This window comes from Canis lupus, chromosome 24 (assembly GCF_011100685.1).
Source record: "Canis lupus familiaris isolate Mischka breed German Shepherd chromosome 24, alternate assembly UU_Cfam_GSD_1.0, whole genome shotgun sequence".
NCBI classification, from domain to species: Eukaryota; Metazoa; Chordata; class Mammalia; order Carnivora; family Canidae; genus Canis; species Canis lupus.
The window spans coordinates 16,761,895-16,822,842 of record NC_049245.1 but is presented as its reverse complement, the minus strand read 5'-3'; the positions used below and the strand labels follow the sequence as shown (position 1 = coordinate 16,822,842).

Below are 60,948 nucleotides of genomic sequence, written 5' to 3'. Positions count from 1 at the left end.
CTGGTGTGTATGGTGAGCACTGTTGTTGAACCACCCAGAGCCCCTGAGGTCCCCCCCCGCCCCCACCCAGCTCTCCATTTGCATCCCCAGCTGCCCTGGGCTTTGCTGTGAATGCCGGCACCTGTGCCTTTTGAAAGATCATTTTGGGCAGTGACAAGAGCTAGAGGAGACTGAGAGTTCCATGACCTTCCCCCCAAAATCCTCCCTTCCTAGCCAAGGACAAGTGTAGAAAGTACAGAGCTCAGCTCCCCATAGTAGACAAACTCCGGGGTAATATATGCTCCAGACCTCCCCATGGGATTAGGTTGAGCCTGGGATCCCACCAGAAATGCTCTCTTCCTTGGCTTCTTCCTCTTCCATATCCTGCTTCCCCCACTTTCTTGCTGGGTTCTCCTTAATTAATGATCTGATTCATTAAGGAACTTATTTTGTAACTGACTACTTATACCTGAACTTCAGTCTCTGTGTCAGATTCTGATCTGATTACAGTGTGGGGGGCAGGCAACCAGTGATTGAACCCCAGGATATTCTAATAACACCCCAGGTTCTCACAGAAGAAGAGAACCAAGGAAGCATTAGCTCTATTTAACCAACCATGGGCCAGAGCAGAATTCTCATCTAGAAAAGCTCTTGGGAGGGCAGGGGCAGGTTGCTAGGAGCAGGGGCTTCTGGAGGTGTGCATCACAATGTCACTCATGTTTTTGTCTTCACTTCAGGGTCCTTGAAATGATTTATAGAGGAGACTTAAGTTACTGGTGAAGAGCATGTGTTTTACAGTTGGACAGATCGGGGTTTCTGTCCCCCTTCTGACACTCAGGACACTCATGACCTGGGGCAAGTTGCTCAACCTCTCTGGGCTTTAGTTTTCTCATCTATAAAATGGGACTCGTTTGGTTTGTACCAAACAGGGTAGTTGAAGAGTTAAATGAGCTAGTGTGTGTGTCTTCCAGCCAGTGGTGAACGTGTTGGTTCTTCCCCTTGAGTCTCAATATTAACATAAAATAGAAGCCCACACCCTCTGTCTTGCCAGGATGTCGTTTGGAGGTGGGACATGCCAACTGCTAAATAATGCAGCCAGCCCGTGATTTTTGCAAGCGTTGTTATGGCAACCATATTTTCTAAAGTCGCTAAAAGTTGGCAAAGAATGTGGAACTGGGACTAGGTGACAACACAAAGTGATGGGATGACATAAATAAACCTAGAAAGAAAAAAGAGGCAGGAGCTAGGGGTATGAGATGCAGGTAGGAAAATGTGCACTAAAGTCAGAGCAGGACAACTGTGTCTGAATGGGTGCTGGGAATCTGTGCATGGTCTGGACAGAATGAAGGATGTGAACTCAGAAAGGGCGTCACTACGTGGTCCGCAGCCCTCCCTATCAGGGCTGCCTCAGCCATTCTGCTGCTTGTTGGGCACCGTCTCCCTTGAGTGTCCCAAGCGATTGGACCAAAGGGACCTGGCTTGAGCTTTGCAGTTCTGTGGTCTTCCTCTCTTTTGCTTCTGTCCCACCTGCCTGCATTTCCACTGGGAGCTCCCTGGTGGAGCCGCACCCTCGCTGTCCTCTCTGTAAGTCCGCAGTAACGCCTGGCATCAGGGAAGTGCCAGAGATGTCCACCTCTAGGAGTGGGAGAAAGTCAGAGTCATGATCTCACTCCTAGCTGGGTGGCTGGAGTAGCCTGGTGGGAGCCGTACTGCCTTGGCAACTGCCAGGTGGATACCTCGTGAAGGACTTAAGAAACTTCCCTCTCTCGAGGCCAGGATAGAGTCCAGGTGATAGAGCTGAAGCTCTCAGGGATGCAGAAGAAATGAAGGACCTACCATGAGGGGTATGATGCATGTGCTGTTTGCCCACCCCAGACTCATTTTCTGCCCTCTCTGTTCTGCTCTGAGCTTGGAGACTGACCCCAGGAGTGGCATTTTGGGGGCTCACATGCCAGCTGGATTCCTGTTGGGTTTGACCTATGGGAGTCATCGGAGACTGGTGGGCAGCAGGAGAGAGAGGTCAGAGTATAACATTCCTGCCCCCTGCTTTGACACTGGCTCCGTCCCTCCAGGAACTGTCCTCTCCCCAGCCTGCAGCTCTCTTCGGGCTCCTGTGTCACCATTTCCTTCCCTTGCTCTCCTGTCCCAAGGGCGGTAAAGCTGCCTCTGCTGCTGCTGTCTGGGAGCCCAATCACCTCTTGTTGGTTCCTTAGCCACACCCACACTTCTGTAAGCAGTCCCTCCATTAAAATCTTCATATTTAAACCATCTGACTGGTGCATGGGGAGAGAGTTAAAGGCACCAGGGGTCCCAGTCTTTGTGGGATCAATTTTCTGAGGCAGCAGCGGTGCAAATGAGGGGGGAGAAGGAGGTGGAATAAACTTGGGACATACGGAGCAGGACCCAGGAATCGAGCACAATAGTAGAGCTGGCTCACACGGTTCTAAATTACAGGTTATTGTTACTGGTCTGTGCTGGTGCTGAAAGCAGGGAGACATTCTCTGGTGATGGGAAGAGGCAGGGGTCTTGGGCAGTGGAGATACACTGGGGACACAGTTCACTCTGGGAAATCCCTGGGCATTTAACAGGACTCATCCCAGTGGGGTGGGGAGCCCAGACCTGGGCATGAGACCAGAACCAGCCAACGGTCTGAGGGTCATGAGATAGAGCCAGTTCCACCAGAGAAATTTGAGTAGGATGAAGGCAGGGAGGATTGAGGGTCATTTTCATGCTCTTTGAGGAGTCTGAGTAGGGATGAAATCAGGGGCAGGTGGGAAAGGACACATGACGCAGAAGCCCACACCCTCTGTTTCACATGTTGATAAATGTAAGGTGACACAATCATAGCTCATGATTATGTAGTTTTGCCTTACTCTTTAGTGATGGTAGGGGGAAGGAAAAAATTCTAAAAATGGGCAAAGACACTTGAAAACTGTCTCTGGCACATGAAGGGAAATCACAGAATGTTTAGGAAGTGAGTTGCTGGTGTGTTACCCATAATAGAGGAATTAATTCTGTTGGTAATATATGATATTGACTGGGCTTGCATAGCGTCATCTGTGGACGAGCCTCTCGGCCTGCTGGCCTTGTGTCAGGGGAGTTTCTCTCAAGTCTAAGGTATCTACCTGGCGGTAGCCAGGGCATCATGGCTCCATCTCCACCCCTTCTCACTTTGCCACTGGTGACTCAGGAATGCTTAAACACCATACTCCCTGCCATGACCCAGATGCCTCTGTCCAGGCATTCAGACAGGGCTGAGGCGGGGGCAGACTACATTTCCCTTTCCTGTCCTGTCCCCTTATCCTCTCACCTCCACAATAGAGTATGAGAGGAGGCTGGAAGTGTAAAGTTTTAGTAAAAAAAAAAAAAAAAAAAGTCAAGTGTGTAAAAAATCTCACTTTCTTTCTCTATAACAAATTTAATTCTTGAGCTTGACTTGCACATTTTGGAGAAAATTTGATTTTTTTGCATATATATATATATATATATATATATATATATATATACATACACATCTGTATCTGGGGTTTTATATTCTATTTCCTTGGCCTACTTATTGACTATAGGTTCACAATAAATATTGGTGTCTGGTAGAAAAGCCCCTTCTTCAAAAAGGTGACTTAGATTGAATTTTGGAATAAGCTTGTCAAGTTTACTACTGATTTTTGTTTCCAGATCTTATAGCCAACTACCTTGTTCTACTCTTTTATTAATTCTATTAGTTTCTACTAGATTCTTTTGGTTTTTCTGTGTTGACAATTATATTATCTGCAAAAAAAGACAATGGTACTTTATAATTCTTATATATTTTTTCTTATTATGCTGTCTTCTACAGGTTGAACAGAAGGGATGAAAGCAGACATTTTAAAATCTTGTTCTTACTTTAAAAGGGAACTTCTCTTTCTTCCTTTTTTTTAAGGTTTTATTTTATTTTTAAAATTTTTTGGGCGCCTGGGTGGCTCAGTGGTTGAGTGTCTGCTTTTGGCTCAGGTCGTGATCCCGGGTCCTGGGATCAAGTCCCATATTGGGCTCCCCATGGGGAGCCTGCTTCTCCCTCTATGTCTCTGCCTCTCTCTGTGTATGTGTCTCTCATGAATAAATAAATAAAATCTTAAAAAAAATAAAAAATTTTGAGAGTGTGTGTGCTCACATATGCACATAAGCTAGGGAGGGGGCAGAAGGAGAGGGGGAGAGTGAATCTTAAGCAGGCTCCATGCCCAGCCCAGCACAGAGCCTAACGTGGGGCTCCATCTCATGACCGTGAATCATGACCTGAGCCAAAATCAAGAGTCCACACATAACCAACCGAGCCACCAAGGTACCCCCTCTTTCATTCTTATCATGGGACTCCCACTCACTTTTTTAGAAACTCCATGTCTACCCAAAGGATTTGCCTCACCCAGGATCTACCCCTCTTCCCTTGGCAGTACTTTCTCTGGTGCTGAGGAACTCCATCTATAAGAATGTCCTGGGGCCTCCAGAAGGCCATTCAAGGCCTTTGACATTCCAGGTCCCACAGAGGATGAGCTTTTCCTTCCAGATCTTCTCCCCATCTGTGTATTTTATAGGCATACCTCTTCACTTTCACATTTTCCAGTGAGCTGCTATTAAATGAGGTGGAAAAGCATGTGACTATATGTTCTCTCTCTTGATTTCTCCCTCCCTACTTCTCTTTCTTTCTCTAAGGAGAGAGAAAATTTTTTAAAAAGATATTTATTTATTTATTTATTTATTTATAGAGAATGAGCAGGGTGAAGGGCAGAGGGAGAGGGATAAGCAGATTTCTCCATTGAGCAGGGAGTCGAACATGGGGCTTGATCCTAGGACCCAGAGATCATGACCTGAGCTGAAGTCAGCTACTTCACAACCGAGTCACCCAGGTACCTTGAAAGAATTTATTTTTTGAACTACTCCTGGATGAGGTTAGGTGCCTTGTGCTCCCAACAGCTGTCCTCAAGGGAGTTCTGATAACAACTCACATTTCACTTTGCCCACTGATCTCACTCCTACATCAAGGACTTCCAGGAAATGCACAGGTGGGGGGATTTAAACATCTTTACATGATGAAGTGAGATGACTTACAGGCTTAAGCATGCTTCCACAATCAAGAGTGTCTCACAGAACCTGGCAACCAAGATGGTGGCCCTTTCCACTGCTGGTTCACAATATCTCTGGGTCATATGCAGGACTCTTCTTAGAGGAGCTTAAGGAAGAGTGAGCTTGGGGAAGCATTCCACTGGTGCCTCCCTGTTTTTTGATCCAAAGCTTCCCCATAACTTACATGTTTCTATTGCGTCCCCACATCCACCACCTAGATTTAGCCCGTAAAATCAGAAAGCAAGGACAAATATCTTTGGTGTTCAACTAACATTTTTTCTTTCTTTCCTGATCTTGTAGGGACTAGAAGGAGTAGTGTTTGTTTTTTTCTTCCTCTATGGAAAGGACTTCCCCTACATCATAATCTCTTTCCTGGAGATCATTAAACTTCCTGGCTGAGGCTTAATGGTGGAAGGGCATCCTCACATTATGGAAAAAAATCCAGTGATTTGAACTGGCCTGGTATGGTTGGGAGTCCAAGATGACTAGAGATTGAGATCACAGAAAAAAATTCTCTGGTTTGATAACCTCGAAAATATGATATCCATTTTATATGACACAATGTTCTGGACTCATCTAGAAGAAATTCTGTTCCTACAATTAATCATCCTAAAAATAATAGTATCTATTGCCTGCTTATGATGTACTAGGCATTTTTCTAAGATATATATTTAGTCCACATATAATCCTATGATGTAGGTATTATTATTACTCCCATTTAACACCTAAGAAACTAAAGCCTGGATAAGGGGTAAGGTATCTTCCAAATGCACATGGTTAAAGAAGAATTAATGTTTGAACCTGATGCTGTATAATTGTGCATCTCAGGCTCTTTCAGGCCATCCCCCTCCTCTGGCCTCTTTCTTCATCCTGCTCTTCAGCCTGCTGCCTGAGTTTTCTCTCCCTTTAAACATTCTGAATTCTTTGTGCCAACCAAACAATTCACCATCCCATCTCATTTCTCCTCCCTTCTACATCTTGATTCATTCTGGCCCCTTTGCCTTGGATGCCCTCTCCCCACCATTTACCAAGGTCCAGGGCTCTGCCTAACTACCCCACCACCCCAAGCCTTCCCTGATTCCCTTGGCCAGAAGGAAACTGTCTTCTGGATTCCTCCCATTTTTGTGTTTACAGTGTTTCCACTTCGACACAGGATTAAGCACATGTTATTTCAAAAGTCATTTTAGGATTCAGGTTTGCATCTCCATCATATCTGCTCCTCCCTAGTAGGCAGCACAGACACTGGCTAAATGGGTGGAAGCCACTTTTTTTGCACACAGTGGACCATCCCTAAAGCAGAGGTCAGCCAAAGGATTGTGTTGGATCCAGAGCTGGGATTAACATGATTAAACAAGATTAAACAAGATTCTGGAAATGACCTCTTTCATATCAGCCTGTGACTCATCTGTGGAAATTTAGTGTAAGAGTCAGTAAAAAAAAAAAAAAAGCAAGGACCTTGTGTCTACATGGCCTTCTGTTTCAAGGGCTGACCTTCCTGCTTCTTGAAGACAAACCTCTGCCTATTTCCCTGCCCAGCAATTACTTATTCTAAGTTCCAATGAATCCCTCGCCTGCCACCAGTTTGTTACATCCAAAGAAAGTGCCAAGTACCTTTTTTTCATACTAGCTTATCTCTTAGAAAAATCGTCCCATATTTGGAGCTCTTTGAATAACTGTACAAGGTTAGGTGGTGCAAGGAACTCCAGGAGGTAATATGTCCTTGGTCGGCGTACCTGCAGAGGGAAGTTGATCTGGTGACTGGAAGCCATTTGCTCCTTGGGAAATGTGAAGAATGACCACTGCTCGAGGCCAGCTGGTAGTGACTTGGGTGAAAATTGCACACTCTGCCTTGGGTGGCCCCAGACTTTGTCTTTGAATATGAACACACTCTTCCTCCCACTACCTGCTTTTCCTTGGGTTAGGGTCATCTTTCATCATGATCTGCTTTCCCACATGCTCTAGTATCATTCTTAGATAGTTCCATGTACGTTCAAATCAATGTGTTCTGATCTCCCCCAGGGAGGGCATGTCTCTCATGGGGAAAAGAAACACAGGAGCATCAGCGGGGCCCTGCCATAATTCTCTTTGGTTTCTCTGGAATCATGGAGTCTGGATTATGAAGTCACATGGATGGGGTGCACTCTTTGCTTGCTAGGGGGAAGGGAGGTATCTTTTGTGCAACTCATGATTCTTTCGGGTCAGAAACCAGTTTAAATGGCCCTTTAAGCATTCTTAGAGATGCTCATCTCCTTTGGGCTCTGGAACACAGTGACTAAGTACAGTTCACTGGACCAGAGTTAGACCTTGGGGTAATGTTTTGCCTCCAACAGAAGTTAGCTTTGTGTCCTGAAGCAAGTAATTTCTCATTTGGAATTTAGATCTCCTCACCTAAGCAAGGAGTAAGTTGAATCATAAGCCCTCAAAAGGCCATTTTCTGCTTTGGAGTGTGTGTGTGTGTGTGTGTGTGTGTGTGTGTGTGTGTGTGTGTCTTCTTGAGCCCAAGGGAAAATAATGGTTAAATTGAAGCAATACATTTCAAAGCCATCATTTTCCCCTATAAATGAAACTCTTTTTTAAAGTTTTCCAATCACCTCCCATATGTCACATTCTCCCTCCTAAGTCTGGAATTGGTGTTTATGCCTGAGAGCTTAAAGCCATTTTTTGATTTCTTTAGTTTGAGAATCAACTTATTCGGATATTGGATGCTGAAAGAAAAACCTCTAATAGCTTCATCCCAAAGTCATCTTTTCTCTTATTCTGGCCAAAGAAATGGACCTGGATTGCCAAATGAGATAAAATTTGCCATATATAATAGTATGTATAAATGTTTATATAGCCAAGCTCATTAAAGTATCTTAAACTTATTATCAATTCATCTTGAGAAGAAGAGAGGAAACATAAGTGCAATTAATTTATTATTTATTACTTTAACACCAATTAGGTGAATGGACAGTCTCCATGCAGACAGTAGTATTCATTACACAAACAAGACAATTTTAAAACAAAGGGTAATAGAGGCACTGAGTAGTTTTGCATGCATGAATCCACACCTGGGCTGTAAAGCTTGAGGGATGTAACCAACGGGAGGCCGGATGCTGGCATGAGCTATTCTAAATATGCCTTCAACACGTTGCTTCTCTGTTCCAGGGTTGAACTGTTTAGGTTTATATCTAGACATACTGTTTATATCTAAATATACTAACATATATAAAAGATTAGTGGGGAAAACACTTGAACACTGTGGTTAAGATTCCATATGTTAATTATTTAATTAGATAACAACATAACACTTATTCACTGGAAAAATCACAAATACGCACTGATATTTACAAAAGCTGTTTCAGTTAAATTTAAATGAAAGGAGGATGGTACATTTTAGGATAAAAAGGAAAAAGGGGCTGAATTCTTTTGTCAGACACAACTGTAGCACAGTCTACTCTTAAAGAATCTTTTAATTAGGAGAAGAGTCAAGATGGGGGAAATAAATAAAAGCACAGTTGTATGTATAAAAATGCAGATAACCCCAAATACTTGGTTGCTTGGCTTTAAAATGCATTGTGTAATTTTTGTAAACTTAGAACTTGCAAACCATTTGGCTTACGCTAATATTAAAGTCAGTGCGCATCTCCTGAGGTACAAATGATTGGGTTGAAGGGGAGTGTGCTGGGTTGTGATGGAAGGAAATGTTGGTTGAAGCTTCACTGTTGGGTAAACAAACCAACAATTAATTAAAAAAAAAAAAACACGCAAGCAAACAACCCAATAACCCTTTCTCTAGAGAAAAGTAGGAGTTATCCCAATGGGGACGGGTCAATCCCAAACCAGGTACCATTTGTAGTCTCTGCTTTAAAATGAACCAGGAAGGATCAAGAACATAGATATATAATCACCACAGATGTATAATAATACTAACACTGTGCAGCCCTGGGCTGTGCTGCTTCACGACATGCAGGGAAGATTGTCAAAACTTTTGAAGACGATGGTGGCAGCAGGGGCGGGTGGTCTGAAATTCTGAGGTTAAATCTTCCTCATTATAACCCAGGACAGGGGTTCCTTTTTCTGCCCCAGGGGACAGGCTGCACTGTGAAGGATTCAGGTAGGGGTCTCTGGTCCAAAGACAAGGAACGAAAAAGTGGGAGTGTTTCTTCACATTTAGTCACAGTGGATGGGGTTTCTCTTATCCAAACTGTTCAATAGCACGTATACATTCTCACCACTGGTAGAGTTAAAAAGCACTTTCAAACTATGGCCTCCATGGGCTCTTCCAATAGTCCTGGAAGGTAGATAGCACAGCTGTTTTCATCACCCTGATTTCAATGAAGCAGACAGAGTAAGCATGCAGGTCACATGGATCTTAGAATTCAGGCTTGAACCCAGGCCTCTCCTTTCCAAGTAGAGCTCATTTTGTTTGTTCTCAAAAAAGAGGATTTGTTGTAGAAAGTGATCCAGACCTTAGATTGCTAAGTCACTTAGACCTCAGCCATAAAAAAAAAAAAAAAAAAGAAAAAAAAAAAAGACCTCAGCCATATAGATTACGTTTATTACCAGTGGCAAGCTCCACCCCTTCCTCTGTCCCCAGCCTCCCTGACATTACAGCCCCAAAATCCTTTACGCTCAGGTGTCAGGGACTGGATGTATTCCTCATTTCAGGACCACATGTCTTCACCCAAAAAAATGAGTTCTCAAAGCATCAGTGGAAAAGAGATATCTTGGTCCTTTCCTTTGAAATTACAACATTGTACATAACCAATGCCCTGGTTATGAGAAAATATTTTTTCTCGTAACCAGAATCCTAGAAACTATCCTTCGGAGGTGGGGGGAGCCGAGTGGGAAAGTTCAATGTGATGGCATGAGTCCTCTTCCCATGAGGCAGTAAACCCCACACTCTGATGTTTATGTTTCCGCCTTATGTTTCTGTCACACCTAACTGGCTTATTCTCTCACCTCTTGACCTTCCTGCATTGATAAGATACAGAGTGAGAGCAGGGAGATGGAGAGTGAGTGCAGATAACCATCAGAGGCCCTTGACTGGCCATCGCTTGGCGATTCCAATAGCTACTGCCATTTTTCTTGTTATTTAATTTTCTCCCACAGTAGGAAATGGGTAAATGTCAGCTCCTGTTGACTCAGCCAATCTCACTGGTGTGGCCAGCACACAGGAAGCTAGGCCATAGTCAGTTTCTGTTACCTGCCTTGAGTCCCACCATCTTTCGGGACTGAGAAGCATCCAGTTCCTTGAGGGCAGCGAGGAGGGGAACACGGCTGTCCTTCCTTTAGGCAGCCAAGTGTGAACTTGGTTATGGGTGGATGGTGCTCAGAGTGGTCGCTTTTGGGTTTTGGGCTGAGGAACACGAGCAGGTCACTTCAGCCTGATACAGTCCACCTCTTCCGTGGCCGGCATGCCGCTGGTCTTGAGGTCCAGGTCGGCGCTCGACTTGCTCCCGTGGTGGGAGGGACGCCAGTGGAGCAGCATCATCCTCTTGAAGTATTTCATGGTGTTGTTCTTGACCGTTACAAAGCACACGGTGTTGATCATGCTGTTGCTCATGGCGATGCACTCGACCACGTAGAAGGCTGTGAGGTAGTGCTTCTCCTTGACGAACACGGCGGGGAAGAAGTCGCGCACGATGGTGAAGCCGTAGAAAGGCGCCCAGCACAGCACGTAGGCCGTGAGGATGCACATGAGCACCAGCACCGTCTTTCTGCGGCAGCGCAGCCGCTTCCGGATCTGCTCTGTCTGGAAGCCTGGCACGGCCTTGAACCAGAGCTCGCGGGAGACCCTGGCGTAGCACAGGGTCATGGTCACCACGGGGCCCACGAACTCCACGCCGAAGATCAACAGGAAGTAGGACTTGTAGTAGAGCTGCTGGTCCACCGGCCAGACCTGGCCGCAGAAGATCTTCTCCTGGCTCTTGACGATAAACAGGACCGTCTCCGTTGTGAAGTAGGCCGACGGGATGGCGATGAGGATGGACACCAACCAGACCAAAGCGATCAGGAAGGAGGCCGTTTGATAATTCATCCGTGGCTTCAAGGGGTGAACGATGGCGAGATACCTGGTGTGGGGAGGCAAGCCGTCAGTAATAATGACGTGTGCTTGCAAACATTCGTCTGGAACTAAGCGCAAACACACCGCAAAAGCAGACAGAATGGCACAACGAGTCCCTGTGTAATTATCCGGCTTTGACAAGCTTCGTCCTATTTTAGCAACATCATTTGACATTTGGAGTAGCGCAGCGGTTTACTGGAAACAGCACAGGCTTTGGTCAAACAGGTGGACTAGATCCCAGCTTTCCTCCTGACTGGCTTTGGGGTCTGGAGTGAATCACTCAGCCTTTCTGAGATTTGTTTCTTCAAACGCAACATGGGATAAAGTGACACCTACCTTGTGGGGCTGCTGTGAATATTAAACATGAGTATGTTTGTAAAATGCTTCGGATGTAGCAGATGTTCAATGAATATAGGCAGCACTATTATTGTTCGTCCTATTGATACCACCTTGGCTTTGTCTTGGCATTCTGCCCAAGAATCTAATACTTTCAAAACTCTTTATTCCAAATAATCATGGGTTAGAGGTGAAAGGAGGGCTCTGAAGCTCTGAGAGAGGTGGGGACCTTCTCAGGGCAGTGAATTAGGGCTGTCTCTCTCCTCCCTTCAGGTGTCATCCTGTATTACAGAGAAGGAAGGAGAGTTCAGGTGGGCTTGGCATGGAATCTAAGGAATCTGTCTAATGAGAGAAGTAAATGATCTGACCAAACTTGGTGCAGGGACCAGAGTCCAGGTTCCTGATACAAAACTTTTACACCCACCTCCCTGTGCTGTCTCAAACTCAGATGAGGTGTGTGACATTGCCTTGACATCATAAAGCAGCACACAGCATGAGGCTTTATCCTGCTCTTTCCAGTGAGCAATACTGCCTGGGAAAGAGGTTGGCACCCTTTGTGGGGTGGGCATGGGAAGGCAGTCAAAATAGGCTGCGTTACTGAGCAAGCCTTCACTGTAGGCAGCTGATGCTTATTCCTGCTAAGCCCCTGGAGCAGACGCAGTTCACCCAGGAGTGAGAGGGAACTGGGATATTTGTATACCAACAATTTTAAGTCTTTGGTGAGGGAGACAGAGGAGGCCATCAGACAAAGAAATGCAGGTGTTGGCTAGTGGGAGTGGACAGGTGTGCACCGAAGTCACAATAGCAAAAGGATAAGACAGGGGCATCAATTGCATCTGCTACAACCTGGTAAACGCACAACAGGTTGCTGGTCCTGCTGCATGCCCAACCGATGTATATGGAAACAAGTAAGGGAAGGCACAGGCCTTGACCTCAGAGACCTTTTCTTCCACACAAAAACTAGAATAACCAAATGATAGGTTAAGAGCCAACTTGAAGAAAGACATGGTCATTATGTTAGTGATGTAGTCTGGGAATGCTTCATGAAGATATTGAGATTCTGACCACCTCCTATTCACCCTGTTGATGAAGGCAGGATTCTCCTGACCTAAATAGGAGATGAATGACCACACAACACCTGATGCCAGGCAGATGAGGTCAATAGCAGTTAACTAGTCTCATATACTCCCAGCCAAGGAAGAGGGACACTGCCCACTATGCAGGGCCACAGGGGAGTTGTACTCAGGAATAAAACGAACCAGCGGGGGCTGTGGGCAGCAGGCGCTATAGTGACAAGAGGTCTGAAGTGACCCTTGACTCCCATGGGAGGATGTGATTGGCTTGTTTGAATAATTCTGCCAGCTGGCAGGGAGGGGAAACCCATCAGGTTGAGGACTGGGGGTGCAGCTGGTCCAGCTGAGACAGGAATAACAGGTCAGGAGCCTTTCCTGCTGGATGAAGGGGTATATGTGGCAAGAACAGGGGACTTCATGGGTAGGGACCTTGGGGCCCTATGGGGCTTGAAGGTGTAAAGTAGCCCAGGTAATTTTAGGCTTTATAATACAAGAGCCTAATAAGTAGCACTCAGGTTCTAAATCAAGTGAAAAATAAGGCAAATGATAAGAAGCATGGATGGTCAAACTCTCACTTTTGTTAGAATTAGATAGTGAGGCTTTCATCTGTGAGCATAGGGACTGCTTCATACTCAATTAGATAAACCTACAAAGACTGACATAGCAGGGGTGGGAGAGACACAGGCCTCCCTGCGCACTTCACTTTACTCTTTGGTAAGACATGTCTGTCCTATGATGTAGAAATATAAGAAGGGATATCTATGAGTATTTCTGGATGCCACAGTCAGAAGAAGAGTGAGGTTCATGTGTGGAGGACCTAGAAGAGATGTTATTTCAACTCATAGGGACCCTAGGAGAGTGTGGATCTCAGGAAATGCGCATCCAAGCACAGGGAGGGTAACAGAGACCTTGTGGATGTCCCTTTTCCCAACAGACAAGTCATGGAAAATAATCAGTTTTAACAAAGTGCTATAGCTTCCAACATGCTTTATGTATGTATGTTTACCCTCTCTGAACCAGACAATAATAATAACTCTGTTGAGTTATTATTATTTCCATTTCACAGATGAAGAAACTAAGTCCCAGGAGCATAAGGGATTTATCCAAGTGCACAGCTTGGAACCCAGATGTTCTCAGTAACTCCTAGGCCAGCGTTCTTTCCTTTCGGACTTATTTGATAGCAACTCTGCATTTTGGAACATCTTTTAAAGTGAGGAAGATGTTACTGGATGATAAAATATTAGAATATAAGAGTTGATGATAGAATAAGTAGGAATGTAGAAATTCTCTCTGGCATTGGTTATTGAGAAACTTTTCATGCTGGGACTATATTGGGGTGGAGGAGGGAGAGAGAGAGAGAGAGAGAAAGAGAGAGAGAATCCTGAATTAGTTCTGCTTCCAAAGTCCTCTTGGCTACCTGCACAGCATTTCCAGGATAGCCCTCACCTTTGCACCTCAGGCTCTGCTTCCCATGCTCCAGTGGACAGCTATATGCAAAAGAACGAAACCAGACTAATTTCTTACACCATACACACAAAAAAATTTAAAATGGATTAAAGACCTAAATGTGACACCTGAAACCATAAAAGTCCTAGAAGAAAGCACAGGCAGTAATTTCTCCGAAATCGGCCACAGCAACATTCTTCTAGATATGTCTCCTGAGGCAAGGGAAACAAGAGCAAAAATAAACTCTTGGGACTATGTCAAAATAAAAAGCTTCTGCACAGCAAAGGAAACAACAAAACTAAAAGGCAGCCTCTGGAATGGAAGAAGATATCTTCAAATGACATATTTAATACAGGGTTAGTATCCAAAACATATAAAGCACTTGTTAAACTCAACACCCAAAAACCAAATAATCCAATTAAAAAATGGACAGATGATATGAACAGACATTTCTCCAAAGAAGACACCCAGATGGCCAACAGACACATGAAAAGATGCTCAACCTCGCTCATCAGGGAAATGCAAATCAAAACTACAATGAGATACCACATCACACCTGTCAGAATGACTAAAATCAAAAACACAAAAAATGACAGGTGTTGGTGAGGATGTGGAGGAACCTTTATGCGCTGTTGGTAAAAATGCAAACTGGTGCAGCCACTGTGAAAAATAGTATGGAGGCTCCTTGAAAAGTCAATAGGGATGCCTGGGTGGCTCAGTCGCTTAAGCATCTGCCTTTGTTTTGTTTTGTTTTGTTTTAATTTAATTTTTATTTATTTATGATAGAGAGAGAGAAAGAGAGAGAGAGAGGCAGAGACACAGGCAGAGGGAGAAGCAGGCTCCATGCACCGGGAGCCCGACATGGGATTTGATCCCGGGTCTCCAGGATCGTGCCCTGGGCCAAAGGCAGGCGCCAAACTGCTGTGCCACCCAGGGATCCCAAGCATCTGCCTTTGGCTCAGGTCGTGATCAGGGTCCTGGAATGGAACCCCGAGTTGGGATCCCTGCTCAGCAGGGAGTTGCTTCTCCCTCTGTGCTCCTCCCCCTGCTTGTGCTGTCTCTCTCTAGCTCTCTCTCTCAAATAAATAAAATCTTTTTTTTTTTAAAGAAAAATTAAAAATAGAACTACCCTATGATCCAGCAATCCCACTACTGGGTATTTATCCAAAGAATACAAAAACACTAATTCAAAGGGTGAACACTAATTCAAAGCACCCTTGTGTTTATTGCAGCATTATTTATAATAACCATATGAGGGAAACAGCCCAAGTATTCCTGACTGATGAATGGATACAGGAGATGTGGTATGTATATATAATATAAATATGTATTAGCATACATATATATACACATATATATTAGTGTATACTGTGTGTGTGCGTACACACACTCATAATGACTATTATTCAGTCATAAGAAAGAATGAAATCTTGCCGTTTGCAATGACGTGGATGGAGCTGGAGAGTATAATGCTAAGGGAAAGAAGTCAGAGAAAGACAAATACCATAAGATTTCACTCATATGTGGAACTTAAGAAACAAACAAATGAGCAGAGGGGGAGAAAAGAAAGAGAGAATCAAACCAAGAAACAGACTCTTAACAATGTAGAACAAACTGGTGGTTACCCAAGGGGAGAGGGTGGGGGATGGGAGAAACAGATGATGGGGATGAAGGAGTGTACTTGTGATGAGCCCCAGGTGTCGTATGGAATTATTGAATCACTATACTGTACACCTGAAAATAATATTATACTGTATGTTAATTAAATGAAATTCAAATAAAAACTTAACTTAAAAAAAAAAAAAAAAGAAAGAATGATGGTAATTGTTCCAGCCTGGGTGATGGGTGGAATGGTGTATCTGGAACTACTCTTTATGTTTAACTGGATGGTTGCTTCCTAAGAAACTCCTATGTTGCCTAAACCCCCTAACATTATAAAGATAAAGGTTTCAATGGGAGAAAGAGGATGAGAACAGTGATAACTCTCACCTGAGTGAGCATCAGAATCACTCAGGGAATTGGATAAAAATGCAGATTCCTGGGGCCTAGCACAAGGGATTTTCGTTCCTTTGGGCTGTGTGGGGCCTAGGGATCTGCCTTTTATCACTTGCTCTGGGGAATTTGGTATAGTTGGTTGACAGTTACATTTTATAAACACTGGTTTTAGGGCTGCAGAGCCTCAGAGCAGTAATAACAAAATTGTTTTTCCTGCAGGAATTATGTTACAAAAAGAAGATGGCTCCACTACCTCTATGTGTATTTCATTATGGAAAATAATCAACTGATTGATTAAAAAGAATGACAAATCTAAATAGCACCAAGAACAAGGAAAAAACTGAAGAGTTGAAAGGAAACCAAAAAGAAAAAAGATGTTCGAAAAAACACATCATCAAAATGAGTTTTGACACTCCATGGACAAGAGGATGTTTTACACATCGCCCCCCTGGAACATAGCCAGTGGTGGTCTGACACTGACCTACAGCTATTTACATAAGTAAAACGTGTGTAAGATTTGTCATAAGCTGCTACTAGAAATTTTATAAATTTTATAAATATATAATAGAGCAAGGGCCTGCAGAACATCTCATGCAAATGTATGCAAATGAGCACGTGGATGTATGCAAGAAAACAAAGGGAAGGATGTCCTTCCCTCTTTTCTACAAATAGCTGTTACCTTATTTTAAAATCAGCTCTATAACAAAACCACCAGAAAAAAAGAGTACAATACTCTAGGATCCCGTTTTTGTGAAGTTTAAGAACAAGCAAAACTAAACTATGCTGAGTGAAAGCAGAGGACTGACTGGTCAGGGGGACAAGGGAGTTCTCTAGGTGATGGAAATGTTCTAGGGCCTTGATTTGGGAATGGTTGCAGGAAAAACTTGGCACGTGTTATCCCGACTGGAAGGGCCCGTGGTGAAGTCTCCCATGGCTTCTAAGTAGTAAGTTGCCTACACTTGCTGCTTTTGCTTTTGTACCTGAGGCTACTCACAGTCACGTGGCATGCCTATCTGTGGCAGATGTGGCATCTGCAGGCACGGCCCAGAGCTGGGGGTGCTCAGGAGCCTCAGTCTTGACCATGTTTGGGGGGGACCATGAGCCACAAGCAGAGATCTGTGTCTCCTCTTGCCCCAGATAGGTGAGCAGGCATTCAGATCTGCAGCAACACCCACCTGTCAGAGCTGAAGTGAGGGAAGGGGCAGCCTGGCCCAGCGCCCATCTTTACCCCGCCCCCCTCCCACCAACATCCTCACCTGTCGATAGCGATGGCCAGCAGGGCATTGGTGGAGACGTAGAGGGAGACGGTGCGCAGGTAGTTGACAGAGGCACAGAGCACATGGCCGTGCTCCCAGGAGAGCTGGCGCACCACGTAGTAGTCCATCTCGAAGGGGCAGCAGATGATGGCCACCAGGAAGTCAGAGATGGCCAGGTTTGCGATGAGCAGGTTGGTGAGGTTGCGCAGCTTCTTGTAGCGGGCGAGGGCAGCGATGAAGACAAAGTTGCCAATGCCGCAGACCAGCATGATGCCTGCCAGTGCCACACCGATGACGATCTTGGCAGCGAAGAAGGTCCGGGTCTTGGTCATGTCCTCCTCCTCGTCCAGAGGGATGTCGTAATCACCATAGCTGAAGTTGAAGGGGAGGGAGGAGGTGTGATCTTGAGCTGGATTGACGTTGGGTGCAAAACTGGTGTTTCCATCCTGGGCTGCCATGGTGAAGACTGCAGGTGGAGAGGTGTGTGGATCGGAGCACTCTGAGCCAGGGGGGTCCAGACCTCCTGCGGTCACAACTCACTGAGCCTAGCACCCTGCCCACATCCCTGAGGAGAGTCAACACGCCATCCTGGGGCTCTGGAAGGAGACACAACCAGTGGGCAGCATGCAGGAGAACACCTGGTAGTATTCTCCAGGTGTACAGGCCAACCAGACCCAGTGACTACCCTTGGACTGAACTACCCGGGGTACAGGCGGAGGAGACATGAGATTTGGAAACTGGGAAATCTTTCACTGGCTGTCAGAAGGTACTGGGCATAGGAAGAATTGGACTCTCCAAAGATATCCAAGAAGAACCTGCAACTTTGCCCTTTACCCAGAGGCCAGGACCAGTGTGACTGCCGGTCACGCTCCCTTTTCCCACCATCAATTCCCACAGTGTCTTCTAAAAGTTTTATAAGCCTGCTCCCTGCAGCCGGCCCAGGCTTCCACGGGAGTCACAAAGTTGAGCCATCTGTTGGTCAAGGACAATGACACCCGAGGACTGAGACATGGCAGGGTCGGTCTTTCCTCCAAAGCACTGCTCCCTATGTCTTGGCCAAACCTTGGACGTGCAAATCACCAAATCCATTTTCACATGAACTGGCTGAGTCATCTTGGGCCAGTGATTTATACTGTCTGAGTCCCGATCTTCCTGTAAACCAAATTCCTGCTGTCTAGCCTGGCCCGTACAGGGGGCTGGATGGAGTGGGTAGGATGAATGAATGAGGCTCCACCCCAGGATTCTGCAGGTGGAGGGGACTGTGGGGGGAGGGGGAGGGAATTCTCTTGCTGCTCCTCTGTGCTTTGGGAACCAGATCTAAAAAGAAATGCTTGGTCTGCTTCTCCTCCCTGCCCCCACTCTTCTGATCAGCGCTCTGTCCCCTTCACCAGACTCCTACCTGGTTCCCCACCAGACCCCACCCTGACCGGGAGGCACTATATCCTGTCTGAAAGTGGTGGTTGCTCCACTTTAAGGGAAAGCACCCCCAAGGAGGGCGCGAGTGGGGGGAAGGTGGGTCGGTGAGGACCCAGGAGGGCCTGAGGGCTGGACTGTCCCTCTTGGCGGAGTCCTTTATGCTCTCAATACCTCCAGATGCCCATGACAAGGGGCAATAACGTCTCCGAAGTACTGAGCCCTCAGGAGGCGGAGCACCATTGGGTTCAGGGCGTCGGAGGGCCTCAGCACCGCCCCCCTCATGCCCAGGCCTGCAGAATGAGGACCCCTGCCATCCAGCTGTGACCCGCCTCTCCCTCTCCCCGCTTAACACAACTGAAAAGGACCCCAAGTGCGGGATGCTGGCTGCAAGGCTGGGACCAAACTGGACAGTGGGTTTGGCCCAGGCCTGTCAGAGCAGGGCAAGAGCCAGGGACAGGAATCGTCGCAGAAGGGACAGCAGTGGGGGGGCCGGGCCACTGCAACCTGCGGCGCACCCGAGGTAAGGACCCCTCCGACGACGGGCTCCCAGCGGCGTCCGCAGCGGGACCGTGCTCCGTCCGGGTCCACGGGGCCCCGATCCCGCAGCCAGCGCCCGGCGGGAGGCAGGGAAGCGGGAGTCGCGCCCCCTCGACCTCCGCGCTCCGAGGCTCTCCAGCGCCCAGACCCGGAGGAGAGCGCGTGAGCCGGGGGGCGCCGGCCCGGCCCCACGTTTCGCGGGACGCGCTCCCCGCCCCCGACCAACCGGCTCCAGGAGCCTCTCCCGTCCCCGGGCCTCCCGTCCTCACCCCCGCGCGGCCGCGCGGTCCCGGAGGCGCCGCCCAGCAAGGGCGGGAATCGAGTCCGAGCGCCAAGCTCCCCAAGCCACGCGTGCGGGGCCTCCGGACGCCAGGAGCGCTGGGGGTAGGGGCAGGACGCGGTGCGCGGGAGCCCTCCGAGCCGCTTCCCTTCCAGCGCACCTTTCAACGCGACGCCCCCCGCCCAGGCCCTGCCCTGCAGCGTGGGGCTCCCCGCCGGCCCCGCGCCCCCGCGCCCGCGCGCCCTGTCCTGGCGGGCCGGGGCTGGGTGCGCCCTCGCCGGCGCGAACTCCCGCACTTGGAGCCGGCCCGCGTCCCCGGAAAGCTGCGGGCGGCAGCGCCACCGGAATCCCACCCCCCGCCCGAGAAAAGTGGGCGTCGGCGCCTCCATCCCGGGCGACGCCCCCCTCCGCACCCAGCGACACCCGGACTGAGCCGAGCTCGCACCCACCTGCCGGGCCGCCTCCTCCCGCGCTCAGCTGCCCTGGCCGCTCGCTCCCGTCCCGGGGGACCCCGACTGGCGCGTGCCGTGGCGCTGCGGACGGGGTGTCCTTTCTTCCTCGCTCCAGCGCGCTTCGCCAGCGCGTCGCGGTCTCCGTCTTCCCGCTGGAGTTGGCGCTCCGCCCCCGCAGCTCCGCTCGGCGCCTCGGACCCGGCCCGGTGCGCCCCGCCCCGGCCCGCGCTCGGCTCCGCCCCGGGGTCCCCAGCCGGCCCCCGCCCCCGCCCCGCCCCGCCGCGCCCGGCGCGGTGGCACGGGGTGGGCGCTCCGCTGCTGCACCTCGTGTGCCCGGGCGCCGAGTTTTGGCTGCGGTGGCGCGTAGCCCAGTCCTCCGGGTTGGCGGCGCGCAGCGGCTTCTGCGTCCTCGCACCCGAGCGTGCAGGCGAGGCTAGGTGCTGGGGCTAGGTGCTGCGGATGCCAAGGAGCCGGCAGGGCCCTCCGTGCTCCGCTGGGGCGGGTCGCGGGGGCCTTTGGTAGGGGCCCCGGGCTAGCGTCCCCTCCCGCACGAGGCTACTCTTTCGGGAGCAGACTGGGGTACATTCCGTTGTGCCCGAGGGCTGGTGCTGGGGAGACCTAGGGGGTGCAGAGGGGGCCCTTTAGGGTGGGTGGTGGTGGAGGAGGAGGAGGCCCCCCGAGGAGGAAGCTGGGGATCCCAGATAGACTGCCCTGCTGAAATCTCCTACCCGGAAGTCCTCACCAAAACCCTTCGATAGCCAGTGCTGCCAGATTCCTTGGCCTTTCAAAGACCATTCTAGCTGGGCCTCTGCCTGCCTGCCTGGAGCCCTGTTTCTGGAGCACTCCACCTTGCTTGCACCAGGCTCTGATTTTAGGCAATTTCTATTACGTCTCTGGTCCTTAGTTTTCTTACACAGATTGGGCAGATTCCTTATATAGCTTGGGAAGGAAGAAATAAAGTGATCTGTGTTGCAGATGGCATGATGTCTTTAGAAAATCCAGAGGAATTGACAAAAAAACTTCCTGGGACTAATAAATGATGATAGCAAAGTTTCAGGATACAAGGTTAATATATAGAAGTCAAATGCTTTGGGGCGTCTGGGTGGCGCAGGTGGTTAAACATTGGACTCTTGATTTTCCCTCAGGTCATGATTTCAGGGTTGTGAGATCCGGCCCTCACCCTAAGGGGGTTAGGCTAGAAGCCTGCTTAAGATTCTCTCCCTCTCCCTCTGCCACCCCACCCCAATCTCCCCCTCTCTCTCTGAAAAGAAAAAGAAAAAGAATTTAAAAAGTCAAATGCTTTCCTAGATACCAGGAAGGAACAAGTGGAACTTGAAATTAAAAATACAATACTATTTACATCAGTAACCCCCAAAATAAAATACTTAGGTATAAATCTAACAAAATATGTACAAGATCTATATGAGGAAAACTACAGAACCTTAATGACAGAAATCAAAGAAGAACTGAATAAATGGAGAGATACTTCATGTTCTCGAACAGGAAGACTCAATATTGTCAAGATGTCAGTTTTCCTCCACTTGATCCACGGAGTCGATAAAACCCTGATCACAATGCAGCGAGTTATTTTGTAGATATCAACAAACAGATTCCAAAGTTTATTCAAAGATTCAGAATAGCTACCACAATATTGAAGGAGAAATCAAAGTTGAAGGACTGACATTACCTGGTATCAAGGCTTACTAGAAAGCTACAGTAATCAAGGCAGGGTGGTGGGGGTGAAAGAATAGACAAATCAATGGAAGGGAACAGAGAGCCCTGTGGAAATAGATCCACATAAATATAGTCTTTTGATTTCTGACAAAGGAGAAAAGATAGTGCAATGGAGAAAAGACCATCTTTTCAACAAATGGTGCTGGAATAATTAGGCATCACATGTAAAAAAATCAATCTAGACACAAGACTTCATAGCTGTCACAAAAATTAAACCAAAGGGGATTACAGCCTCAACTATAAAATGCAAAACTATGAAACGCCTAGAAGATAACATCGGAGATGACCTTGGATTTGGCGATGGCTTTTTAGATACAACAACAAAGGCAGGATTCATAAAAGAAAGAATTAAGAAGCAGGACTTCATTAAGATTAAAAATGTCCACTCTGCAAGAGATACTGTCAAGAGAAATTAAAAGGCAAAACCACAGACTGGGAGAAAGTATTTGCAGAAGACGCATCTGTTAAAGGACTTTTACCCAAAATACACAAAGAACTCTTAAAGCTCATCAATAAGAAAACAAACCAATTAAAAATTTGGCCAGGGGTGCCTGGGTGGCTCAGTCCATTAAGCGGTTAAGCATTTGCCTTCGGCTCAGGTCATGATCCCAGGATCCCACGATGGAGCCCCCTCTTTGTGTTGGAAGCAGGGCTTCCTGCTCAGTGATGGGCCTGCTTCTCCCTCTTCCTCTGCCTGCTGCTCTCCTTGCTTGTGCAGGCTCTCTCTCTGTCAAATAAATAAAACATCTTAAAATTTTGTTTTGGCCAAAGACCTTCACTGACATTTCACAACAAGATATACAGATGGCAAATAAGCATATGAAAAGATGTTCCACATCATATGTCATGCGAGAAATGCAAATTAAAACATCAATGAGGGCAGCCCGGGTGGCTTAGCGGTTTAGTGCTGCCTTCAGCCCACGGTGTGATCCTGGAGACTTGGAATCGAGTCCCATGTCAGGCTACCTGCCTAGAGCCTGCTTCTCCCTCTGCCTGTGTCTCTAACCCCGCCCCCGTGTCTCTCATGAATAAATAAAATCTTTAAAAAAAATCAATGAGATACCACTATATACTTTTTAGAATGACCAATGTTCAGAACACTGACAACGCCAAATGCTGGTGAGGTTGTGGAGCATCAGGAACTCTTATTCATTTGTGGTAGGAATGCAAAATGGAATAGCCACTTTGGAGGTTTGGTGGGTTTTTACAAAATTAAACATATTCTTACCATTAGATATAGCAATCACATTGCTTGGTATTTACCCAAAGCAGTTTAAAATTTGCCTACTCAAAAATCTGCACATGGGCATTTATGCAGTTTTATTCATAATCACCAAAATTTGGAAGCCATCAAGATGTCCTTTAGTAGTTGAATGGGTTAATAAACTGGAGTACATCCAGATGATAGAATATTATTCGCTACTAAAAAGAAATGAGCTATCTATCAAGTTATGAAAAGACACAGAAGAATCTTAAATGCGTGATACTAAGTGAAAGAAGCCAATCTGAAAGCCTATCTGCTGTATGATTCCAACTATATGACATCCTGGAAAAGGCAAAACTATGATGACAGTAAAGAGATCAGTGGTTGCCTGAGATTAGGCGAGAAGAAGGGATAAACAGTTGGCGCACGCAGGATTTTCAGGGCAGTGAAACTACTCTATATGATGGATGCTATGATGGTAGACACATGTCAATATGTTTGTTCAAACCTGTACAACAGCAGGAGTGAACCCTAATGTGAATTATGGACTTTGGGTGACAATAATGTGTCAGTGTAGGTTCATCGATTACAATAAATGTACCACTCTGGTGTGGGATGTTCGTAATGGGAGAGGCTATGTATGTGTGGGAGCAGGGAGTATATGAGAAATCTCTGTACCTTCAGCTAAAGTTTGCTGTGAACCTAAAGCTGCTCTAAAGAATAAAGCCTATTTTTTTTAGAAAATGGTATGGATTTTCTAGAGCTTGATGTGTTAATGCATATAAAAAGTCAGAAATTTTACATCCTTTGATGTAGAAATTATGTTTTAATGGGCTTTTCCTTTGGAAATAATGAATGGAGCAGTTAAAGGTTTCACTACAAAGATGTTGATAACAGCATTATTTAGTATAACGAGGAACTGGAAATAATCTGAACTTCCCACACTTGATTAAAATGTGATTAAAGATGTCTTTTATAAGATACCATGAAATCATTAAAATTTTTTTGATCAATAAACATTCACATGATTCAAAATCAAAACATATCAAAAATTACACATTGAGAAGCATCCCTCTCACCCTTGCCCCCTGTTTTTTCCCCTGGCACCTTTTCTTTTCTATATACTAGTGTTTCTTTTGGCAAATTCAATGATATATTCTCACTTATTCCCTTCAAAGAAGTTTCCATATCAAAATATGGAGTGCTATTTCATTCTTTGACCACTGAAGAATAGTCTATTGTGTGGATACACTACAGGTTGTTTCTTTTTTAAGTTCCCTGTTGTTGGACACATTGGTTTAAAAATTTCAAACTATGTTAAATTATGAATTGGGTTATTTCCCAATTTGGGGCTAATACAGTGCTGTACATAATGCTATCATATAAAGTTACCAGTGCTTCAGTAAATAATTTTGTATGTCATATCATTTTGTCTATGTGCCAACAATAATAAATTGGATAATAAATTCCTAAATTTATTTATTATTATGGTATTGCTGGAAGCGTAAAAGCAGTTGTCATTTGAGTACATAATGTTCACAATGAAGTCCCTAGGAGTCTTGCCATTTTGCATTTCCCAGGTAAGCGGTCTTTGGTGGAAGTGAGTGCCAGGGGCTGTACTTGAATCAATAAGCAAATATCTGTAGAAGTCTTAAGAAGGCAATCATCAAAAGCAGGGCTTCTCAGCAATGCTGGTCTCTCACACATGACCTCAGTTCTGAATTCAGGGTGTCCTCTCAGTCATCCCAAGTATGATAGCTAGGGAGGGGCATTGTTCCTGAGAAAGTCACCTGCAGTTATTCTGTGTTTCTGCGAGTCTCTCATGGAGTAATTAATAATCAAATGAAGAAGCTGCCCTTGTTATCAACTGCAGACACATTTTTAGGTAAACTTTTAAATGACTTTGTTTTTTTTTTTTTTTTAAATGACTTTGAAAGTAAAAAAAATAAAAATAAATAAAAATAAATGACTTTGAAAGTAAATGTAATTAAGCTCTACAAGTTATGGTTGGAAAAGGCGGGATATAATTAATCGTTCAAGGTGCGTTGGCACTGGCTTCTATCTTTCATTCAATCTACCCGGTTTTCACAGCATTCTGGAAGGAGTGGCTCTCTAAGAAATGCTGGGTGACTTCACGTGCCCTAGGTAGAGTATTTTTCTCTCTCTGGATTCCATCTGCTTCGGGGCAGTGCCAGGAAGATGATAGGAGTTAGAGGAGGCATCAGGTTCTGTGTCCGCCAGCACACTCCCTACCTATGGAAGAGGACGCAAGAACATGGTAGCTTGCATCAAAGCTAGATTTTTGGTTAGAAATTTGTGATTGCTCTTAAAACTGTTTCCAAAAATTTTCAGAGCCCTCAGAAAGAGGCAGTGGTAGAGACAGGGTGGGTTGGGTGAACAAAGTCCTTGCGAGAAGCAGATTATCAATGAATTCAATAAAGGAAAGTTTAGTTAATGCTATCCTCTTGGTGGGAATGCCATTGTTTTTGGAACGACAGATGAAAAAGAAGACTACAATGTAGATTATAAGAAAGATCAAAGGCTTTTAAGCCAGGAGCCATGTTTGGTTGGATTTGGAAAGGGTTTAGTTTTCTAAGGAGATACCTGGGTGTTGATTTTTTGTCCCTCCTGGGCTTCTCCCTGCAGGTAAAGGCCCAGCTGCTCACATGCTGTCTCTCCCTGAGCTCAGGGAAGGACACTAACTCCTTCCTCAGGTATGTCACCTGTGCAAACCTGTGCATCCAAATTCACATAATGTAGAGAGTCAAAAGTTAAGTGCCTCCTCGGTCCCCTCTCCACAATCCAGCCCCTTAGACTCAATCCCTGTTGTCTGGACTTTATTGTATACATTCAAATGCAAACCACACTAACTCTGGGGATGCTGGGGCTCATGATGGGAGGAGTCAGGGGAGGGGTGGGGAGCCATTATCACTGTGGGTGACCTAGGTTTCTGAGCCATTTTACTTGAATAGTAAAAGGAATGTCACTTGGTTCATGCCCTCAAGGTGAAAGTAAGCTGTCTGAGTTTGGGTTCCCCTAAAAGCAGATCCTGAGATAATGATTTGAGGGCATTGAATTTACTGAGGAGGTGATCCCAAGAAATGATGTTAGGGGAGTAGAAATGTGGACAGGGAAGGGACGGCAGCCAACAAAATGGTGTAAAACCATGCAAGTCACCATTGGGAACCAGTGGAACTTTTTTTTAATTTAAGATTTTTGTTTATTTATTCATGAGAGATAAAGAGAGAGAGAGACAGAGACCCAGGCAGAGAGAGAAGCAGGCTCCATGCAGGGAGCCCAATGTGGGACTTGATCCCAGGACTCCTGACCCCAGGATAATGCCCTGAGCAGAAGGCGGACACTCAACCACTGAGCCACTAGGGCATTCCAAACCAGAGGGGACTTAATTCCCCTAGGGGAACTCTGGGAGGAAGCATGGAAGAAGCACCCCAGAGCTCTACCAGCAGAGGGGGTGAGGGAGCTCGCAGTCACCTACTGGGAACTGTTCTGGCTGGAGGGGTGTTAATTCCCCAATCTGTTCAGTCCTACCTGGCCCGTGGATAGAGCAGAATCTTGGGATCAGAGCATCCTCCAACAAAGAGATGTCATTGCTGTCAGTTGGAAGGCATGCACAGAACTAATGAGGATGCGTGTGGGTGCGTGCTCGTGTGTTTGTGTGAACACTCTGAACATTTACCACATGGGCATTACTCTGCATGGTTGTACTGCAATTCTTGGTGGGTCCTGTTGTTTTTTTGCATCCTCCATAGGCTCAGAGAGGTCAAGTTCCAGAGGTCACATAGCTAGTGGGTGGCAAAATTGAGATTCAAACCAGGCTCCCAGTTCCAGACCTTTCTGTCATGCCAACAGGAGAATTGTGGTTTCCCTAGTATAAGGCAGATAGGCGGAGGTCAGGATTCATTGCACATCCTCTTGCTCTGGTCAACTCTGCCTGCCTCTGGGGGAACAAGGCATTGAAGCTAGAACTGGACAGAGCAGAAGAAAGAATGAGCCAAGACCCAAGCTTGACCCCAGGGACTATGAGGGTTCCAACCCAGACTGGACTGACCATGATGGCAATTCTCAAATTGGAGGGTGTGTCAAGACTTTTCTCAAAATATAGTGACGGGGTCCCATGCTGGTAGATTCTTATCCCAGCTATCAGTAAGATATTCCTGTTTTATTTTCAAGTATTTATTCTTTACTAGGATTCCCATTAAAAAACAAAAACAGGGATCCCTGGGTGGCGCAGCGGTTTGGCGCCTGCCTTTGGCCCAGGGCGCGATCCTGGAGACCCGGGATCGAATCCCACGTCGGGCTCCCGGTGCATGGAGCCTGCTTCTCCCTCTGCCTGTGTCTCTGCCTCTCTCTCTCTCTCTCTGTGACTATCATAAATAAATAAAAATTAAAAATAAAAAAAATAAAAAAAATAAAAAAAACAAACCAATAGCATGGAAACTGAGAATACTTTGATGGAAATCATTGACTCTAAGAAGTGGACCTTAATGAATTCTGTTGCAAAACAGCAGAGCATCTTCCCAGCAGAATGACATTTTGCTTTCTTGCTTGTAATCTCTTGTATCACCCAAGGTTGTATGAATACTTTTTCCATTTAAAAATCAGTTTTGAGCTTTTCCCCTATATTTAATTCAGTGTGGACGTTTGGAACCTCTACCAGTTGGCAATGGCACTTAACACACAAGGGCCAGAGACAAAGTTAAGAGCAGTAATAAATCAACACTCTTTTTGAGTACCAGCTCTCCGTAACACATTTTGCTAGTCAGTGTGAGCCTTTCCATGCAGCTTGGAGAGCAGCTGAGCTGGGGCAAAGCTGGGGAAGGTGACAGGTACCAGCTTACACAAAGGCACAACTTGTTCAGGGAACGGGAAGTCAATTTTGAGACACTATATACCCCCAACAGTGGCTTGAATCATGCACGGTGTCTCTTTTTAAATAGAAAGCAACTGACATTTAAGTTCAGAGATGCTTCCATAGGAATGAGAGCCATGAGGTGTTGGGGTGGCTCCTGGGCTCAGGAATCCACACAGTCCAGCTGGTGGCACATTTTCTGCATTGGTATCACTTTGGCATAAGCTGACAATAAAGAAAACTGTAGCTCCCAAATTTTACCACTCCCATCACAGACATACTCCGTGGAAGACCTAAAAGATGTGTTTATTTTTATTACTATTTTTAAGATTTTTATTTATTTATTCATGAGAGACACACAGAGAGAGAAGCAGAGACATAGGTAGAAGGAGAAGCAGGCTCCCTGTGGGGAGCCCAATGCGAGACTTGATCCCAGGACCCAGGGATCACACCCTGAGCCAAAAGCAGACGCTCAACCACTGAGCCACCCAGTCGTCTCAAAGATGTCTTTAAGCAAAGGCATCCAGGGGCATGGAACATTGGTGCCGGCAACCCTGACTTAGAGGAAATGGTAGATGGGAGATGGGGGTGGCGGCTGCACTAGTTGGAAGTGCGCACCTGCTTCACTCCCCGTCTTGGGGTACCTGCAGGCTCTCCTCCACTCAAAGCTGTCCTTGTCCACCAAGGGGTTCTCTATAAGGAAAGGTGAGGATGAGGGTGCATGGGCCTCAGGACTCCCCACAGCAAAAATAGGCATAGAAGCTAAAAGAGGTCCTACACGGACACACAGTCTGTATTGCTGAGACCCAGTCTCCCAGTTGAGAGACCCCCCCCAACCAGACATGAGTTTGGGGTAAGAGAGGAAAAAGGCAGGCAGGAGCTTGCTAAAATGTTATACTGTAATCATTCATGTTTACACTTACGCTGAAAGGTAAGAGGAGAAGGAGTGAGCCCACCATTGACTCTGTGTCTGAAGAACCAGAGGTGCCCATGCTCTCTCCTAGTCCCATTGCCACTCTCACCTTTTTTTCAACAGCAATGGCCCTCCTTGATATTTCTTGCTTTCCCCTGGGTGTGTCCAATCCCATAGAAGTCCTTCACTTTGTACTCTGCAGAGCTAGAGTTCAGACTGCAACTTTGCTGTTATTTAAGGCTGGCTAATTCAATCTTGAGTCACTGGATATTGAATTGCAGGGAATTCTGAAGTCACCCATCTTCCCCCTTAACTTCTTTCTGCATACCTTCTAAAGTCCGCTCACCATGCTGTGACCTTTCTGAGGCCTAGCTGGTGGCTTTGAGTTTCCCAGAGCTAGAGTTTGGCTTCTACTTTATGCCTCAAATTCACAATTGTTGCTATGTTTCTGAAGGTAGAAAGTTCTAGGTGGAATCAGGACCTGAGTCGAAGGCAGACACTCAACCACTGAGCCACCCAGGCGTCCCTGGTTATGATTTTTTTTCCCCCTAAACTCTTTCAGGTTCACTCTAAAAACTATTATTATTATTTTTATAATAAGTTTATTTTTTATTGGTGTTCAATTTGCCAACATACAGAATAACACCCAGTGCTCATCCCGTCAAGTGCCCCCCTCAGTGCCCGTCACCCATTCATCCCCACCCCCCGCCCTCCTCCCTTTCCACCACCCCTAGTTCGTTTCCCAGAGTTAGGGGTCTTTATGTTCTGTCTCCTTTTCTGATATTTCCTACCCATTTCTTCTCCCTTCCCTTCTATTCCCTTTCACTATTATTTATATTCCCCAAATGAATGAGACCATATAATGTTTGTCCTTCTCCGATTGACTTATTTCACTCAGCATAATACTATTATTAATGAAAATGGCACACCAAGCCAAGCCAGCCCTCCAAGAAGGCAATGCTTTGTGACAGAATGCTGGTTACAATCCAAATTGTACATGTGAAAAAAAATCTCAGAAAAAGAAACTGTGACATGTTAGCGTGATTATTTCTAGGTGGTAAAATTATGGATAAATTTTTTCTCTGCTTTTTAAAGAAAAATCAATGCACAGAAGACCCGGGTTACTTTGTCTAACGAAGAATACACATACAAAAACAGACCCAAAGTCGTCTTGATATTTGGTACCACATAAACGACAACATGACAATATTCTTTTTGATAGTTTCAATAGTTTTGAAAAGCTAACCGGGGAATGAACGAAGCCAATTAGATAGTTTTGCACAAATGTTTTCTAAAGGCCAAATTTGGTTAAGAGCCAGCGGGGCAAATGATTAACCAGTGAAAATGTTTCCTGAGGAGAGAGATAACAACACGGGTGAACCTTCCTTACATCAGGGGGCCCCATCAGTAGAAATATTAGGGAAAGTTATTCTGACTGGCACAGGACTCAGATGCTCCATCTCAAGCACCCAGGGGGTAGGTTTTCACTAGGCCTTTGCCTTAGTCAAGCATCACTGGTTGCAACCACCAGAAATGCACTTGAACCAATCCATGCCAGGGAATGGAATCTGGAGGGGAGAGTGATCATGTGTTGTATTCTTGCTTCTCAATTACCTGGACTGCAGATTTGAGGAAGGGAACCCCAGTCAGAGCTCTTAGGGGCCAGAATCACACCTGGAGGGTCACCCCACTGGCTTGTGTCTCCAAGTTCTGGGAGCTCTGCCTGGGTTTCTGCATCCTCTTTTCTCTGTGGTCTGTTCTCTTCTCTTCTTGTCCCAGACCCAACTCCATCTGACTTCTCAATTTTGAAACCCAGGAATCCTATCTGCCTAGGAGAGAGAGAGAGAATTTACCTGACTCAGTTTGGGCCAGGCACCTGCCCAGGTGGCCACTAGCTCACAGGGTACATTTGTGTTATTTGGAAAAGGCATCATTTTTCCATGTGGTTATAGCCCTGAGGCTGCACATACACTCAGGCTTCACTTGCACCCACTCATCCCTTTCCTTATGCAGTGCACAACCCAGATAACAGTGCATGGGAACCCTTGTCCACTTCTGGTCCAATCAGCTGTGACTGGGATGAAGGTTGGCATAATCACATGGTCTCCCCCTAGCATGTGAGTGGGGCGACAGCACTCTCCCCTTCTGCCCCCCACCCTGGGAACAAAAATAGCTTCTAGCATTTATCCTACCTCTTTCAGGCAGATTGTATTACAGTGCAGCTGGAGGTACTTTGTGCTGGCATATTGTGTGAAGAAACTAACTTTTGAAAGTATGGAGGACATGATTAAATCGAAGTTGTTAAATGTGCTAATATGTGTAGCTAAGAAAGAAAAATAGAGATCACGTAGGCTCATCAAATAACTGAATGAAATATAAGATAATTTCACTTACCACTGAAAAACAGTGGTGAGACTTATCACTGAAAAACAAATGGTCTATTAAAGGAAGGAATAGGAGTTCGCCTTCAGGAGATCTTCATTCCAGAAACTTGAAAGCACCTGGGTTGCAAGGGGATTGCATCTGTCAGAGAGGGAAGCAGGATGAATGGGGTCTGGAGTGCGTCTCTTGGCCTCTATGGAACCCGGAGTCTTGGCCCAGAGAAAGCAATCAGATTTTTCCTTTTTTGAACTCTGTTTGAACCCACTCCTATAAACTGGCTCATGGTTTTCTGAAATCTGTTTGTAATTGTCAATCGTGTTCCCATATTAGACATAAAACCCCATCTGTATTTCGGGAAAGCTGCTGGTCTCTTTTGTGTCCGTTTCTCCTCCCTATTCTCTGCTCTCTCCTGTTTGATGAAACTCCAGGGCTGTGTCGGGGGTGCGCTGGTTCCCCTCTGTCTCTGCACAGCAGGTTCTCCTGATGGGCCGTCCCTCACTCAGGCTTCACTTCCCTGTCCTTTTGGGGACACAGAATTGCTAAATTTCCTTTGACCCCCACCCCCTGCCTCTGGTGGCTCATTCCCAGCTCCTCACCATCCCTTTAGACCCGATAGAGCCTGGCACACATTTCAAAATGTCATTCTGTTAGTCTTTGTGAAATGGCAAGGCATTTTCTCCTCTTGTCGACAGGGATTAACATATTTATAATTGACCTTAGAATATTTTTCGAAACTTGGGACTCTTCCTAGGTTTTTGCTTCAGATTCTATTGCCTATTTTATGCCACAGAATAACCCTGACTTGATTCGAATCAAGGTATTTCAATATCAACTTTGGGCTGGGTGGGTCAACCATGGCAGAGGATGCCGATGCTCACATTAGCAAACAGGCGTAATTGGTTGAATTAACCCTGTCCAGAGTCTGTGAAGTCTCTGAAAGTTTTCTAACCCCATCATTCTAGTGTGTTCTCTTCTTGTTCAGAAAATAGTGAATTATACAGTATGTTTTATGCTCTAGGTGTGACGTGACTTAGGCAATTAACTGTTCGATGGTGCCTTGAAAGGTTTTAAAAGTCTAGGGAGTCCAACAGTTTGGCTCATTTTAGAGACCACTGGCTGAAAAAGCTGCAGAGGATTTGGAGGAGCCAGCTTGTAAAATGTGGACAAAACCCCTGAGCCACAAAAGACTCAACGGGAGAGTCACAGGGTAGATGCAATGACTTTTCGTGCACACGATTTAGGACTCCCGTGGTTGAGCCATAAAATTGCTAGGAGGTAGGGGCCAAGCAACTCAGAATAGCAAGCCAAGAATCATTTTCAAAATAGATTTAAAACTGTTTCCTACCAGGAAGGCGGGAGTAGAATAGGGAATCCTCAAGTGTGGAGCAGGCTGTTGGGAAAACTATTATATTGTTTAATCCTCTAATCAGACAGCTGGACACCTTCTGGGGTGTTCTGGTAACTGCCCAGAGTTCAGGAGACACTCTGGGAATGAAGAGATTTAATTAAGCTTTATTGGATAATTGTGAAGTTTGGTCATCAGCTCGCTCATTTCACGTTACTCTCCCTGAATATTAAATTGGCAGAAGTAGAAATGGGAGATGAATGAACACGTTGTCTGATGCCTTTGTAGAGGATATCGTGGAATGTGTATTGGCGAGTGGATCGTGTGCTGTCTTCTTGCTTCTCAGTTACCCAGACTGCGAATGACTTACATCTGTTGATACGCTCACAAGCAGGCATATTCAGTGAGTAAGTGTGTTCACAGGCTTGGCTGTACACTGGAATCACCAGAGGAGCTGTAAAAAAATAAAGGTAAGGGCCTATTGCCAGGGATTCTCACTTAGTTGGTCTGGAGTATGGCCTGGGTATTGGGATTTTTAAAAGCTTCTCCAGATGGTTCTAATATATAGCAAAGCCTGAGCAATCTATGGGATTTTCTTACTACTTTAAACATTTTTTTCAACAGATTTACTCCTTGAGGTTGGATTCATTGGCCTCCACTGAGGCTTGGAGTTTCTACTGAATAGCGTGTTTATGTTAAGTCCTGACTAAAGAACGTTTAGAATGTTCCAGTGTATTCTTCAGCTGCACATATATGTCTATTTGTACTAAAATCAGTATGTACGTGGAAATTCACAACATATGGATTTTGAATTCAATTGGATTTAGACTTCGCTGAAACCATATTAGATTTTTCTTTGGATAATCTGATCAGTGAATCCGTGTTAATTCTGTCTTGAAAAAGGTTGTAATCTTTTTTTTTAAAGATTTTATTTATTCATGAGAGACATAGAGAGAGAGGCAGAGACACAGGCAGAGGGAGAAGCAGGCTCCATGCAGGGAGCCCGATATGGGACTCAATCCCAGGGCCCCGGGACCACGACCTGAGCCAAAGGCAGATGCTTAACCACTGAGCCAGCCAGGCATCCCGAAAGAGGTTGTAATCTGTGAAAAGGGATCTGATTTTTTAAAAAACAGGCAAGAGTTTATATCCTGAACCAGTTGGTGAGTTAGAGTTGTTAGAGTTGTTCCCAAGTGTATCACTTAGCTTTTGCCACGTAACAAACTGTCCCAAAATGTAGTGGCTTAAAACAAGAATATTCATTACTTCTCATGAGTCTATGGGTCAGCTGGGCAGTTCTGCTGTTATGGGCCAGGCTTGGCTGACCTCATCTGGGCCTGTTCATGTCTCTGAGGTCAGTTGGTGAGCTGGATGTGGCTACTTGGTCTCGGATGGCTTCATTCACACATCTGCTGGTTTTCCAGCCGAAGACTGGGGTGACTGGGTGACTGGGCCCCATAGCTCCTCACCCTCCAGCAGCCTTAGCCTGGCCTCACTCACAGAGTAGTCTCAAGGTCCCAAGAGCAGCAAGAGGGCAGGTCCCAGTGTGTGAGCAAGCACCTTTTCATTCTCTGCTTACATGGTTTGCTGTTGTCCCATTGGTGAAAGCAAGTTACATGGTGAAGTTCAGAGCCCCTGTGAGAGGGCACTACCAAAGGGCTCGGATACAAGAGGTTCATGGACAAGTTGGGTTCCTTCCTGCAAACAAACTGCCACCGCAGTGCCACCACTTCTGCCAGAATTCTAGCTTACTATTTTCTTTAATTCGAAAGTCGAATGGCTCCAACCCTCATCTCCTAGACCTGGAGTACTCCATTATAGCTCTTGCCAGCATCTCCAAGGATCCTTGGAGAGGAGGGAAGGAGGGAGAGAGAAGGGGGAGGAGTCGTGCAGAAGGGGAGCACTCACTTTCTTCCCCAACATTCCTGCATTCATTTTCTTCTTTCACAGAGTTGTCAACGGATCACAGTTTTCACTCTACCTCCAGTGATTGCTCTTCTCCTTCCAGACTTCACTCAGCCTTGAAAGACCAGCCCTCAGATGACTTGTTATTTATAAAGGAGGAAATGAAGCTTTATGATGGAGTTATCTAGAGGGCATCTCTTTAGCCAAGGGGTTAACATGCCCAACCATGGAACAAGATGACATCATGTGACTGACTTGTGATGTGATGTGCTAGGATGGACACCACCGCATATCCGTGGTATTCCTGGCCAAAATGAGGAAGCTGAATCTCGTGCAGAAAAAAGTCACAAAAGTACAATCAAGGGACATCTGGTTTATCATCTGCCTTTGGCTCAATGTGTGATCCCAGGGACCTGGGATAAAGTTCTGCATTGGGCTCCCTTGCATGGAGCCTGCTTCTCCCTCTGCCTGTGTCTCTGCTTCTCTCTCTCTCTCTCTCTCTTTCTGTGTGTCTCTCATGAATAAATAAATAAATTCTTTTTAAAAAAAAAAGTACAATCAAGGTGCATTGTGCGAAATAATTGATTTGGACAGTTCATAAATGACTTCATGGAGGGCAAAACATGGCAGGAGAGATGCCTGGGTGGCTCAGCGGTTTAGCACCTGCCTTCGGCCCAGAGTGTGATCTTGAAGACACAGGATCAAGTCCTGCATCGGGCTCCCTGCAGGGAGCCTGCTTCTCCCTCTGCCTGTGTCTCTGCCTCTCTCGCTCTGTGTCTCTCATGAATAAATAAATAAAATCTTAAAAAAAAAAAGTGGCAGGAGAGCTATTCTAGGGGGAAAAAAAGATTAAACAGATGTGAAAAATCAAATGCGCAGTGTGATCCTAGAATGGATCCTAGGTTGAAAAAGGAGCTGTAAGGATGCTTTTGGGAAGATCTGGGAAAACTTGAATATGGATTGTGTATTTAATATTATTAAATTGGTATTAACTTTCTAAGGCGTACTAATGGTGTTGTGGCTGTGTAGAATACATACTCTTAGGAGACATAGAGCTAAATAGCTCAGGGCTAACTATCACAATGTCTGCAACTTTCAATCAGTTTCAGTAAAAAATAAGCAAATATGACGAGATAACAATCAGTGATTCTGGGCAAATGGTATATGGATGATGGTTGTTCTCTTCTTTTAAATTCTCATAAGTTTGAAGTTTCAAGATAAAAGGTCGGAGAAAATGATTTGGATATTCGTCCTAAAACTGGAATGACAAACTGTCATCCTCTATCATGGTCTGGATTTTCTGAGCTTGTTTTACGTAAAACAAACAAACAAACAAACAACCACTCAAAAACAACAAAATCAGAAACAACCCCACAGAGGTTTTCTCATAGTACATGACAGAGAGTTTTTGGACACAAGCATCTTGGGAGGCTGGCGTAGGAAGAGCCTGGGAAACCTGCCCCATCCTTCCCCAGGGGCACCTTCTTAAAGTCAGGACTTCCCTGTTATGTGCAGACAACCAGGTCTGAGAATTCACTTTGGCTTTTGAAACCAGTTTGCCGTGGAAGGTGCCCTGCTCTTCCTTCGACTGCCCTTTCTGGAAATGTCTTGGTGTCACTCCACTTCGGTGCCAGGTGCCTTCCCCCATAAAGTCACAGGGAGCACAGAAACTGTCCCTATTGCTTGTCAATCCCTCTCCTTCCCAGACCACTCATCTTAATTTTAGCTGAGAAACAGGAAGCAAATACTGTTCCGTGAAATTGGTTGGTTCCACTTCTGGTGGATTCCAGGTGCATGTACCCCATGTTGGCCAGACATGCATTACTTTTAAAAATTATTTCTGAGCAAGACCTGAAATTTAGAATTAAAAACTTCCTCTCTCCTATAGTTCCTTCTAAGGGCAGACCTCCTGTGCTTCTGAACCCCGGATGGTCTATTATACCTCCCCAGCACATTCTAGGGTCTCATGGTGAATTTCCAAACCTGGGCTGTGCCGCCCACTTGTGCCCACTGCCCCACCCAGCAGGGTCTGGGGCTCCTGGTCTGAACACCCAGCAGGGTCTAGGGCTCCTGGTCTGAACTCCAGCAGCCCTACACTGACAGAACCGAGATCTGAATTTAGTTCTAGAATATTCTTCAAATTTTATTGTTAACGTTTGGACGTGGTTTTAAAATACAAGTAGTAGTATGGTATTAATTTCTTTCTCTGACAAGACAAGAAAATCATCAGGTATTACCCATTAGCCAAACTAGGTAAGGGAGGTGACTCTGAAATGGTTTTGGATATAACGAGGTGGTAGCCGAGGGGAGGGAAATAAATTGGTAGGAGAGGAGAAGACAGTCCAGGCTGGTGACCTTTGGGTTTTTTTGTTTTTTTGTTTTTTAAGATTTTATTTATTTATTCATGAAAGATGCACAGAGAGAGAGAGAGAGAGAGGCAGAGACACAGGCAGAGGGAGAAGCAGGCTCCATGCACGGAGCCCCATGTGGGACTCATCCCGGGATTCCAGGATCACGCCCCGGGCTGAAGGCAGGCGCTTAACCGCTGAGCCACCCAGGGATTCCCAGCCTGGTGACCTTTGATGTGGAGAAAGGAAGGCAGCATGGTACATTCTGGAAACCATAGGCTGGAGAGTAGGTCAGGAAGCAGAGAACCCACAAGAGGTGGCCAACGGACAGACCACAGCCAGTCTCATCTCCAGGTACATTAGGAATTTAGACTTTATTTCTGAAGTCAGTTATTTTTCATTTTTGTCGTTTGTGAATCTTTTACTGGATGCCATTCTTCTAAGGGATCGCCTATCACTGATTATAGATAAACTAAGAACTGATTCAATGCAATCTTAAAATAATACAACTGATCCATACAAAATATGGATTTTTTTAAAGAAATGAAAATAATTGTTTCATATCAATGAGATGGCATTTTCTGTGCTCTTATCAAAGCCCAAGAAGAGAAAAGTTGTGCCATTATGTTCCATCAGTTTCTTTTCTTAGTCTTTCTAAAATCAGAGATTCCTAACTCACAATACACCCCGGGAATGGCAGCCAATATCTGGCTGCTCTTTCAAATGGATCCGCACACATGGATGGCTCAGAGACACCAATTATGGAGAATTCTATCAGAAGACCACACTCAGCACTTTGTCCGATGCAAAGTCAACAAGAACGCCACACTCAAAGGCTGGAGAGTCGAGAGTTTCCACCTGGGAGGGAGACGTGACTGGATTCATATCCACTCTCTGGCTGAATTCAGTTCCAGAGTATTCTTCATGTTCTATTGTAACACTTGGATGTGGTTTTAAGATACAAATAATAGTATGCTATTGATTTCTTTCCTTGACAAGACAAAGAAATCATCAAGAATTGGCAATCGACCAAATGCTCAAGGATAGAGCCATTTGTACATTTTGGTTTGTTTCAGTTATTTTCCTTCAGCCTCTAAAGATATTTATTACTCACGTGACTTCTGCAGCCAGGTCGCTAACGACAAAGCTGAGTCGATCTGATTCTTGGTCCTTTGTAGTTAACCTGCTTTCCACTCTGGTTGCATTTGGGTTTTATCTTTCCCCATTTTTATTTTTATTTTCAATGAGTCCTGGGAGGAGCCTGGGGCTGCAAGTGCCTTCAAAGCATCAGTGATTAAGAGGAGTACACATTAATTCTCACAGCTGGCTCATTCTTCGTCCTTCACTGACACCTGAGCCCTGAGCCAAGACCCACCACTAAGGTATCCCTTTGTTTTGAAGCGTGTGTGTACGAATTGAAAGCAAAAGAAGACAACAAAAGCTAGACTGATTTTATTGGGTGCCTGTTAGAATATTTTAATCTATTGACTCGTGTCTTTATTCAATGCGGAGAAATTCTCAGCCGCTTTCTCTTCAGGAGTACTTTTGCTAAAAAAAAAATAAAATAAATAAAAAAAATAAAATAAAAAAATTAAATTAAATTAAAAAAAAAAAAAGGAGTACTTTTGCACCATTTTTTCCCCCTGATTTCTGTTATCTTCCCTCTACTTCCTTTGGGTTGACATTGTTTCTGCTTTCTGGGATCTGGGCTTTTTCTTATACTGTTCCCTCTGTCTGGAATGCACTTGCCACCAAGCCCACTCCTCCTTTCCTCCAAAATCCAACTTGAATAACTCCTCTTCCATGAAACATCTTTTGATCTCCAACTGGATATACCTGGTTCTCCAATCATACAAAATAATAAACCCCCTGAATGCCAAGTGTCTTCTGTTCCTTGGTATTTCTCAAGGTCCTATTTGGGTGCAGGACACAGGTAATTTGTGCCATGTTGGCTGGCTGATTTTGATACAGGAAAAGTGTTGGAAGGTCACCACGGAGATGGAAAAGAGAACTCTGGCTTCGGAGGAAAGGATGGGGAACCTGGGACATTCTTCTTGGATGACACACTGCACATATGCAGACATAAATGATGTGAGCAAGTGGTAACTGCTGTCTCAGAAATAATGAGCCACTGATAGATAATATTAATTGAATCTCTGTTGTGTGACAGCCACTGTGCTAAGCTCTTTAATTTGTTGTTTCAGTTCATATTCCAAACAGCACCCTGAGGGAGGCGGTGTGATTCTCACGTTCCAGCTAGGACACCAAGGCTGAGAGTGGTGGGTGACGTGTCCCGAGTACACACAGCCGAGGAGCCGCTAAGCTGAGACAGGCGCCCAGGTCTTGCTGGATGCATCATGTGGTCCCATAACCACTGAGTTCCAAACTCTCCTGAAAGGCACCAGCAGTGTACACATGACCAGGTCGCTTAGTGACCATTAAACATTTTGAGTGGGTTGTTTGGCCAGTGCCACAACCAAAACTTGCTTTTGTCCTGAAAATGTGATTTCTGTGGCCACTGGATCATCCTGTGGCCTGGCCAACTCTAAACCGAAATCACTGTTTTGGCTTTTGGAATCAGCTCTGGACCACTGGTTATATAACTGATGACTCTTAAGAGTGGGAGGTAGTAATTCTATTTACTTTTGAAGTATTGTTCATGTAGTCCTCAGGGAAGATTGGAACATCTTTATAGTTTTCAGATAATTTGTAAATGGCTTAAATATGCAAAAAAAAAGTCAGTGTCAGATGAAGAATCTCTCCACATTTGTATCTTTATATTAATGGGTGAGAGAGCTCATAATTCCTACAAAATTATAAAACCCCATCATTTATGGAATAAGCCCAAAAGACCTGCCAGATTTTTCTGGCCATAAAAATACCCCAGATTTTTCTGGTCATAAAAATTTTGTCTTGGCTTGATCTACTTTGGTATTTTTAAAGAGTTGTGATTCTGTTACAAAGTATATGATGCTAATTACATGATAGCAAAATACCCTCTCTTTGCAATTTTGTAAATAGGGTCTGAGAATAAATTAGGGAGGGTGGGGATAACCACCTTCCAAATGTAGACCCCAAGGGTATGGGTTTTGTTTTCTTGAATGTTGAGGTCATGGCAGACAAAGTGAGTGGCTTTCCCAAAGTTGAGTGGGCAAATTGAGGCTACCAATTTCCAAGGTGACTTTATTTTTGAGTGGGTGGGAGGAGATGTGGGAAGGATGGGTCATGCAAGGTGACAGTCACCTATAGCACCCCTTCAGAACATTCTTAGCATGCCTACCTAAACTATAACCTCCTTCTGGAAGGTTCTTAAATAAAGATCAGTGTTATAGGTTGATTGTATCTCCCCGCCCCCTGCCTCCCACAAATATGTTGAAGTCCTAACCCCTGATTTCTGTGATTTAACCTTACTTGGAAATAGATTCCTTACAGATGTAATCAAGTTAAGATAAGGCCATTAGGCCCCATCCAATATAACTGGTATTCTTAAAAGAAGAGGGAAATTCAGATATAGACTCACACACGGAGTAGACAGCCGTGTGAAGATGGAAACAAGGCCCAGAGCCAAGGAATGCCTGGGGCCATCAGAAGCTGGAAGAGGCAAGGAAGGATCCTCTGCTAGATGCTTCAGCAGGATCATGACCTTGTCAGCATCTTGATTTCATACTTCTAGCCTCCAGAACTGTGAGAGAATAAATGTCTATTGTTTTAAGCCAGTTTGTGGTACATTGTTACAGCAACCTTAGGAACATAAAATAGTGACTCTCAACACTGCCTGTTATTCAGAGCACTGGGGAGCTCATAGACAATCCTAATGCCTGGGTCCCCAGCCTAGACTGGTGGCATTTCGGTGGTGTTAGCTGTGGCCTGGGTATTGCTCCCTGTGCACTGACTAAGGCTGAACCAACTGAGAAGGTCATCATGCTTTGTACCCTATGCCCATGTTTCTGAGGCTCCTGCTGAATGAGGCCAATGATTGGCACCTCTAAATGACAGGTAGTTATGATTTGGCTTTTGAAATGCAAGAACTTTGTCTGCCATGAGCATCCTCTGCAGGAAAGACTATGCTCTGACTCAATCAGATCTTCTTTCTTGGGAATTTGAATATGAGATACAGAAACAGTATGAGCAGATCATCGAGAAGCATGGAAGTGGACAGAAGGCAATGAGCACAAGCACAAGCAGAAGAAGCCATGAGAAAGCAGATGACAGTAAGTGGGGGGCAGAGGGCAGGAAGGTAGGTGCTGGGAGGAGTAGGGGAGAAGCTACAGAGAAAAGCAGAAACCGAAGTGCTGAATCCGACTTTGGAAGACTTCTTGAGTTGCTGTGGGGTCCTCAGAGCTGCCCATGAATAATGAGCCATGGCTACAGTGTCTGGAACAGGGGTGACGGATGCACCACCGCACAGTCTTGTTACTCTGTGAACTGGCATCATCATCATCTTCTGGGAGCTTGTTAAGAATGCCTTGGGCCCTGCCCTTGACCTCCTGACTAGGATCTGCATTTTTACAAGATTCCCAGTACTTCATTTGCTCAATAACTTTGTCAAGCACAGCTATATATAACCTGGCTGAGCAGCTTCTGGTATCATATCCTGGGCTTCCTTTTACCCAGTTTCTCCTTATAAAAATGAAATCACCTGAGGGAAACTGAGTGGGTCTCTGTTTCTTGCAACCAAAAAGATCTTTCCCCATTAAAGGTGATACAACTTACTGCGGGACAGCTGAATAAAGTTGGAGACATTTTAAAAATGAGTCTTGGCATTAGGGATCACTGCAGACTGCTGAGCCCTTCATCCAGTGTTTTCCATAATAGCTGGTCCCACAGAGACAGAGCTTCATGAGTATCTCTAGTTCAGTGGTTCTCAAAGTAGCCTCTGCACCAGCAGCATCAGCAGCCCCCAATAATGTGTTAGAAATACAAATTCTCAGGCCCCAACACAGACCTACAGAATCAGACCTTCTGGGGGGTGGGATCCAGCCCATCTGTGCTTTAAGAATCCCTCCAGGAGATGCTGGTGGGTAACAGTGCTTGAACACCATTGTTCTAGTTCATTGGTTTTATCCCACTTTCTCTTACTTTCAGAATTACTGGGTAAATGACCCGTGGATGTCCTATCTAATCCTTTGATAAAAAGACTGGTGGGACAGTCCTCTTTGTGAGAATCCCAAACTTAAAAAGACCCGAATGCCAACAAAAGGGGAATGAATAAACAAATTGAGGTATGCTACACTGGCGAATAATAACGAGAGGGAATGATTTACAGCTACAGACAAAATGGTGAATGAAAGAAGCTATATAAAAGAATGCATATTGTATGATTCCATTTATATTAAAACCCAGGCAATAGTAATGTATGTTGTGAGAAGTTAGGCTTTGCACATGGTGCTCCACCTGCCTGGGACACTGTCTCCCCACCCCCCACCCCACCCCCTGCTCTTTCCTCCCTCAATCCTTCTCATCTTGCCATTCTCAGTTTAGATGTACTTTTTCAGGTGCCTTTCTCTGCTACCTCATTTAGAAGTCACCTTGGAAGGGGAAGTGTCTGGAAAGAGGCACAAGGAGGGCTTTTAAGGGAGCTAGTAATGTTCTATTTCTTGCTCTGGGTGCTCTTGACACTGATGTGTTCATTTTGTAAAAAATGTATCAAGCTATACACTTACCATTTGTGTATTTTTTTTGTATCTATGTTATTATACTTCTGTAAAGTTTTTTTTGAAATACTGGTGGGTGTTGTAAAATGCTTGAGTCCTGATGTGATTTTTCCTACAGCATATTTTTTATGGACTATAATTTGGGGTTTGGGTCTGATTTCTTGTTTTCAATGCATGGGATCAGGAACATTAGTGACCAACATGATTGCATTGACACTTGAAAATGATTAAAAGCTTATAAAGGGTTCTAAAATACATCTTGCTGATGTTTCTGAGTAAAGTTTTGCAATACAATTTATCTTTTTTGATCCACAAACAATTTCACTAGATTGTTTTCCTGATATAGTAATTTTACTGTCTTTATTTTTTTCTCTCCTAAGGACCCTCTTAAATCACCTTTGGAATTCCGTGGAAGAGAAGATTCTGTGTGATTATTTGTTCTCCATAAGCCCACTTAGTAAACATGTGGAAAGAGCTTTTTGAGGAAGTAATTTTATTGAGTAAGATGAACATCTAGGAGATGTTATAAGCTCATAATGAAGACATTTGCAAATCATTACAGCTTCATTCCAAAAAGCACAAATACTTATTACATATGCATGGCCTAACCTGCATTTTAGATAACTAATCAGAAAAGGGGGAGAAACAGAGAAACATACCAACATAATCAGTGTTTATTCAGACTCAAAAGGGCATGGTACAACCCCTCTGCCATTATAATTTACAAGGTAGTTGAAGAAAGGACAATATTCCTTTTGAGAATGGCAAGGCTTGGTTTTATTTCCATTTCCCAGATTCAGGTTTAATGGAAAAATCCTGCCACAACTCTATTCAAATTAGATTCTGGGCTTTTGAGATGGAAGGAACATTCAAGATTCTTTTGTGCAATTCACCTTTTTGACATGTAAATAAAATGAAACCCAAAGAGGCCAGGTGGCCTCCCCAAGCCCACATACCTGGTTAGTGAAAGAGCTTGGCTGGACTCAATCTGTGAACTAGTCCATCGGAGCTCTTCCCAGGGACTTGCTGAAAGCCCAGCAGGGAGCTGGTCCTGGCGAGGAAAGGTGGGGGACACGATGTGGGCCCCAAGAGCCTGAAGACGCAAGCCACTCTCAGAACTGGGATGTGCTCACAATGGAAGACTGGGGCATTGCGATCCTGACTCCTTGACTGTTTTTCCTGGAGCGTATTCAGACTAGATTTCTTTTGTATCCTGTGAATTTTCTTCCTCTTTCTGCTTTTCTCTGCTAATTCAATTCAGTGCGTGAGGTTTTGAGAGCTATGTGTCGGGCACTTAGCTAAATGTTGGAGATTCATTTGGCAGCGAACGATGCTGTCCCTACCCTCATGGTGTTGAAGGACAGATGTTATAAAAATCAACATTGGGAGAAATGCAGCGTGTTGCCAGGAATGGCAGGATGAGTTGGCTTTAGTTGAGAAAGACTAGGGAACAGGCTGGGCTTGGGGACAATGTCCCAGGCAGATGGAGCCTCATGAGCAAAGCCTGGATTCAAGAGACACAATGTCACTGCCAAGGAGACCTCTGAGTTTTTGTCCCTCAAAGACCTGAACTGCTTGACTCCCAGGACTGTGAGCCAATAATTTTTTTTATACCCACACTTCTTCAAACCATATTAAACATATTTTAGGAGACAAGTAGAGCCAAAACACAATGATTTACATAGTAATTTTCTTTCAGAAAAATATAAGGGAAATTTTAAAATTGTTGCTGTCTTCAAAAAGGCTTTGTCCTCACTTCCATGAGCTTCCATAGGGCATTAAAAAAAAACCCCTCTGCATATAATTTGATTAAAATATTCAATTGTTTTAAAGTATCAAAATAGACATAGCTTGCACAGTGCAAAAGAACTATTTTATAAAATGTTCTGGAACAAATAAGAGGAAAGTCAAAATATACATAGAATTCTGTGTTTAAGCCCTCCTTCATACCCACTGAAGGAGGGAAAAGTATGGGGACTATTTATGAGTTATATCCCATTACAGTAGTCAGGTCCAGATGGAGAATGATCGGGAAATCAACTGATTCAAGGAAAGGCTGAAGATGCTGACATATCATAATCTGAAGAAGAGGTGATTTGGGTAGGAAATAATTTTCATTGTATTAGTCAGGGAACTTGGTTTCAACCAACAGAAACCAAATTGATATTAATGGAAAGGGCAGGGCTTAGGGTTGAGGCCTGGGCAGGAGCTAAGGGTGGTGGTAGGAGATGCACCTCTGTTTAGGACACAGGAAAGGTCTGGTACAAAGGCTGTAGGATCTCCAAATATCTACTCCTACCCAAGTCCTGGAAGGAGAAGGCATCTGACTGGCTGACCCAAAGTTACATGCTGAACTCCTTCTCCACTGGAGACTCAAGAGGCAGAGGGAGGCTGGCAATGGGAAAGCCCTTATACCAAGATCACACAATATTGGAATGTCCAAATGGGACATATGGCCCACAGTTGTCCTTTATTGCTTACTTATGCCTTTGCTTGTTTATTTTCTGTCTCTTGCCCCTTGAATATAACTTCTTTGACAACTATTCACTGTTGTCCACTGCTGGATCCCTAAGCTTTGAGTAGCAGACAATCAACAGATACTTGTGGAATGTATTAATGAGCGAATATCCAAGGGATGCAAATGTATTCCACATTGCTCTATGTGTAGACAGGAATGAATGTGCCATTGGTATAGAGATGTAGTTTTTTTTGACTCAAGATAAGGAAGACTTTTCTTTTTTTATTATTTTATTAAATTTTAAAATTCCAGTATAGTTAACATATAATGTTATGTTAGTTTCAAGTATACAATATAGTGATTCAACCATTCTATACGTTGCTCAGTGTTCATCATGATACATGTACTCTTTAATTCTTATCTCCTATTTCCCCCATCCCCCTACCTACCTCCCCTCTGATAACCACTTGTTTGTTCTATGGAGTTAAGAGTCTGTTTCTTGGTTTCTCTCTTTCCCCGCCCCCTTTGTTCATTTGTTTTGTTTCTTGAATTCCACATATAAGTGAAACCATAAGGTATTTGCTTTCTCCAACTTATTTTGCTTAGCATTATACTCTCTGGCTCCATTCATGTTGTTGTAAATGGCAAGATTTCATTTCTTTTTATGGCTGAGTAATATTCTATTCTGTATATATACCGCATCTTCGTTAAGATACGGAAGACTTAAAAAAAAAAGATAAGGAAGACTTTTCTAATAACCAGAGTTATCAGGCAGCATTATATTCCATCTTATGAATAATAGGACTCGGAGTTTGGAAGCAGCAGTGGGATTTCAGCATGGACATCCATTACGCTCTTCTGTGATAACAGCTCCTGCTAACTTTTATTTGGGGTTCCCTTCTTTCACTCTCAGACCACATGTTTTCTGGGAAGTTCACTTCACTTGCAAATCCAGAGGTTAACATAATGGGCAAATTCCATTCCCCTGGCCGCAGTGACTAGTTTAAGAAGAGCATGTAACCCAAATCAGGCAAGCAGAGCCAACTGGGTCCAATGCACAGCTTTAATTTGAGCCTTGGGGGGAAACAGACTCTCTCTCCTAAGGAATTTGGTGTCATGATGAGGAGGGCCTGGAGTAACCAGTGGATCCCACATGAAACTTGAGAATAAAGCTGATTTGGAAGAAGGGTGAACTGAGAGAGAGAGAAACTATGTGTGCTTAAAGTCAGATCCACTCTAAATTCTTATAACATGAGCCAACATTTTTCCTTTGGTTGGGTTTTCTGTTAGTTGCAACAACATGAGTCTCCAATGATACAAGCATCAGCTCTGATCAATTGCTAGTGACTGCCTACAGCACTGTGTTGAGGAGGATCCTGAGGCCTATCCTGATACAGTGGAAAGAGTAAGGTTGGTGAGTGTTGTCACAGGAGCAGGAAGTGGACTTGTGTCGGTCATGCCATGCATGTGCCATCCTTGGGCTAGATGCTCATTTCTCAGGTTATCACTGTCCAGATTCCTATCACAAAGGTTGGGCCATGTGGTCTTCAAGGTGCTGTTCAATGGAAGTAAAAGGTGAGCTATGCACATGGTTTAAAATTTTCTGGTAGCCATATTAAAAAATTAAAAAGAAACAATGAAGTTACTTTTAATAATATCCCTTATTTAATGCAATAGATCCAAAATATTATCATTTCAGTAGGTGGCACTGGCTGCATTTCAAGTGCTCTGTAGCCACATGAGGCTGGTGGCTACTGTACCAGACAGCATGGGTCGAGAATCACAGGGTGTTGGAACTAGAAGCAGCTTCTACCACAACCTCACTGTATAGATGGTAAATGGAAGCCAAGAGAGAAGTGAGTAACTTTCCAAAGCATGGGAGTAATTCTAATGACCTTCTGTAGCGTATTTCCTCCTTTCCAAATACAAAGCCTGTATGGTCTTATTCGGAAGGCCGAATAAGACTCCCTGTCCCCAAAAATTCCACATCCTAATCCCTGGAACCCTTGACTATGGTACTTTACATGGCAAAAGGACTTTGCTGATGTGATTAAGTTAAATGTCTTGAGGTGGGGAAATTAGCCTGGATAATCTGGGTGGGCCCAATGTAATCCCAAGGGTCCTTGTAAAGGGAGGTGGGCAAAGTCAGAGAAAGGAGATGGGGTGATGGAAACAGAGGTTGGGGTGACTCACTCTGAAGGCGTGGAAAAAGCCACAAGTCAAGGGCCATAGCAGGCCTCCAGGAGTGGGAGAGGACAAGGAAATGGATCCTTCCCTGAAGCTTCTAGAAGAAACACAGCCCTACCAACACCTTGATTTTAGCCTTAGAAGACTCATTTCAGACTATTGACCTCCAGCACTGTAAAAGAGTGTTTGTGGTGTTTTAAGACATTTAGTTTATGATAATTTGTTACAGAAGCAATAGGAAACCAATGCAGTGGCTCTACTCAGGGAATTGACAAAATTTGTTCTCTTTTTTCAGGTAGAAGCCAATGTCCCCTGTGATGATACCCCTCCTTTTCACTCTGGCAAATTCAGAGGCCTTTGTGGCCAATTTCTGCACATGGTCCCACATTCTCTTGGGATACAGTGGTGAAGGAGAATTCTCTAGCATAGCTCTTGCCATCCCATCAAAGCTTTTATCAGTAAAATGTGACAAAGTGAATCTTTCCACTCTGCCTTGGGGAAGTGGTTTCCAACCCTTTGGTGGGCTCCAAGTCTGGGCTGGGGAAGGGGTCCCCAAGTTTCCTTTGTTCCCTCTAGGAAGTGCTACAGAGGACCACAAAGCAAATGCTCTCCAGCATTCCAGGAATAATGGAATGTTCCTTTTGTGGGCACAAAAGGAAAAAAATAAGTAAAAAACATCAGAGTTCACATCATCCTTCCCTTTTGTTAAATACCAAAGCACAGCTAGAGAACTTTAAATGTGACATTTTCATCATCCAATTTAGAAAATACATCTTGAAAAAGCCAGATAGTGGGGGTGAGGGGTGGGCACCTGGATGGCTTGGTAGGTTAAGCATCTGCCTTCAGCTCAGGTCATGATCCCAGTGTCCTGGGATCGAGCCCAATGTCAGACTACCTGCTCAGCAGGAGCTATGCTTCTCCTTCTCCCTCCGCCGCTCCTCCTGCTTGTGTGCTCTCTCTCTGTCAAATAAACAAATCAAATCTTAAAAAAAAAAAAAAAAAGAGCCAGATGGGTTAGTACTAAGAGCATCAGACAGAGAGACCAAGGACTTAGATGTAATCCCAAATTAGCTCATCACTGCTCTGGGTCTGTGTTTCTTCATTACCAAAAAAGAAAAGCTGAACTCAGAGTTCCTTTGTGACTCTCAGATGTTATTATTTTAATTGCATATAGGAAGTTTACTGCTGGTTTAAGAAACAGTCATCAAAACACACTACCCTTGGTTGTGTCCCCAAAAGCCTAATTTCAACTGCAGAAACAGTTTGCATCATGCTTGACTTGAATATTGTTTTGAATCTCACAGGATCCTAGTGTTGGAGTGGTCATTAAGACTGCCCATCCCAATCCCTCCTGTCACAGTTAAGAAAGCCAAAGCTCAGAGAGGTTGAGTGATTTGCCCAGCATTCTGGGACTAGAAATGAAGTCTCTTGATTCACAAACCAGAGCTCCTGTTACTCCCTCATCAGCTCCCTAATTTTGTCCAATGTATAAGTCTGAAGTTTCTCTTAAGAGGAGCCATGGGGTGCACCCCTCCAGCCCACTTCAGGGCAGCGATGAGGAAGAGGAGCCATGGGGTGCACCCCTCCAGCCCACTTCAGGGCAGTGTGTGCTGGGTGCACTGTCAGATGAAAAGATCACCTGTGAGGTTGGGCAAGTGGTAGGTAAGGAATTTAGGGTGGCAGTGTGGCCATCTTTGCTGCCCTGGTCACTAGTGGTCACAGATCGCCTTCCCGTGGGGAAGGCTCTTATTAATTTCAAAGTGGTATTTATTTTTTTTAAAGATTCTATTTATTTATTCATGAGAGACACACAAAGAGAGGCAGAAACACAGGCAGAGGGAGAAGCAGGCTCCCTGTGGGGAACCTGATGCGAAACTCAATCCCAGGAGCCAAAGGCAGACGCTCAACCACTGAGCCACCCAGGGATCCCTCAAAGGGGTATTTAACAGAATGGGGACAATAGGTTGGAGAGATAGGGAGTTCTGCTAAGAAGAGGTTTTCCTTTTCTAACTCTTATGTCCACATAACACTCAATATTTCCTCTAAGAAACTGGCAAATAGAAACTTACAGAATTCTGCTATGACTTGTCCTAGCTCTTGAGTACCTAGGGTACATCGGATGAATTAAGGGAGGAGCAGAATGCTGTGCCCAGCCCAGTGCTATTGCTAGCAATCGTTCATAGCCATAGGCATTCATGTACAGCCACCATACTCTGGTGTCAGGAAATCACATTTCAACTTATGCAAAAATCAGTTTTAGGTGGCCTGTTGGTCTAAACGAGAAAGGATAAACAATGCAGATTTTAGAAGGAAACATAAGGAGAATATCTTTATATCTTTATTAGAAAAGCTTTTTTTTTTAAAGATTTTGCTTATTTATTTGGCAGAGAGCACATGCATGTGAGCAGGGGGAGGGGCAGAAGGAGAGGGAAAGACTCTCAAGCAGACTCTTCACTGAGCTTGATCTCATGACTGTAAGATCACGATCTGAGCTGAAAGCAAGCATTGGGTGCTCAACCAACTCAACCAGCCAGGCACACCTTGAAAAGCTTTCTTAGCAGGTTATATACTGAAAAATTGGACTACATCAAAATCCAGGATACCTGTTCACCAAAAGATTATTCAAAGAGCAAAAAGGCAAGCCACAGAGTGGGAAGAGGTATTAATTTATGTAATTTGTGTCTGTCAAAGGACTCATATCCAGAATACATAAAGAACTTCTACAAATTGATAAGAAGAAGTTGGACACTCAAACAGAAAATTGGACTAAGAATTGAACAGGCATTTCCCAAGGAGAGTGCCCAAGAAGACCAATGCCAGGTGTTGTGTTGGGGGTTTCACCCATGTAGTTATGGGCTAGCATTGATGTGAATACACTTTCTACATATATAATACATTCCCAGGTTTTTTTACTGAATGCGAGTTAAGATCAATGTGTCAGATAAAAGCACAAAGTTTAGCTGGAGATAAAGAATCAGCAAATATTTATTCATGTGTTTATTTCTTTTTTTAAAGAAATTTTAATTATTCGAGAGAGAGAGAGAGAGAGAGAGAGCATGAACAGGGGGAGTGGCAAAGGGAGAAGGAGAAGCAGACTCCCTGTGGAGCAAGGAGCCCAACATGGGGCTTGATCCCAGGACCCTGAGATCATGACCTGAGCTGAAGGCAGACACTTAACCAACTGAGCCACCCAGGTTTAGTTATTTCTTTTAAAGTACTTCAGTAGACAGAGGTGAACTCTTTTAAGGATGGTTAGTAGTGTTTTTAATCCAAAAATATGCTGGGGTGAGGGAAACAAAGATACCAGTGAACCCTAGATGGATTAAGGAACAGCCCTGGGTGGATTAAGGAACAGCTGGTTATTGGTTACACAGGGAGGTAACATTTTAATTTAAATATACATTTTTTCAGTATGTCAGAAATTACCTTGTTTTTCTACCATTTTAAAGTTATGATGAGAATATTTAGATATGTAAACCTACGAATGTTTGGGTGAGGGAGAGACAGAGCTTTTGAAACTTTTATGAGTTTACAATAAAAAAGGTTGAAGACCATTGGCCTAATAGTGTTCTAGAAGGCAGGAGTGATGGTAGAAGAGGTCCCAGCCAGCTCCCTAGGCTTCTGGGCATCCAGAAGAGCCTGGCACATAATGGGTGTATCACAGATGTTTTTGACCAATGGACAAGGTCACCTTCCTCACTCACCACACAGTTTATTGTAATATTCAGTGTTTATCACATTGGTTGATGACTCAGCTGTTCTCACTTGCTGACTCATCACACTGGTGGGTAGTTGTCCTTATAAATCTGCCTTTTTTTTTCTTTAAACTAAAAGAATCACAGATGGGAAGGCCAACTGTTAGGAAGCATATAATAAAAAACAACAACCCCCCCCCCCCCCAACAATGGAAAGCTTTATAAATTTAGCATTTAAATCGTTCTTTGAGGAAGTGGTTTGGGGATGAAAGAGTAAGTCGCTTGAGTTTTTCTGTTCATTAACATAATCGTAATTCTCCCCATATGTGGCAAATTTCTTGTTATATTGCCTAGGTCGAAACAGTGCATTTGGATCAATTAAACTGTTACTAAGCATACTTGATATTGTCACATAATTTTCCTTTGTCAAATTAGAAGGCAGTTCAGGATTCTGTATGCCTTGGGATCGCTCTTATGAATGCTAATTATCCTTGTCTTATATGTGTGAGAAAATGCTCAACCAGATAAACAGAACAGCAGAAAAATTCATTTTTCTTTTGCTCAGAATGGAGACTGGAACAGGCTGACAGATGCAACAGGAGGCATACAAACCATTGCATGAAGTCTTTGCACCAAAATCAAGGAGCATTTTATAAGGTTTTGAATTTTGATGAATAAAATGGGCATCTTGGGGCACCTGGGTGGATCAGTGGGTCAAAAAGCGGCTGCTTTTGGCTGGGGTCATGATCCTAGGGTCCTGGGATGGAGCCCCATATCAGGCTCCCTGCTCAGGGGGAGCCTGCTTCTCCTTCTCCCCCACTCCTGCTAGTGTTCTCTCTCGTTATCTCTTTCTCATAAATAAACAAACAAACAAACAAACAAACAAACTTTAAAAAAAACAATAAAATGGACTTCTCTGGCTATCACCATTCAGCTTTAATTTTCTCAAATAATTCTCTTGGTAATGAATAGCTTTGCATATTAGAGGAGTTTAATTGCCTATCATCAAAGAATCAGGAAGATTCTTGGATTTTGAAGAAACTTGATAAGCTATTGATATATAGAAAGAGAATATTGGGCATAGTTAATCTTCCAAAATACAGCATTCATAATTGACCCTAGTAATTTGGTGGCTACAGATCAATGAGACTCTTGCCCTACATGAAGTAAACATTATTATTACTCACTGCAGATGGCTGGCTGGAATTTGATGATGCAGGCTGTTCTCATTCTACCAGCATTTTGAGTTCCAAAATGTGCAGATTGGATATCTGGAATTAAGAAGATAATCTGCCATGGAATCAATGTCCTAAGTGGATGTTGAATGGCCAGGCCATAAGACATAAAACCCTTAAGTGCTTTGTGCCCTAATGTGCAGCTGGGACCCCAACCACCTTTTTACCTAATCATAGTTCAGGCTTCAACTTTGCCTTTGCATGGTATTGGACTCAAGGATACCAGGGTTCAACTCCCAGCTCTGCCACACATCAGCTCTGTGTCTTTCAGAAAACTGACTTAACCTTTCTGTGCCTCGGTTTGCTCTGCTGTGGGGATCTCTGAAATGGGGATAATCAGACCTTCCTGAGGTCACCAGACTCCAAGGTGTTCCCCAGTGATCCTGGTATTCATGCCTCTGTATATGCTCTTCCCACACAGAATACGGTTGACCTGGGTAACCGGTAGGGGATTGTGGAAATGACAGGATATGACTTCTGAGGCAAGATTATAAAACGTATGGCTGTTTGCTCTTTCTTGGATCTCTTGCTCTGGGGGAAGCCAGCTGTCATGCTGTGAGGACACTCCAACAGCCCCACACTCAAGCAGTCCATGAGAAACACCTCGGTTCCAACAGCCAGCACTATGTTGCCAGGCATATGAGTGAGGACACGCCAACCCTCGTCAAGCCTTCAGAGGATGGTGGCCTTGTAAGAGACTGAGCCAGAGCCACCAGCCATGCATCATTCTCAGATTTCTGACCCACAGAAACTGTGTGAGATAGTAAATATTTACTGTGTGAAGCTGCTAAATGTAGGGGTGATTTGTTGTGCAGCAATAGATAGCTAATATATTATCTCATTATCTCATTATCTCTGAGATAATGTAGGAATGTAGTGTCTGGGCAGAGAAAACATGCAATAAATGGTGGCTGTTTATGTTATTATCCCATTGTTTTGCCTAGAATGCCTGGTGCATTGATAGAGCTCATTACCAGAAATAAAACAAGCTCATTGGTCATTAGTCATAAGCATGCAGACCACTGAGGATGGCAGGAGACATTTTTTTCTTCTTCCCATTGGGTTTCCCTTTGATCCCACGGATTTTTGAGCCTCAGCTGGTGCTCACACTCCCTTCTGCCCCTGGTCTCCCTCCTCTACTCTTTCCTACCCCTCTGCTCTCCTCTCAGGGTCTTGACTCCACCAGGGTGTACCCAGGTGTCAAGAAGGCAGAAATGGTCAGGTGGTTTCTGATTCCAGATCCTTGAGCCTTCACAGAAGGGTGTATAACTTTGTTGTTCTGTTATTTTAAAGACCCATTCCCAGCAGGGATGGGGATCAATCTGAAGGATGGGTGTCAGCAACCCAGGCTGTCCCAGTATTATATTAATATTATAATACTATTCACCTTTCCATGGCTTTTAAACGTAGCATTTCCACCATGCTCAAAAACCAGTTTTATTTTCGTAGTGCCTTTTTTGGAGAAAGGTGGAGGGAGAGTTGGTTTCCTGTTACCAATTGCAATTCTTTGTGTAAACAGCCCTCAGTAACCCTGAACTGTATACTATCTGAGTTCATTGATGGGTTATTCCAGATGTTTTCTGGTCCTCTGGTGAAGTACTAAATCTCAGTCAGTGCTGAGGCACTTGAGAAACTCAAATCGACACAAATTACCATCCAGAATTTGCATTCATGCAGACATACTAAATTAGAGCCAATTACCAATTATGGTAAATTCTTCCATTGTTGCGAGGCTTTGTGGAAGGATTCAAGAGAATAGAAAGAATTCTTGAGAGTGCTTATTAATTCAAACAAACATTGGGCTGAAGATTTCACATGGGAACAAAATTCGAGATGGAAATAATAAAAATATGATTAGGAGCTTTTTTTCAAAGAGATCCAAGATAATTGAAATAATAATTAACATTTGCCATTATGGCAGCACTTGACCTATAAGTTGGTCCTCACTTACAGCTCTGTGAGGGGCATCTCCATTTCACAGAGGAGGGTATTGAGCACAGAGTGGTTAAAAACCTTGTTGGAGGACATACAGCTGGTAAGAAGCAGAACCAACCCCTCTGGTATCTTTTCCAAAACCCTGTGAAGCTTCCTCTGGGTGACAAGTTTTGTTTTCTGAAGGCATATAATTAATAAAAGAATGAATTATTAATAGATTTTTAAAAGTAAGTTCCTCTTTTTATTGTAAAAAGATACTTTACATGAAACTTACCCTTTAAAAATTTTTAAGTGTCTGACATTTGATGTTAAACTACTTTATCTTCCCACAGCTCTAGAGTGACATTGTCCATTGGAAATACAATGGGAGTCACACATATGCGTCTAAATTTTCTAGTACCCACTTAAAAATCAAAAATATGTAGGGTGCCTGGCTGGCTCAGTTGGAGGAGTGTGCACCACTCTTGATTTTGAGGTCGTGGGTTCGAGCCCCACATTGAGTGTAGAGATCACTTAAAAATAAAAGTCTTTTTAAAAAAGGGAAAAATAGGACACCTGGGTGGCTCAGTGGCTGGGCGTCTGGCTTTGGCTCAGAGCGTGACCTCAGGGTCCTGGCATCGAATGCTGCCTCAGGCTCCCCATGGATGCCTGCTTCTCCCTCTGCCTATGTCTCTGCCTCTCTGTGTGCCTCTCATGAATAAAGAAATAAAATCTTAAAAAAAAAAGAATGCAATATAACTAGAACCGCACAGTATATAACTTGTTGAGTGTGGCTCCTGCCATGTAGCATGGGCATCTGAGGTTCGTCCCTGCTGGAGGGCATTGGTACTCCATTCTGTGGGTGTACTGTGCTTTATTTCTCCTCCCCAGCTGAGAGACAACCTTAATATTAGTGCTGGGGGGCATTTCTGTTCTGTGAATTTTCTGTTTAACCAGAATTTTTTTTTTTTTTTTTTTTGCGGCAAGTCTTGATAGCAGCTGCCTGGCTTAAGCCTGGCTGCCAGTTGCTTTGGCCACCAGCCCTTTCTCTTGCTTTATGGCGAAGGTATGATGAGCTGGAAAACAACCTGTAGATGAAGTAAGGATGAACTCCAAGCTGACGAAAGTTTCGGTAAGTAATTGGGAGGAGTCAATGCTTCGGGAAAGGACATACGACAAACAGGAAGCGTATGCCTTATTACTCAAGGATTACCTTGAGTCAGCACGCTGAAGGGAATGCTGACTTCTTACTTTTGCCAACTGAATTTATTCCTTGAGAATAGATCCCTAGATCTGAATCACTTTATAGAGTCTGGTCTCCTCCAGCTCTGTGCTTCAAAGAAGATTCTGGAAGTCAGGAATGCAGAACTGTACCTGCCCCGGTGCCCCAACGCAGAGTTCAGAGCTCCACTGAGCTCCTGCTGGGTCTGCCTGAAGGGCCTTGTGTCCGCGTGGACGGCTAGACCCACCAGAATGGAAAGTAGAAGTCCATATATCACCCGTGGATCATTAAGCAAGGCTCAGGTGACTGGTCCATGATGCCAAGGTGGCCTGGGTGTAAAGGGTGTAAAGGTGGCCTGTGGGGTATAGAGATGCACCTGAGGCTACCAGGCTGCCTACAGCCCATCATAGCTCCTGGCTCCTTTGCTCCCCAGGCTCCCTCCTGCAAGCCCCAGGGCTGTCCACCTCCTGGAGTGCTTGGCACATGGGCAGGGCTCCTCACAAGTGGTGGCAATGAGGAAGATGACAGACAACTCCAGTGGGGTATGTGTGTCTCTGTCTCCCGGAGGCCCTCGCAGCATTGAGCCCCATGTGCCCACAAGGCCACTGTCACACTCCGGGGCTGGCTCCCTTCCCCCCTCCTTCTCCCCACTCTTCCTTGCTTCCTCCCTTCTGGGACCATCCCCTTAAAGAACTGTTTGCACTTGAATCTTTATCTCAGGACCTGCAGAACAGGTCAGGCACCTTACATGGTCCGGGCTACTGTGGCTTCGGAGTCCTCTTGCTCTAAAGGGCACGTTTCTGCTCAGATGGCATCCTAACGCCTCCTTGCTGGAGCTCAGAGCAGCCCAGTGACCACCGTCAACTTGGGCTTCAGCTCCTGAGCATGCCACTAAGGTGAAATCTGGCTTTTGTTTTGTCTTCCTTTTGTTCTCCCCCCCCCCCCCTTTTTTCCTTTTTTCTAACCTGAGTCAAATTCCTGGCACAGAGCAGGGTCTCCATGTCATTGCTTATTGCTGGCGAGGCTGAAATGCTGACAGACGCTGGGAATGTGTGATCCGTATCTGAAGAGGCCACCAGAGGCGGTGGAAGAAGCCACATGGAACTCATCATCTCTGGATGTGACCTGAATGTTTTGTTTATTGGCCTTTCCCCTCCTTGGCTGGCCTGTGGGGCTTTTCCCCGAGCTGGGTAAGGGATAGAGTTGAGAGTGTGGGTGTCTGCCTAAATCCTCTGGAGGTTATTTAAATTGTCTTTTTTCTCATCTTACTAAGTGTCAGCTTGGGGGGAGGAGAGGGAAGGATCTGGTAGGTCGAAGGCTCTGGTGTGGGTTGGGGGAGATCTCCTGACACCTCCTGCTGCTCTCCTTGGTAGCCACTTGTGGCTAATTTATTACCTGTTTCGTGGCGTATCACACCTTCACCCCCAGGCCCCTCCACCCTGTCAATGGGCTCTTGGCACAGCCTATGGTCCTCATGTCCTCGGGATCCTTCGAGCTCACTGTGGTGGCAGCTTCTCTTGGACTAGCCGGGGTCCTGGGTTGAAACGTATTTCTTAGGAGAACAAGCCATAAACAATGAGCAGGCTCATGACCAAAGGAGGTGCTTCGCTGGAGAGCTCTGTTCTAACAGCGACAGAACAGGTACTTCTCACTCCTTCCTCTCCTCCATCCACAGCCCTGCTCCAGGACCCTGCAGTGGGGAGCAGCGGGGGGCAGTGGGGGGCTTGGGAGGAACCTGGAGTCCAGCATCTGACTGTCTGCTTCCAGTTCTGGGAGGTACTATTTGCAGCCACATGACCAGAGGCAAGCTCTAGACCTCAGTCTCCCCATCTGCAAAAGGGGTGAACGATAATAGCATCGGCCACATTGGAATATTTGTTTTACTTCTTTTGAAGAATAACATCCAGAAGTACATCAACTGTATGTGGATCATCACTGAATGTTTCCAAACTGACTGCACTCAGGTAACCAGAGTCCAGATCAAGAACCAGAACATTCTCAAGACTCCTCATGCCCTCCCTCACGTAGAGGGTTGTTTTGAGGAGAGATAAACTGATATTTATGAAGTCCCCAAAACAGTGTCTACCATAGAGTAATCACTTTATCACTCTTTGTTAAAAAAACAAATTAATGAGAAGGGAACGTTGGCTTTCTGAAGCTGTAGTGGCTTTCTTTATTTTAGTGAAAACACAGCTATTTTGCAAGTTCAGGCCCCCTGCTCTCTCTCTTCTTAAGGTACAGCAGGCAGGATGAATTAAGACTCTTCAAAATAATCAATTATTTCCTTATCACAGAGGACCAGATGGTGCATTATTCGGCAAACAGCTTCGTGGAATGCCAACAATTTTGCTTTGATGAGAAGAGAAATATGCAATTAGGCTGCTGTCATCCTCAACAAAGAGCCAGATGTATGGCAGCCAGGCTGCCATGAGGAGCCAGCACGCCTGGGCCCAGGTTAGGTAGGGGTCTAGGGGTGACGGGAGAAGGAGATCCGGACATGGCTTGCTTTGTCACCTGCACGTGCCATGAGAGACACAAGGAAAACTGGCCTGAGTTTTCCTTGTGTCTCCCAGAATTGGCCGAAATGGACTAAAGCAGTGTTGAAGACTTAGTATCTACGTAATTACCTTCACACGATGTTTTAAAACCTACAAGCAGAGGAAATGGTTATGCCATTTACAGTGACATATTGTGCTTTTATTCAACCTTGGAATACATCTGTGTTCCTTCCCTTGTCTTTGCTACACAAAGGCAATTTATAAAACAAGACAAAACATCAAAAGAGCAAATTGAACTGTTTAGAAGGCGGAAAATGATGTTTAGTGACACATTTTCTAGAACACATGAAATTCTGCGATGGTGGTTAAGGATTCTCTTCTACTGTGGCTTGGGGCCACTTATAGAGCTAGAAAGGCTCAGGGAAGATATGAAAGAGGATCTAGAGACATCTCCTGATGGGGTGGACAAGAGGGCAGGAGGCAGCTCCTGGAGTTAGTGGTGTATCGCTTGGCACTGGAAGGCACTCTCGCATTTCGGAGGGAGAAGCCTCCACAGCAACAGTAAGGGAAACAGCCAGGTGGCAGTTTCCGAAAATTTATAGCATCCTCTGGGAGGCAAAGAGAACTTTTTAATTCCTAGATATTACTTATTTCTCTAAACAAGGGTAGATAATGATTTTTTTAAAAATATTTTATTTCTTTATTTGAAAGAGAGAGAGAGAGAGATCATGAGCAGGGGGTAAAGGTAGAGGGAGAAGCAGACTGCACTGAGCAGGGAGCCTGATGTGGAACTCGATCCCAGGACCCTGGGATCATGACCTGAGCAGAAGGCAGATGCTTAGCCAAGACACAGAGGCCCCCATTTTTTTTTTTAATTAATAAGGAATTTTGTTTCTGAGTTGTAGGTCCATGTTCTATCTTCTGGAAATCAAGATCTTTAAAAAAAAAAAGATTTACTTACTTATTTGAGAGAGAGAATGCGCATGCATGTGTGCAAGTGGGGGGTGCAGAGGGAGAGAGAGAATCTCAAGGAGACTCCCCACTGAGCATGGAGCCCACTACGGGGCACAGTCGCATGACCCATTAGATCATGACCTGAGCTGAAATCATGAGTCTGTCACTTAACCAATTGAGCCACCTAGGCGCCCCCAAGACCATTCTTATTACGCTTAGAATCTATTCTCTTTGAGCATGTCTCAGAGGTTAGAGCTGTTTCCATGGTACAGAGTGCCATCACCATCCCTGGGGGATGGCCCCCCATGGGGCCTGTGTGTGTGTCTCTGTTGGAGGAATTTGGTCTACAGAAAGGCCCAAATGGGAAACCAAAGCCATGTCATGGCTCTTCCAACTCTTTCTTCTATCCAGCCACAAAGAACTTGGATGAGTCCCCTTTGCCCTACTTTAGGGTTTTTTAGTCAAGTAGAAGTGTATGGTGACTTGAATGTGTATGTATGAGAGAGGGAGAGAGAGCGGGAGAAAGAGAGAGAGAGAGAGAAGGAGATAGAGAATACTTCATTCAATGCCTATGCATGTCTAAATGTTAATAACTTGGTTTGCAGAATCCATAGAAACAGTCCAGGGATGATGTCCCAAAATAATTTTATTAAAATCAGTGCCTTACACAGCACACAAGACATTCTAATTTCAGATCCTGTGCAAATTGACAGTGGCTGCTGTGGGCAGAAGGAAAGTTTATGTCCTTCAGCTAGTGGAACTTCACAATTCCCAGACTGTTTCTACTGTAGCCATATTCTAAGTTAGCAAAAAATCAAACTATCAAGTTGTTAAATTTGTAAAATTCTGGAAGGATTTTATGAACTTTTTGCATGAGTCCACTAATTTCTTTCAACGTTCTGATATGAGGTATTCAGCCTGGGTTAGGGTGTTTCTCTTACCTCTTAGGCACTAGGGCTCCCAAAGGTAGGTTGGTGAACATATTGTTTATAAGGATTTATAAGGGTATGAGGATGAGGGTAGACAGAGCTCAGGTTATGAATTGGTGAACATGGCTTTCAAAGTCTGTCTGTATTCCTGTCATCCTCCAGTGTTCTGTCCTAACGGAGTAAGCATAGCATTCTACTGCTGAGGCACAATGACACACAGCTTAGGTGCGCTTGAAGCTTCCTCTAGGAAGAGCTATAAGCCAATGCAGGTCACCATCAGTGGTAGATTTGAGATGGAACTAAATTCTTTGATATTCTTCCCATTGCAAGGTGGCTGCTAATTCCCTTCCTCTTAATTCTGAGCTGGACTTAGTGATTGTTTTGTCCAAAAGAATGCGGTGAGAGGATATTCTGGAGCTCCTGAGACTAAGTAATAGGAAAACTTTTGGCTTCTGCCCAGACTTCTCAGAACACTTACTCTTGGACCCAAATCTCATGTCATAAGGAAGCTCAAGACCTGAAGAGAAGCCCATGGAAAGAAAACCAAATCCCAGGATGCCAACTCTGACAGCTAGTGCCAACTTGCCAGCCAAGTGACTGAGCCATCTTGAAAGTGGATAGTCAGCCTCAATGGAGTTGCTCTGGGTGATGCTACATTAAGCAGAGATGAGTTGCACCCTCCAAGTCTTGTCCAAATTACACATCCACGAGCAAAATGACAGTTGCTGTTTTAAACTTCTAAGCTGTTGTTTTAAATACAGCAGTAAACAATTGGAACACCACCCAACAAGTTCTGGTCTACAGTGTTGGAATTCAATTGCCACAATTGGTCTTTGGGGGCAAGAGGGTGCCTGGGACTCACTAGCTTTTTAGTTTTGCTCAACTCCACAGAAAGCAGATCCACCTTGTCAAGCAGCTGGGACATGTTGGAGGTGAATGGTTGAAGCATCATCTTCATCTTTTGGATTAAGAGAGAGATGTTGGGGTTTCCGCCTGGGGCAGTCAGACTCAATCAGCCTTCTTGGGGAGAACATGGCTGTTGGGAAGTCCCTCTTGGAGTGAAAGATTCTTCTTACCTGTGATCTTATGTGAGATGCCATTCAAAGCTTCTTGTAGGAGCCACTGGTGAAGGGCTCCTCCTCTGCTCTTGTCAGTGTGTTCTCCATTCTCTGAGCAGGGTGAGTACTTCTCTACCCTCATGCCTGCTAGGAGTCCTTTAGAATCAGACATCTGTTTCTACACTGGGTAAAGTGACTGGCTGGCCATGATTATTCTCTGCTTTTGTTTGCTGGAGTCCTGGGGGCCATAGAATGCACTGTCTAGAAGATGCATCTTGGAAGCTCCGGACAACACTGAATTGTTCAAGAATCTATAGCCTTTAAAAAAAAAAAAAAAAAGCAGACTCCCTGCTTTTATCATTAATTTCAACAGACGTGAAATTACTCTGTCAGTTTTCTACAGACATTTCTAAAGGATTGCTCACAGGTTTTGTTTCCTCCTCACCGTGGGCTGGGGCAGCCAGTGGGGACAGCGAGGCGGGCAGGCCACCCCGAGGGGGGCACTGATGGAGAGCCCCAGGGGCACC

General features: G+C 44.8%; 1 protein-coding gene across 1 annotated transcript; it reads right to left on the bottom strand.

Annotated features, from left to right (window-relative positions):
• Positions 1-7,978: 7,978 nt before the first annotated feature.
• Positions 7,979-20,084, bottom strand: PROKR2 (prokineticin receptor 2). The gene is made up of 3 exons (XM_038571679.1): positions 19,914-20,084; positions 17,232-17,827; positions 7,979-11,132 (listed from the first exon to the last, which is right to left on the bottom strand). Exons 2-3 carry the CDS (start codon positions 17,687-17,689, stop codon positions 10,436-10,438), a joined length of 1,155 nt encoding a protein of 384 aa, XP_038427607.1. The 5' UTR covers positions 17,690-17,827; positions 19,914-20,084; the 3' UTR covers positions 7,979-10,435.
• Positions 20,085-60,948: the final 40,864 nt, after the last annotated feature.

Coding starts and splice junctions, on each gene's coding strand:
- PROKR2 (XM_038571679.1), bottom strand. CDS start 17,689: ATGGCAGCCCAGGATGGAAACACCAGTTTTGCACCCAACGTCAATCCA. Junction 11,133..17,231: donor CTGGCCATCGCTATCGACAG/GTGAGGATGTTG, acceptor TCCCCACACCAG/GTATCTCGCCATCGTTCACC.